The sequence below is a fragment of the Helicoverpa armigera genome, chromosome 24 (assembly GCF_030705265.1).
Source record: "Helicoverpa armigera isolate CAAS_96S chromosome 24, ASM3070526v1, whole genome shotgun sequence".
Classification (NCBI taxonomy): Eukaryota; Metazoa; Arthropoda; class Insecta; order Lepidoptera; family Noctuidae; genus Helicoverpa; species Helicoverpa armigera.
The window spans coordinates 4966751-5038839 of record NC_087143.1 but is presented as its reverse complement, the minus strand read 5'-3'; the positions used below and the strand labels follow the sequence as shown (position 1 = coordinate 5038839).

The 72089-nt window shown below is 34.7% G+C and overlaps 1 protein-coding gene across 2 annotated transcripts; it reads right to left on the bottom strand.

The window, feature by feature from the left end:
• Positions 1 to 24004: 24004 nt before the first annotated feature.
• Positions 24005 to 52713, bottom strand: LOC110382933 (glucose dehydrogenase [FAD, quinone]). 2 transcript variants are annotated; one of them, XM_049850296.2, is made up of 4 exons: positions 51846 to 52713; positions 35941 to 36098; positions 26078 to 26192; positions 24005 to 25831 (listed from the first exon to the last, which is right to left on the bottom strand). In XM_049850296.2, exons 1-4 carry the CDS (start codon positions 52599 to 52601, stop codon positions 24512 to 24514), a joined length of 2349 nt encoding a protein of 782 aa, XP_049706253.2. In that variant the 5' UTR covers positions 52602 to 52713; the 3' UTR covers positions 24005 to 24511. The 2 variants fall into 2 exon arrangements, with proteins under 2 accessions (XP_049706253.2, XP_049706252.2); XM_049850295.2 differs by lacking the exons at positions 24005 to 25831; positions 26078 to 26192 and adding exons at positions 27654 to 29469; positions 29726 to 29840.
• Positions 52714 to 72089: the final 19376 nt, after the last annotated feature.

The following is a 72089-nucleotide window of genomic DNA, read 5'->3' as shown; positions in this document are numbered from 1 at the left end:
AAGGAGTTGCAAGAATACCGGTTTCCAGAATTGAATTGATATCGAATTCTATCAAGACTTTTATCCGGCAGTTTAATGAAAAGATTTAAGCTGGCTTATTCTAGGAAACTGCTGATGCGATCGTTTGCATTTTCTGTTCCTGACCCAATCAAACTAAATCATAAATCAATCAATCTTTATGAAAGCATGATAATGGAAGGGTGCGATATTGGTAGTTAAAGTAACAATAATATCCTTCAGACGGTTATTATAGTGATTATTCTCGAAGGAGATAATATGTCACATTCTATGCCTCATATTTATGAATTTTATTATCAGAACTGCAGAAACAATGAAAGGCAATCTGGCACGACCAAAGAGAGAAAGAGGCGTAAGACGTTTTTCGAGACACGGGTTTTTTTATGATAAATAGCTAAATTGTTACCACCTATTCACAATAGGTAGGCTCCAAAATGTAGCCTAATAATTTCATTCCATTTACCATTTTTTAGGTTATTCCGTGAGGCCCTAATTATTTTCTTTTCACGTCGAAAATGTTAGCCCAAATTTTAAACCCCAATTGGACGTACCCTAGAAGTCTAAATAGAACACATTAAAATTAATGAAAGCTGCCTCAAAAAGGTTTCAACAAAATAGACTATTTGTCACGCTGAAATTTCGACGAAACAGTTTTTCAGGTTTGTATTGGTGTTAAATAAATTACTGGGGTTTTTATTAAGGTTTCAGATTACTTAAAAATGTTTTTTGTACTTATCATTTGGTAAACTTTACTCAAGCTTTTTTATATCATTGTGTATTTATTAATATTCGTAACTTAAAATTCGGTTTGAGATAGTGATGGGCGTAATCCAGAGGTTTTGGTCCTAAGAGCCGAATACTGCAAACATTTAAGATTTGATGCAACTAAAAAACTTTTATACTGAAAACTCGCCATATTTTTATATCCGAATATATTTGGTATACAGGAAAGTCGAGTAAACTTGAAGATCCCAGTTTCCCAACTTCACTTTGAAGGCCTTTTTACTGAGCTGTATAAATATCAAATGTCCTCCGCCTGTGCTCAAAGTCCAGTAAAATAAAGTCGACTACCAAAGTTTTTGTACTTTAAAAAGCATCCGAGAACACCTTTCAATGTGCTACAAGATATCGGACGAAGTTTAAGACAACTTTAACTTGTCTCAAGCAAGTTTTCTAGTGGTGTTAGAGTTGATGTCGAATTTTTCTGCAGTTGCACCTTATTCTTGCTTGTTAGCTGGTTCGGTTGGTTTGAACAGGGTCGACGTTTGTTAGGTGTTGGTGTAGCTTCTATAGTTCTATTACAATAGCGGATATTATTGCGTATATACGCTCGGTTTTGCTACGCGAGACACATTACGAGCGGAATACAATCTTTCGCGCGTTTCCAGGTTGTGGGTGGTTGACTATTGTTTACTGACAACGCCGTAACAATCCGAGTATTTGCGCGCAAACCGAGTATAAAAACTGTTGATAAATTATGTAGTTTTTTATTTATTTAATGTATTGCTGATGTTAAACTAACTTTTAGTTTTATCACCCCTTTATTACAGACATATTTTAAGCTAAATTACTAAAAAAAACCTGTATTTTGTAATAGATATAATTCAATTATACAAAAATAAAACATTAACAACGTAGTAGTTGCTTTCCAAAATATTCAATCAAAATACAGATATAGATTCGTACACTGATTTTAAAAACATCGACAATTTGTTTATCCATTAATTACCTTGACATCGATAACCCTTTCCGATACATTTTTATCGCAGCCCACACATCACTGGCCGTACGAATAGAAAAAGATAACACAGAATAGTGGCACAGACATTTTAATGGAATTCCTCTCTTGTTCTCTTCACAAACATCTCGAATAGAACAATTTATCTTAGCACTCCTTATTTTAAATTCTTCAGATGTGTCAGTGAAAAGAGTTATCATAATACTCCGTGTAGAATTTACACGGATAAGTTATTATGAACGTAAAAGTTTGGATGTATGTAAGTTATTTCCAACACAAAATCTATAGAACAGATTTTGATTGAAACAACAGTGGGTACTTATAGTTTATACATCGAGATACATACAGGCACAGTATGTAGGGTCTTTTTATCCTGATGCGGGAAGGAAGAGTTCCCTCGAGACGAAACGTTGAAACTGCGGTGAACAAGTACAAACTTATGTTGCACTTTATACATTAAAATTACGTATTTTTATGTCAGCAGGTTAGGTAACGGTTTTACTCAAATAAAATAAAAAAGAGGTGTATATGTTTAAAATTCAGATTGTCACTACCTATTTACTCCTGAAGCCAAAATTTGTTATCACATCAAACTATAATTAAACAACATGATTGATGTATGAACATCAGCTGTCTCTTACATAGGCGTGAAACAGCTGTTACGTTCGACTATTTAATTATTTATTCTGAAATCAATTTACATAGAGTCCAAAGTCCTTTGTCTGTTGTCTTTTATTATTTTCGAGGCAGAAGTTTTGCAATAAGGACTTCATGGCTAACTATATACCTTAAGGGCTTGTAGTGTAGTATTAAGTAGTACTTAAGTGTACCTATGTAAGATGTAAGCGAGGGCACTTAGGATTCTGTATTCGGACAATAAACACGTATCATGTAACGCGATTTGTTTCATTCTAAAAATCCCTACATGGCGACCCTGCCAGTAGTGGATCAGTGCGCGAGTGGACACTTTTGTTATGAATTCCATGGACTTATAAGGCATGGCGATCAAACTAAGACAATGTCTCCAACGAAAAAAATATAGCCGTGCAGAGTGCTACGATACGGACGTTTTTATCGAAAAATATATAACCAAGTGTAATTATTCGGATAAAAATGGGATCAGGCGCTTCCAAACAAGAGGAAATTGTGATCGCTCAGACAGCGTCAGGGGGCACTAATCAAGCGATGCCGAAGATAAGTGATATCAGTCGAAATATATCGACCACTGACATCATATTGAGTATCTTCCTGATTATGACCTTCATGGTGTTTATTTATGGAGTCTACAAGTTGTACATACGGTGCCATACGAATTTGATACGACGAGAGCTCAACTATCGCGCAACTCTGCGGCGTTCTTTTGGCCTTGGCAGGAGAGGTATAGATTTGGACCAACCCCGAGTAGATCCAGGACGGGAGGTGTAAAGGCGATCTTCGTGGTGGTTTTTGCGTGTGCAGTGGATAAAAGTGCATAATCGTGTAAACAAATCGGTATTGTGCGACACGGTGTACCATGTGATCAGGTATTGTGCGACTTTTTTTTTCCTAACGTGCGGTTATTTTCTAAACGCCTTGTTTTAGTAATATGTAGTTTATAATAATGTACTCGTAGCTATTATGATTTTATATTCTCATTTATTTCTTGTATTCTAGTATATTAGGAAAGTTTAAGATATATGCTATGTAATGATTGAAGAGTTTGAGCAACTTTTTGATAAAATAAAGAACTTGAAGGATAATCTTACTAAACTAGGTAAGAGTAAAAGAACACCTAGCGTTTTAAAGGAAAAGCTCAATAGTGCACATTCTATCTATAAAAGTTACCTGTCTTATTCTGAGTTATTTGATGAAAAGATTTTGAGAGGTGAGATAAAAGGACAGGATATATTAGCTGTAAAGGAAATTTCTATAAGAATAGAGTCTTTATTTAATAAGATAGAAGATTTTTGTAAAAGCAACAGTACTGTTGAAAAGCTAAACACCAAGATGGAAAAATTTAACTTAAAAACGGCAGTATCCCTCTTACCAGTAATGACTGGAGAGGAAGAAGTGACAAAAAATCTTATTGATTCAATTGAACTTTATAACAGCATGATTGATGGTGATAGCAAACCGTTACTAATTCAGTTTATCTTAAAGACACGTTTGTCAGAAAGCGCAAAATTGCGTCTAGCACCGTCATATAATTCTTGCGATAGTCTTCTTAAGGATATGAAGGATACTTTACTGACTAAAAAATCAAGCACGGCCGTACACAGTGAGTTAATAAATGCGCGACAATATTCAAAATCTATTGATGAATACGGGAAGTCTTTGGAAAAATTATTTGTAGATCTGACGATCTCGGAGGCCGACGGAGATCAGGAGGCCTATAAGATTTTAAAACCTATCAATGAGAAGCTGGCGGTCAAACGATTTGCCGAAGGGCTTAGGGATCGAAACTTAAGTCTTATTATTTCAGCTAGGAACTACCCCAACCTCAAGGAAGCCATACAGGGTGCCAAAGACGAGGAGATGTCGTCATCACGTGCGGTGGCGGAGCCATCAGTATTTATGAACCAGCGAGGCAGAGCAGGTAGGTATCCTAGATATAATTCTCAAGGTCAAGGGGTGTCACGTCAGTTTCGAGGCAATAGAAGTGGAAGAGGAGGCCGCTATCAAGGTAATCAAACTTTTGCACAGAATAACGGAAGGTATGTACAATTTAATTATCGAGGTAATAACCGAGGTTATCGAAGAGGATATTTTAGAGGCAGAAATAATAACAATATAAACCAGAACAGACGCTCTATTAATGTTTTAGAGGGTGATAACCAAGTCTCGGAAAACAATAACAATCAAAACAACGAGACATTAGAATTTTTTCGACCCTAATTTTATTTTAGCTTGTGAGCGTAATAGTACAATAGAATGTTTAGTAGAAGGTACCAAATATGGATTGTTGATAGATTCCGGAGCGTCACTCTCGGCACTAAAATACGAAACCATTCGCAATATGAATCTTCCAATACAACATGAATACCTTACTATAAATGGTATTGGGGGCGAAGTGCAGGCCGATGGTTATGTTTATGTTTCATTAAACATAAATGGAAAGGTATTCAGACATAAATTCTATGTAATCAAATTCTTGCCTTGTAACCAAGCAGGAATAATTGGACGAGATTTTTTATATGAATACAAAGCTATTCTAAATTTTGAAAATAATACATTGGCTTTAGGTAATTGTGATAATCAGGTGTGTATAAAAATGAATTCGGGATCTTTAGGAAATAACACATTTTTGAGCATTCCACCGAGATGCGAAATGACCTTTTATATTGATAGCGTAATTAAAGAGGATTGCGTAGTCCTACCAAAAGAGTTATGCGAAGGTGTTTTTATGGCAGGAAGTATATGTAAGCCTAATCAAGGAAAAATTAGAATTTTAATTTTGAATACGAGGGAGAGTCAAGTAAATCTAAATTATTTCAGACCAGAAGTAGAGAGTTTCTCGGACTATTCAATTTTACACTTTGAGAAACACAATAACATTGACGCGGATAGAGTGAAAAAACTCTTTTCTTTATTACAATTAGAGCATTTAAATAAGGAAGAGCGTACATCTATACGAAACATTTGTGCTAAGTTTTCTGACATTTTTCAACTTCCAGGAGATAAACTCACTACTACCAAAATTTATGACCATAGTATACAATTAAAACCACATGTTGATCCGGTGTACGTAAAACAGTATCGGTTACCATTCTCTCAGAGAGATGAGGTCGAAAAACAAGTGAAAAACATGCTTTCAGATGGTATTATTGAACCGGCAAAGAGTGAGTGGTCTAGTCCCGTTTTATTGGTACCCAAAAAGTCTGATGATTTGTCGAAAAAGTGGCGGTTAGTGATAGATTTTCGAAAATTGAATGATAGAATTTTAAACGATAAATTCCCATTGCCAAATATCACTGATATACTGGATTCACTTTCCGGAGCCATTTACTTTACCCAATTAGATTTATCACAAGCATACTTTCAGGCCAATTTGGAGGCAAACAGTAGAAAATACACAGCGTTTACGACACCATCCGGACAGTATCAAATGACACGTATGCCGATGGGTCTTAAAACTAGTCCCAGTTCTTTCTCTCGGTTAATGACAGTTGCAATGTCAGGTCTTAACTATGACAAATGTTTTGTATATTTGGACAACATAATTTGTTTTGGCAGAAACTTGAGTTCCCACAACAAAAACCTAATGGATATTTTAACTAGACTTCGCAAAGTTAATCTAAAATTGAACCCATTAAAATGTGACTTTTTACGTAAAGAAATATTATTTTTAGGTCACATCGTATCCGCAGATGGTATTAAACCAGATCCAAAAAAGATTGAATCCGTGAAAAATTACCCAACACCAACAAATACCGATGAGGTAAAAAGATTTGTCGCATTCGCAAACTATTATCGGAAATTCATTCCCAATTTCGCTGAAAAGCTCTAGAATTAAATAAACTTTGTCGTAAATATGCTAGATTTGAATGGAATGAAAAGTGTGAAAAAGCTTTTTCTTCATTAAAATGGGCGTTGACAACACCACCAATACTACAATATCCAAATTTCGATCCGTCTAATACATTTATACTACAAACAGATGCCTCAAGTTATGCAATCGGTTCCGTATTATGCAATGGTGATAATAAACCAGTAGCTTATGCCAGTCGTAATCTTAATCAGGCGGAAATCCGATACCCTACGATCGAAAAGAATTACTAGCGATCGTATGGTCAGTTAAATATTTTCGGCCCTACCTTTATGGTAGACAATTTGTAATTAGAACAGATCACCGACCACTAATATATTTATTTAACATGACAAACCCATCAAGTAGGCTAACTAAATTCAGATTGGCATTAGAAGAGTATATGTTTGAGATTGAATATGTGAAAGGTCGCGATAATGCAGCTGCAGATGCGTTATCACGAATTCGTATGTCAAGTGATGATTTGAAAGCTATGAATGAGAAAATTGTATCAGTTTTAACGCGGGCACAAAAGAAAAAAATGACTGAAAGTGACTCTAAAAATTTTGATAATACTTTGGTGGTAGACGCACAGACTGACGATCGGACTGATCACCCGAGAGTTGTCGAAGTACTAAAACCACCAAAGAATTATACAGAATTAATATTTGTTGATGAAAATGAATGGAGACGAATTAAGAAAGATATGGCTGAGGAAACGGAGTTATTCGCGTATTCTTCAAATAAAAATATTGTTTATATAAAGTCAGTTTCTCAATCGTATTGTACACGAGATGTCTTTATGAGAGAACTGACATATTTTTGTAATAAAGTAAAAGTCGACTGTTTGTATGTATTAAAAAATGAAAATAATGTTGAATTGATAAAAGAGCTAGCTCAAAGTATAAACAATCAAACGAAATGGACCGGTCCACGATTATGTGTTCTAAGAAATGTCATTAAGGTAGATAATAAAGACACTCAGCGAGTCATATTAAACGATTACCACATGTTACCCACTAGCGGTCATGTAGGTATCCGAAGGATGTTAAATAATATCCGCCAACGTTATTTTTGGCCAGGATTAGAAAATGACGTCACAGACTTTGTTAAAAGATGTGACCAATGTCAACGACTCAAACATTTTAAGCACACTAAAGAGCCAATGATTATAACAAATCACGGCAACTGTGCATTCGATAGGATATATTTAGATTTAGTGGGCCCATTACCTAAGGATAGTTTTAATAATATTTACATTTTAAGTTTACAGTGCGACCTAACAAAATATGTAGAAGCATATCCACTTACATCTAAGCATACTGAGGTGGTTGCTGCATCTTTAGTTAATAATTTTATATTAAGGTACGGTATACCAAGAGAAATTATAACAGACAGAGGAACTGAATTCGTGTCGAGTACAATGCAACAAGTTTGTAAACTATTGAAAATTACACATCTTACGTCAACCGCTTATCATCATCAAACAATAGGTTCTCTAGAAAATACCCATAAAAATTTAATTACATATTTAAGAATTCAAACCGAAAATCAGTCTGACTGGAGTACATGGCTCCAATATTGGTGTTTTGCTTTCAACACTACAGTACATACTGAAACAAGATATTCACCTTATGAATTAGTGTTTGGCAAATATTGTAATATACCAAGTAATCTTTGTAATTCCCTAGAACCATTGTACAATTTTTCTGATTATGCTAAAGAACTAAAATACAGATTACAGAAATCTCAGTATGATGCTAAACTAAATTTGTCTAAAAGTAAAATTAATAGGAAAACCCGTTATGATTCTTATCTCAACTCTGTAAGTTATAAAGCAGGTGACCGTATATTAATAAGAAATGATGCACGAAAGAATAAATTAGAACCAGTGTACAACGGTCCTTATGATGTTATTAGAGACGACGGTTCGAATGTAATAATATCGCATAATGGCAAAGATAAGGTCGTACATAAAAATAGGACTAAGCTATATCATAATTTGTAATAATTGTAAGACATGTTTATTGTTTAATTTTAAGTTTAATTTTTCTGTTTTTTATATATAAAAAAAAAAATTACATACTGTATTTTTTTTTAATTTTTGCCGATGGGGCGTGTAGTGTAGTATTAAGTAGTACTTAAGTGTACCTATGTAAGATGTAAGCGAGGGCACTTAGGATTCTGTATTCGGACAATAAACACGTATCATGTAACGCGATTTGTTTCATTCTAAAAATCCCTACAGGCTGATCAATTTCAAAGTTAAGAAAAGCTTGATGCGGTAGGTCCGTGAATGGGTGACCATAATGTCATAACGTGTTTCTCTGTGTTTCAAAAGGAAGGAACGAAAAAATTATTGGTCAGGCTGATATTTGAACATCTTTGGCAGTAGTTACGGGTAGTCAGAAACCAGAAAGTGTGACAACTAGACTTACATGAATATCAAGGGGTATCGGGTCGCCCAGGTAGCTGGGATGAGGAGCTCAGATAGGCAGTCGCTTCGTATAAAACTGTGGTACTTAGCTGATCTGGTTAGACTGGATATCAAAACCCAATCATCTCATCTGGCTAGCCTCTTCCCGACTATATTAAGGTCTGCTTCTATTCAGTCTAATTGGGCTGTTAGTGTAGAAAAGAGTGGTCCTTATGTTAAAGTTTGGAATTATTAGTACATAAGTAGCTTGTAATAATACTGTACAAATATGGGAACATAGCAATTCAAAAGTACAAATACTCATTAGCGGTGTATATTTGTTGATTCACAGAATTTTATTGGCCTTGGAATGCTTAAGTAGGATAAGTAAAGGAACTCCAACAAAAATCTATGAATATTTATTAAGACCGGAAAGATATGGGTCTAATTACCAAATTAATGCATTAACCAAAGAAATAAGGGGACAAATTAACAAGTGACCGAAATTTGCAATTCTTCGTTCTGAGCCTTCCCTTGGCTACTAACTGAAAAGTAGTCTGATGGAAAAACGCTTCTAAATTATATCTGTCAGCACTATTCAAACAGAATTAAAATGTAATTTCCTTTATTTTTTTATACACGAATAACTCGTTTAATGTTTAGGGAACTTTCTGCAGAAAAGTAAGCCTACATTAAAATTTTATCAGTAAAAAAATCTCTTTGTATAAAATCAGAACTGGGTCAGACACGACCAAGAAACTTTGTCGTACTAAGACACCAACTGATGCGAGCTTGTAATCATTTGGATTCAATGTGAATTTCCTTGAACAACAATGCAGTAATCTTAGGTTCAAAATTATTTCTTAGTATTCACAGCTGTGCGCTTCTCATCATTTCTTTCATCTGCTACTATATTATGTTGAAGCGATCTATCTTCTTAGATACAAGATTGATTATATTATTCTGTACCTGGTCTAGTTCTGTTTTTCTTAATTCCAAAGGAAGATTCTATTGGAGTGTGGCACTGTGATCCATCCATGTGTCTTCTGGTCTACTGGCCCGACCGAACAGTAACGAATCGTGTGCGGAATTTTCAGAAAGTCCCGCTAAAACTGCAACCTTGGCAATGCTAGCTATGGACTCAATCTACCAAAAATTTCATGTCAATTTAATTTGCTTTCCTTTCAAAAATATTCATAGCATTCCATCACAAAGTCTTCCATTATATGCTTAGAAATCACTGTCTGTAATATTGTAGTATTGTGCAGTCCCTATTTTGCTTTCTTGGTTCCACTCGCCAATTTGAGTCTAGTACGACTTGAACCATTGTCCTATGGTCGTTGCATAGAAGTGTTCAGTGATGTCCCTGTGTCGACAGCATGTACGATAAAATATGATCTGTATTTGAAGCTCTAATAAAATTAAACAACGTTGTATGTTGTTAAGTAAAACCATCTTCATGTAGTTTTGTGAAAATAAACCACAAATCCATAACTTAATTCACTGGTTTATTATAGTAAGGTTCCTTTATTATTAACATAAACACCTACGTAGTTTGTTAAAACGCCCCCAGTAACAAGAAAAAATCTTCTCAAAAGTTTGTACTCTACTTCTTCTTAATCCTCACTTCATGACTGCATTTAATTTAATTCTTTCATCGTTGTAAATAAAAACTTTTATGTCTTCTCGTTTGCAGGAAATTTTATCGTCACTCAGTCCCGTCACTAGTTAAGCTACATCTCGCGTGCCATAGGCGACACTTAATGGTCTGGCACTTCGCTTATTTTCTACACCACGTTATTTCACCATCGTGTCAAGAGTTGTGAAATGTTGCTTAGAAATTATCTTTTGATTGTTTGTTTTAATTCGTAATAGGTTAATTTTTGGCGTAAGTCTTTGGCGTGAAGAGGAATATAGGTGATTCAAATGACACTGAGTTTCAGAATATTTCACTCAACAGCCAATGGTTTGCTGGCTTTATATTCAGAAAAACAGATCTCAGAACAGAAATAAATATAGGTCACTTGCCTGATAGGCCTACCTTACCTTAAAGAAGCATATAATACGAGTATATTGTAAGAAATATAATGACTGAAAGAAAAATCACCTAAAATCGCACATGTAACCCAACAACAAAACAACCGCTATATCGAAACAACTACAATCCAAATAAAAATAACTACAACACTTCAATTTGCGAATATGACCTAAGCACAAACATTGTAGTGGAGTACTTTGGGCAAGTTGGTTCCATAGCAACAAGAACAAATTGCAACTCGCACGTTATACAGAAGTTTACTCGTATGGTGCAGCTTCGGTTCGCTATTGTTTAGAGAAATTACTTCGTAATAACTGTTCGTAAGTTATCGTTTATTTGAATTTTGTGCATGCGTTCAGTTTGGAAATGGAGTAGATAAATCGAGTATATTTTCGGTTCTGTAGTTTTCTTTACTAGCAAGGTGGATGGTGGTGTTGAGTTTAGTTGGAATTAAGCGAATTCATCAGTAAAAGCAATGCATAAAAAGTTCAACAGGGTTAAGTATTTACCTCTTCTGAGTCCTCTGTAATTAAGAAAAAAATGGTTCAAAATAATCTTTTACCAAGAGAGATTAGAGTCATTTTGTCTTTTAATCTTGAAATGAAAGCCATAAACGTAATCCTAACGTAACCTTCCAAATGAAGGCATAATTTGTTTGGGTGGAAACGTGAAAAATAATTTAAAGGTACATAATGTGGACACGGTTGAAAAGAGCGTAGAATATAAATTTGTGGATGCTTGAATACTAAAGAATGAGTAGACTTCTATAACAACAGCGTTAACCTGGGAGCAAACCTTCAACCGTAAAGCTTAAACATTCAAATAGAATCCGACCATTTTAAAAATACATAATTCAGACAAGAATTAATTCCAACTAGGCGGAGAATTTGAATGAAGTTACAGGTGGATGTTGCAAGGGAATTAGAGTACCTACCTGAACGAGTCTCATTTAAATTTCATATTGAAGTTGCATCCGCCTTTATTCCAAGCTAAAGTTTGCCTGAGTTTGCGTTAGGGCGAAGTGACTTTCTTTTTACGAATTCCTTTGCATAATAATTGGCTTAGTAATACTTTAAGACGTGGATTAATTCGCAGCGGTAAATGCGTCTACTGTGTTCGGTATAATGCTTTTAATTCGCTTTAATTACTTTATAGGAGTGTCTGAGATTTTTACTTGCAGATTTCTTTTGTTTTGATTTTAAAATATTTTCACTTTATTTTCAATTTTTATTTTAATGTCACTTGAATATTTACATTATTTGATATTTAAATTAGAAAAAAGCTTTTAACTGCACCATGCTTACAGACAAAACATCTTAATTTTGACATCAAAATATTATTACTTACCATTTTAAAAGTTACATTTTTAATTATCAATAGCTTCAACGTCATCAATATTATCCACGCCCTTCACATCCACAACCCGACCTCCAAACCCCATTCTCACCAACAACCACACAAACTTGACTCACAATTCTGACAAAAAGAAATCGTTCTCATAAAACAACATGCAGCACAAAGCTAGCATTCGTCAAGTAAAACAAGACGTGTAATCCATTAAGCTTTGTATGTATGTTTTGGAGAACTTGAGCAAGAACGAACTTCCGAGCAATTTGGCCGTGGCGTCGTGTGAGCGCGGTAACGTGTGGTGGAAACGAAGAGATTGCGTGGTTATGTGGCCTAAAAACTGATTACTGTTTGCTTGTTTTCTTTGGGGTGATGTTAATCTGGTGCTGTTTTTTGACTTTTATATGTATCAACAGTGCTAAGTTATGGAGAATGGGTGCAGTAAATTGCAAATGTGAGCCGAAGGTTTGCACGTGTCTGTTTACTTTTTTGAATTTCAATTGGCAATAAAACAACCTTATCAAAATCAAGTGGGATCATGTCATATAACTTGCAAGGATTTTAAATTAATCCTAAGCTTGTTGCTTACAGGGGTGCCACATACCGTCCTAACCATAACCAACAACTACCTAACATTTTCAAAAACTCACAAATGAAAACGCCATGTGAGAAATCGCACACGGGACCTTGTTAACGACAGTCGCATGCAGTCGCATCTTGTGACCAGTAAACCATTCGACGAGAATATTGGTTTACTTTTTGATCAACTTTCAACATACAGCTTTAGCATAAATTAATTAAGTCATCATTCCACTACAACTGTCCGCGGACTCCTCTTCCCTACCCCACACGTAAAGCAACTAGTAGATAAGTTAATATTTGACCCAACTCCGTGTAAGGGTCTGTTTACAAATGTCATAGGCAGGAATTTCAGCTGATGCGGTTCTGTAATATCGTTTCCTATTAATTAATAGCTATTAGTACTTGCCTAGACGTTATGGTTTGGTTTTTGTGTATGTGTGTGTTAAGGAACGATTACGTCATTTACTGGTATACTTGTGTTAGGGATTGTTCACACCAAACGTATTGTCCGCCGCTGACTGTGAGTATACTCACTGTCTGCCCCAGTGTGAACGTCGACTCAATCTGCAGTAAGCTACTTTTTTTTTTTTTTTTTTATTATTTATTATTCAAAATATCAGATTTACAATTTGGTTACATAACAGTAAATATACCGACACAAACCATCGCGGGTTTAACAGTGGTATGTCAGCCACGGCAACTCGGTGACACATTTATACATAGGTATACATTATATATACATAAGGAGTTACTTTCTAGATCTCACTGCAGTCTAGAAAGTACTTCTTTAGTATCTTTTGACAGTTTTTAGGATTTATTTTACTGCAGAGTTCAATGGGCAGGTCATTTAAATATGATGGTAGCATACATTCCCACGTCCTTGCTCCATAGATATTATTAGATTTAGGTATGATAAATGTAGGTAAATATGTTAAACAACGCAACGACTTTAGCCTTTCGTATTTACGGATATTGAGAATATTGTGACAATTTTCACTTATAACGCGTAAACGTACCTTATCAAATACATTAACAATTTGACAGTGCTTAAATAAACCCGAGTCATCATCTTGGAATTGCTGTTTTATTTTTTTGGGTACTATCGTTTTAAAATGCGTAACTGTAACTTGTAAATGTCTTCAATATAAGTCTTGTATGTTCGTCCGTAGCTACTTAGGCCGTAATCAATTACGGAATCAGCCAATGCCAAGTACAATGTTCTAAGTATTTTATATGGTAGTTTATACTTAAGTATCGATAGTTTTGCTATTATAGACCTGAGCTTATTGCATACATGATCGATGTGCGGCCTCCAGTGGAAGTTACTATCTATTATCAGACCAAGGTACATATGCTGAGTCACTAGCTCCAATGAGGAGCAACTACACGCTTTGACCGGTCGGTGAAGACACAGGTGCTCATGAGCAACGACAGAAGGCACACAAGACGCTGTCAGGTAAGGTGAGTGTATGTAAATTAACTTAGTTTTTTTTGTATTAATTACAAGACCAACGTCATGGGCCCACTTGCATAAGAGGTCGAAGTTACACTGCATCACTCTCTGCGCCTCACGTATGTCTTTATGTGCAGCAACCAAACATGTGTCGTCAGCAAATTGGTACACGGAGCCTTCTGTGAAAATGTTACACATGTCGTTCACGTACAGTAAGTATTCAGTTGGCCCGATAATTGAACCTTGTGCTGTGCCTTTATCAGTTGAGACCATGCTACTTAACGAACCCGCGACACACACCGACGTGTAGCGGTTCTTGTGGTAGTTTTTGAACCAATCTAATAATGGACCCCGTATACCATTTTGCTCTAATTTATTAAATAGTGTATTATATTCCAAACAATCGAAAGCTTTACTAAAGTCAATGAGGACAACAAGTACATGTTCGCGATTGTTCAGGCACTTGTTGACCCCATTACTAAAATTAGATAATAATTGTGAGGTATTTTTATTTTTTTGAAATCCGTATTGTTTATCATTAATAACATTATTTTTTGTCAAGTAATTGTTAATTTCTAGTCCGAGATACCTCTCAATTATCTTATCGATACATGATAAAATAGTAATAGGCCTGTAGTTGTTTACATCTTTGTACGAACCATTCTTATGGATAGGTCTTACTATACCAATCTTTAATTGATCAGGGTACGAGGACGTGGCAATGCATCTGTTAATTAGGTGCGTTATAACGGGGGTAATTTTTTCATGAATATATTTTAAATCTTTGACGCGGATGCCATCGAAACCTGGACATTTCCTCTCATTGAGGTGTTTTATAATAAAAGATACAACCTCCTCTTTGGCCTTCTGTAGTCTCATTGATAAGTGACATTTATTAATATAGCAATTATCGTCTAAAATAGGTGTGTTACACTGAAATTTGCATGTATTTTGACATTATTTCTGAATTCAGAGGCGAATTTATTGGATACAACATTTGGCAATAATTTAAAGTGTTTTATAATTATTTCATCTATAGATTTATTTATTTTTCCACAAAGGGTATTAATAGTTGCCCAAATTTTTTTAGAATTATGAAAATTTGATTTTACCTCTTTCATAAAGTAATTATTTCTTACATTATTAATATGTTTATTTGTTTTATTTCTGTACTTATTATATAATAGTCTGTTTGCCAGATTACTTTTATCTTTAAGCCAGATATCTAATAATTGATCTCTTTTTTCACACATTTTTTCTATTCTGGTACTTTTCCATATACAAGTTTGTCTTTTACTAGTTTTAATTTTTATATTATACTTGCATTTCTCGTACACATCAGAAAATTTATCCAAGATAAAACATAAAATATCTTTAGGGTTGTCGTAATCCAAGGCCACACTCCAATTAATATTAATCAATTCATTTTGTAGCTTACAATTATCTAATTTACTAATGGTTTTGTATTGAGTGGCTTTGTTTACATACGTATGCCGACACCAAGCCGACAATAGGCTATAGCGTACGATGCGCTACATGTGTGAACAAAAGAATAAATAGGCTCTTGTAGGTTCACACTAGATGCGTACGCTGAGCGGCTGACTATTCTACACATAAAAGGGCTCAGTATTTGAAGATGCTCGTAGTATTTTATAAACGATAAAACTAGCGTAATTTATTTTTTTCAAATCAGACGTTTTACTGATATTTCAATTAAATGATGCGCATTCAGATAGTTGCCATTTGCGAAGCTCTAGAGGAAGACGAAAATAATAAAAAGAAGAGATTGTGGGTACATCCCTTTTTGAAGAGATGTTTTCTTGGTCAATTTCATACTTTATATTTCGAATATAGACTTTATCCAAATAAGTTCAAGAAATATTTTCGTATGACAGTAAAACATTCGATGAGTTACTATCTTTAATACGTTTAAGTTTATATAAAAGGGACACTAATTATCGACGTGCTGTACCGAGGCGCGGCGGTGCGTACGCGGCGGAGCGGCGCTATTCGGCAACTGCGTCCGCGTAGCCAATCCGCGTCCGCCGTGCATAGTCGCGTAGTAAAATAATCGGCCACTGAGAGTCAGCTACAACAGACGACGTAACAGCGTATAGTCGGTTCGGTGAACGACAATTTCAATATATATGGAAAAGCAATAAACTGCGTAACGCGCGCTCACAGTCAGCGGCCGACAATACGTTTGGTCTGAACGATGCCTTAGTGTGTGTAAGCGTAGGTGTGGCGTAGGTGTATTGGTTTCTTCATTACTACTAAAAGGTTTAGCTCCTAAAATAATTTTGACTAACGTCGTCGGAGTACTGACGATCGATTGAGCTAACGGGTTCTGGAGTGGGGTCTCTTCAGTACCTATATGAAATGAAGATCTGTAAAAGATTGCAAGCAGAACTTTTATGCGTCAAGGCGTGCAATATGGTACATGTTAGGGTAGACATAAAGACATTGTAGTCAATAGTAACCTACGATCAGCTTTGACTCTGATGATGAAGTTGATGATTACACTGAATCTGTCTACTGAAACTTGTTTTTTCAGAATACTCTTCGTTTGAACCTAATTAACTAGTCGTTACCTACTATTCATCCACGTTTCATAGTATTAATTTAGGTAAGATTTGCCTATTCCTAAATGCCCTTCATGTGGCGAAAGCCTGTCTTGTGTACCTACATGTAAATAAATAACGTGGTGAATGTAGAACAGTAATTATTCCTTTGCCATCTTCCATTCCCATTTCTGTCAAAATTCCCATGATCACAGTCTAGACATCTTACAATTCCAAATAAACTTAAGTCGAATCCTCAGTAAAGGACAATGGGCACAAATGTATGGGACCTGGTATACCCCACCAATAGCGATGTCATACATATCATTAGATAGGTCTTTTTATGTAGAACAACATTTACTATGACAGCTTTGCTGAAATGTTTGTCCGTTCTGAGATATAGATCAAAAACTGTGCAAAAATTAAACTAAAGTTAACTTAATAATCTATTGATATCTCAAGTTTTTAGAGGAAAAACTAAGTTCCACTAAGTGTAAGTCTCTTGAGTCCTACCTGGTGTGCCCGTTAGGGTCCATAATTGTTACTATTGTTTAGCATTTCAACCTTATACTGTACCAACTGGAACTGGACTGGGAACTGGACATAATGATAAACCCCACCAATAACAAAGTCATACATATCGATGGATAGGTCTTTTTAACTGGAACAACATTTACTATGACAGATTTGTTCTATTATTTGTCCGTTCTGAGAAATAGATAAAATACAAACTTAAAATTAATGCAGATTAAATAGTGATAATTAGTGTTTAAAGGAAAATCTATGTATGTCTTCGATGTACTAAGTAGCTGCTGTGAGTCTGCATTTGTTACTATATTTAGCAGCAATATCCAGTTGGTACCTGGGCCATATTCAAAAAAATTGTATATTAAAACGTCCAACAGAGATATTCTTTTTTAAAGAATAGCTACTAGCTAATTACTCTTAAAACAGAATAAACATTTATTTCAGCATTATGAAAAACAAAAATAACGCCCCATAATCCTCAATGAATGATTAATTTTAAAAGAAAACTACAACGTAGAACATTTGTTTTCATATAAGCAATGCGTGTCCACATTCTTGGCGCGACATTTAGAAAACATTTTATTATTCAATATTAGTATTTTAACTGACAAATAATTGATTTCTTAGCAAAGCATTGTGGAACCTGAAGGAATTTGCTAAAATTATCATGAAATATAACACGCAGAATTCAGGAATAATTAATTAAAGCAAGTCTTGATTTCACTTCATTTCTGTTATTCCTGTCTGTTACATTAGTAATTTTAATATTTTTTTAGTAGTTATCAAAATTATTTTACCTAAAACATTAGCAACTGAACTGTCAAAAGAATCGACGAATCAAAAATGTTCGGTAATTTTGTTAAGCGCAACAAGCACGAAATATTGTGGTGCAGTGATTATTCGACAATTAAAAGTTACTTATTACTGTGAGACTTTTAAAGTATCGGTAAGTACTTTTACTGTTTTATAACTCAGCTTAGAATAAATGTATATTGACACTATCACTGTACTATACAAGTTTCGTATAAAGTAAGAATTATAATTGAAAAAGAGATTTTTTTAGATTAGACACAAGCAATTTATTCATATCGGTTATCATATCGATTACTTTTTTCTGTGACGTAACAGATATGAACGGTTAAGGTTTGTTCACAGTGTACGTACCGAGATAAAAACGTATTTAATCAAACCTACCACTTTTCTTTTTATTTTATAATTTTATAAAGGTATCTTCACGAAAAGTCGACATGGACAGAGTAAATAAAAATCAATCCACTAATAAAATATAAAACTCGAAAATGTTTTCTATCGATATACATTTTTACAATCGATATTTGCAGGTAACATCATGTATTATAATGGGATAAGTTTGGGATAGTTACCTACCTACGAATGGCTTTAGTTCGGGTATAAGAATTGCTGTGGGGTTTGTTTTAGAATATTTAATATTTATGTATTAAGGTTTTCTTTTCTTCACAGGCAATATGCCACTAACACCAGGTGGACGACAGCGAAATTATAGAGCACAATTCGAATACTACTATCTACTTATTTTCTTTTAAAAGTGCGTCGTTATATACTGAACCTAATAATTCGTCTCTGTTACTTTTCCGTTATAACAATATAGCTTTCCTATCTGTTTCATATCTGTTTTTTACAATTTTTTTGAAAACGACCCACCTACAGTATAATATTGAAATGCTTAATAATAGTAGGTAACAATTATGGACCCTAACGGGCACACCAGGTAAGACTCAAGAGACTTACACTTAGTGGAACTTAGTTTTTCCTCTAAAAACTTGAGATATCAATAGATTATTAAGTTAACTTTAGTTTAATTTTTGCACAGTTTTTGATCTATATCTCAGAACGGACAAACATTTCAGCAAAGCTGTCATAGTAAATGTTGTTCTACATAAAAAGGCCTATCCAATGATATGTATGACATCGCTATTGGTGGGGTATACCAATCTGCCCAATGTCCTTTGTACGGACTAAACGTTTCCAACTCAAATACAATTAATGGAACAACTAGATAAAATAAAGCTAGACCAAGACGGTTAGCACTTAGTTCTGTTAATTAAGAGTCAATTGTATAGTTAGGGACACAAATCTGTCCGTTGTCTTGTCTTTAGTCGTTGCTGCTATTTGTATTGTTAAGTCGCAGAGTTGGAGGAATTTCAATTATTTTTAAACGATTTTCATTTAGGTCAGATACGTAAATGTTGTGCTTATTTAGTGCTGCATACAAACGGACTGCTTTAAATGCATTTAAATAAGACGGGTGGCCTATGTTCAGCAGTGGACGTCCTATGGCTGAGATGATGATGATGATGATTTAATTAAAAAGTCCACCCACATCATCGTCCTCCTTTCCTTATACAATTTTTTTTTGTAGTCGGCGAAACATACATCCCATACTTCTTTTTCTGTCGTCATATTACATGTAACATTCTCTCTTACATTATACAGTATCACACGACTTCTTAAGTCATCTGAAATTGCTTCAATTAATGCCGAATAATACCTATGTCTCAAAATATTTACGTCTAACCTTATCAAAAACATCAAACGTGATAAAAAATAAAACTCAACTGTAAAATTAAAGAAACTATTTATTTTAGCGAAGCAAATTATTAAATAAACCATTGCTCAGACAGTCACAAGATTAACGATCATCAGTAGGTATTTCAAGTCGTTACGGTACGTGACAATGGTATATAAATCAGAGACGAGCGCACTGGACTACAGTCTCCTAGAAATACTGGAACTGACAACTGATAAGATATTGTATTGTTGGAGGTACTAGTACAATATTAAACACTTCGGAATGCATCGTCATCATCCTCATATTTTTGTTTATTACTCTCTGTCTTCCTGTTAACAGCAATTTAAACAAAAAAACCTCGATTTCAGCAAACTTTTCAAATCACTTTATGACCGTCCTATACCGTGACTTCAACGGCCTTTTCGTCTATTGCAGACGATGTATTTGATGGTGTCTGTGATACAACGCCTTTCGCGACTGAACAGGCCGATACGAGAGCGACAATTCTTACCACAGGCTAGACAAGAGAAGTAACTGGACATAAGTGTCGAACCATGTTCATGTCTTTTCTATCTCTTGTCAGCAAGCACTCCGAACCAGGCTTCATCGCAAAATTTTATTATCTTCTGAATTATCCTCTTCATTGCGTTCATTTATTTCAATTTCAATAATACTTGCACCAAAGGTTGTAAAACATAACCAAGATTTTTAACACTAAAAGTTTTTTAAAAATCTTTTTCACCTTTTGCTGTCTCTTCCAGAAGTAGTAGGTGTAAAGTGAACTTTAACAAGAGCACACAATTAGGTGGCGCACGGGCGGCGCCGCGTGCTGCACTTGTGTTGTTTTATCTCGTTATGTTGTCAACACGTACAGATTTACTGCTTTGTTATTAGTGAAATTGTGCTGGGAAAGTGAATTGGCAGTTTTGTTTGTTTCCAGAATTTTTCGGGAAAGATTTTCCTGTGGCTGGACTGGCTTTGGGATGATTGATATTTTTAGTTACATAAAATTAGAAAATTATGTTAGCTATCTGTTTGTGGCTGAAAGATTTCTACAATAGTCAATGGAAATCAAGGAATAATAATTTTCATCTATTGAAGGTGGAGCAGTTAATCGGAGATAAAACAGCTAGAATGTAGTGTTTATAGTAAGTTAAAAAAAACAACAAGTAAACAAATCGACATGTAAAACACACACACATAATTTTTAACTCCTGCGCAGACACTTAAATCGCTGGCAATCCCAGACATCAACAACATATATTATTATCTAAAGTACGCAAGAAAACGACACAGATTTCAAAAGCAGTATTGAAGGAATAAATCACAAAAACTTTGACGTACAATAAGTAGTCGTAGAAGTAAGTTGAGAATGCTTTGTTCAAAATTGAGTATAGACATAGACTCTGTACCTATATGAATGTGTCTCATGGGAGTCGTTACTGGAAAACTTGTTCTGTTTTCAGAAATATCTTTTCATTGCTAAGTTGAAGTACAAGGCTGTCTTCATTAGAAAGGGGTGGCTTGTTATAAGTTGTGTGTTTTCTATACATTGGTATATTTTGTCTCCGTCATATCTTTACTGGATTTATCGACGCGTACAACTGCTGTTAAAAAATTGTTTTTTTTTTTTAATTAGTTTGTGCAACTTGTAGAGATTGCAAAAGAAAGCATTTTAATGTCCAAATAAACAGATTGTAAAAGTGCCATAGAAAACGAAAAAACTAATAAGATGTTGTTTGAAATTTATGAAAACTGCATATCATACCTGAAAACCCAAGACCACGGATGGCAGAATTGCAATTATTTGTAGTGGCATTGGTGAGATAATTATAATGCATCCACTATTTCAATCTGAACGTTTTTCAAATTTAATTCCACATTCTCAATTCATTGCTATCGAACTAAAGATTAATAACCATTAAATCCCCACGTACAAGTATTAAAACGAAGCTTTTAAACGTTCCAAACCACGGAAGACGCACTCCTTTTTATTTATAGCTCTTTGATGAAGTTTTAAGTCTATGGCGTTGTAAAATTTATAGCATAACCAGTATAGATAGAACTATCGTTTCTTCTGTAGATGTACTTCAGCGCTCCAGATTTCGATTGTTGAAGGGGGGATGGGAGGTCAAAGTAGTATGGTCGTGATTTTAGAGTGAGGACAGACTCTACAGATTGTTTGCTTCTCAGCGGTTTATGGAAGTAGATAATGGGAGCGTAGAAACGGCAGATGGGTCTTGGTCGAGGCTATGAAAAGTGCGGTAGGAATTCCTGAGATATTTTCTTACTGAACTGCAGTAGATTAAACTTATGGATCTTCTACATAAAACGTGTAATCTTTAAAGAACTCTTGACTGTTCATGTTAAATCTGATTCAATATAGGGTAATTATTATTAAGTGTGATTGAACTTGTCGATATTTAAGTTTCATTTGATTTGGTAATTAACAACAATATTTGTAGCTAAACCGCCAATAAATACTTACCCTACTAAATAATTTCATTTGTAATGTACCTACCTACAAGAATATCTAAATAAGTAACTGCCAGAAAACATACAAGACACGATGATTTAGAACCTACTATTAAAGTCATGAAATGGTGTGTCAGTGCAGTTTCTAAAATTAGGAGTTTTCTTTATTTTAACCAATATCCCGAGGGAGCTACTTCTTCAATGTAAAAACTCAGATCTTTGTTCGTAAAACATATAGCGAAGTAGTTGAAAAAAACATGTTAAGGCTTTAAAAGACTGGCACTCGAATGTTGGACCACAAGTCCCAATATATGACAAAACCAAAATGGAGTAATGCTAGAGAATAACCTTTCGTTTTTACTGGCCCAAACCTTGTCTTGGTAGGCAATTCGACCGCACTATGTTGGTCTTTGTTTCCAACTTTCTTGTTTCTCTTGCCTACTAGAGTTTGTATTCCTAAGATATATGAACGTTAAAATCTTTGCAAAAAGGATAATTCTTCTATAAAGTCGGTTCTCAGGTTACAATCTGAAATTGCCATCAAATGTGTCTTGAGTACTGAGTGATTGCTCGCCTTGAAATTCAATTTTATGTGTGAAAATTTGCAAGGATACAAAGGAATTGTCTTAAATAAAATATTATAAAAAGGACATACATATTTACAATTAAAATCTTATCTCTCATAATTATCACTATTTAATATTTTTGTTTTTGGTTAAGGTCCATTTTTATGACTCGAGTTTAAAGATGGTCACACTTTGTTACCTTAATTTAGTACAACAGTTAAGTAACAAATTGCATTAACACCTCGACCTAAGACTTATAATTCAAGACCGCATCAACATTGGTTCACAAGATTTGTTGTTAGCTGACCTTGGAAGAATAAAAAGCAGTTTTACAATATGCTAAGAAACTGGGGGAGTAAAATGCAATGAGTTAGCAGTATTTAAAGTTATACTTATCAAAAATATGTAAATATTTATTGTTTAATTGTATTTAGGATTAAGTTTAAGTAACTTATAATAATAAGCAAACATCGCACTCCGAGCCACAAGACACAAGCAGAGCTTAGTTTGTGGCTCGACGTCAACAACCAGAATGTAATGTTACTTTCTTGTCAATAAACATTATTTTAAGTTCATTTAATGGATATACACTCATGTGTAAAAGAAACTGCGCTTTTTGATAAAAGTTTTTTCAGTATGTCTATCAGACTTTATAATAAATTACCTGTAAAAATATTTCATTGAAAAGGCTTATTATTCAATTTCGGAATATTTAGATGATATTTTTAGTTAAATATATTGTTATGTTTTATTATAAGTTTAGTAGAAGTATTAAGTTTAGTTAGATTTATTATAGTTTTAGTAAGATTTCTAGTGTTAACTCAACATATTATAAAGATAATGTTAATAACTATATAGATTTTACCTAGTATTAGATACCTACTAATTATATCTGTACGCTCTACGAGCAGGGCATAGTGAAACATTATTATTATACTAATACCTTGTAACCTACCTATGTTCACAGAATAAAGAACTTTAACTTTAAACATTTCTAGAATAAAAATATTTTAGGTAACACCTGATTTTCTCTAGCCCTCGAAATGAAATCGGCACAGCAATTTTCAGTTATCAACTATAAAAGCTTAACTGACGGAAATATTTCTTCAATCTTTGCTTTTTTGATATATTTCATATTATGTAAACAAGTGTAATTCGATCTGAAAAGATGACAAAAAAAAAAAAAAAACAATAAAAGGTATTAATTAAAATATAAAATGTAATTTTTCAAAAAGCTCTTTACGACTACTTACAAAACTAAAATAAAAACACTTTTTGGTTTCGATATAAAATAAAACGCTTATATACAATTATTTACATTAAACCTACTTAACGTAATTATTGTAATAAGTTTCGTTTAATTGCAATGTTTTGCGATACAGATCTTTTTGATGGCTTAAAACTTTGAATGCTGGAAAATAATGCAAATTATAACATTTTGGGGGTCACTGGTATCTGAAGTGGCCTTGAAAGTCAATAGAGTTCATTTTTGCATTATTTTTTTATAACTTTTGAGTGATGCTATGAAGTATTGTTTTGCAGTGATATTGAAAACCCCGTGGTTGCCTTTGTCTCTCCCAATAGTTTTAACCTTAATTGGCAAAAAACACTTTTTCAGTTGGAGGAAAGCTCTGTCCTTATACATACTTATTTCAAATTGGTTCACATTGACTTCTTTTTGCATGGAACTGAAAGTAAACTAATAATATCCTATTAAATAGTTAGGTCCTAATACAATTATAACCATTCCTCTTTTATCATGTCTGAAGCCTTTTCAGCAATCATTATTGTTGGAGCATTTGTATTACCTCTAACAATCAATGGCATAATGGAAGCATCCACTACTCTAAGTTTCTCAATACCATAGACTCTTAATCTTGGGTCTACTACGGCTTCTTTGTCCCACTTAGGACCCATCTTGCAAGTTCCCACAGGATGAAAGATAGTGGCAGTGTACTGAATAAGAATACACGTATAGTACTCATCTGTTCCCCAAATATAATCTGAACAAGCCTGAACTGGTACTCTAACGTATCTAGCCCCACTCGCTCTAAATGCTTCAGTTTCTTCTAAACTCACAACGAATTTCAAGCCATCAATCAATGCTTCCATATCTTCCCTTTCAGTGAAAAATCTTGAGTAAATCAATGGTGGTCCAAATACTGGATCTGTGGTATTCAGCAAAATGAATCCTCTGCTTTTAGGAGTCAATAGTAAAGGTCTAGCCGATAACCCATCATAGAACGCTAAAGGAAATATATTTGTGGCCAAGTATGTAGTTGGGTCAGCATAAAAGTCTTTGACGTTTCTTCCATCGAAATGAAATTGCATATTTGGAACATCATCATGATAATATGTGCTCATGAAAGCAGTGCCAGTCAGTGTTCCAGTGGAAGCTAAAGGTCCATTTTTAGGCAAAGATTGGTCATGGAACTTGTGAATTTCATTCATTAGTTGTTCTCCACTCACAGCTGTTGATGTTTTATTTGAAAGCGCCAAAGTTAAAGCATCGGTCGTAATGTGATCCTGCAGATTACTGCCCACACTTAATTCAGATAGCACGGGAATATTAAGGCTCTTTAAGTGATATTTTGGTCCAATGCCAGATAACATCAGCAGTTTTGGTGAATTAATTGTGCCACCGCTTAGAATGACTTCTTTATCTGCATGAGCTGCGAATATTTCTCCATTCTTTACGTATTCAACTCCATATGTTTCCTTTGTGATGGGGTCAATGAGGACTTTAGTTGCGAAAGCATTGGTTATTATGTGAATGTTTGGTCTTTTATGTCTTATTGGGGATATGTAAGCTTTGTTGGCGGAATTTCTTTGACCTTGTTTTGTTGTTGTTTGGGCTATGTCTGTTCCTAATTGATTCTCGCCGTTGAAATCAGTGATTGGTAAGCCTTTTTCTTTGAAGGCTTCTACTAACATCAAAGAGTTGATATCTAAGTATTTGAAACGCTCTACGTTTATAGGGCCTCCAGTTGCGTGGTAGTGAGTATCATGGGCTTCGACGTCTCTATTGTTTTCTGCTTTCTTGAAGTACGGCAGCACCTGTAACGTATAAGCAAATACTATTTTAACTGTTTACTTGCAACAAAACATCCCGAGACAACATTTGATTAACTAAATTGTAAGCAAAGTATTTACTATGGAATATTGATCACATATTTTCCTACTAAATGAAAAAGGGAGTCATAGCTTCGAACACTCATAGTTTCAATGATGATACAAAGATATCCCACCCTACCCCACATGGAGACGAACATAAAGTGACCTTATTACTAGTAAAACACGTACCTCTCTATAACTCCACCCATGGTTGCCCAGCTCCTCCCAGCTGTCGTAATCTCTCCTGTTACCTCTCATGTATATCATATAGTTTATGGCACTCGATCCTCCCATAGTCTTCCCTCTGAAACACCATGAGATCAAAGGTTAATGACCTAAAATACCAGTCTGCTTGATACACCAAATTATGAAATCGCTGCTTTTACATACGTGTAATTGGATTCGATATTTATTTTGGTACCATTAGTAAAATTATGGACATGAAAATGTATGAGTATTTAAAATAAAAGTTAATTTTCATCACAGGAAACTAAAAATATTTTATTTCAGATAATTATGACTTTATTTAGTGTTTGATGACGAAAGGTATCAGATATACCAATTGTTTTATGGGTGAAAATATAAAAGAACATGATTTTCGACAGACATTATTCGATTTCATAATTTAGTTGACAAGCGTGTTATGTTTTTGTAGCTAAAACGAAAACAGTACTTTTTAGTAACACTATATTATACACGTGCAAAAAAAAAATACACACAACAACAAAAAATATAAAACAAATAAATAAAACCAAATGCTACACAAGTCATATTTTCTAAATACACAAAAACAAAAATATTCTACAAAATAGTGCGTCAACAAATAAGTGCCCAAATATTGCTATTCTATGATACTCATGTTAACTCACTTAAAATAACATAAAACATAAAAACACAACTACAGGTAACGACTACTGAAAAAACATGAATCGAAAAACGTTTGATAAGTTATAAAGAAAAATATTACAACACAAACGAATAAATATTCATTCAATTTTCAACAAAGACGAAAATAACGTGAAAAAATATATAAAAAAGTATCTTTGATAAAGCTAATAAAACTTGTATTTTATTTACTTGGTTATTCTTAAACAAATACTCGTGTTATTGATACTTGAAATAAATACGAAGGTAAATAAAAATAGAAAGAAATATAAAAGGTAGGACTCAAAAAATGTGATGATGTCACGTCGTGCATCGAAGTGGCTTTTTTCCAATTTAAAAACTGTCAGAGCCAGAAGAATTTTGATGCGAAAACTTTTCTGCAGTACAGGTAAGATGCAATAGGTCAGTTAAAATAAAAATACGAATTCTAGGGAAAGAGTAGCTGCATTGAAAAGTTTTGATGAACAAGACACTAACTGCAAAAACTTGTAGCTTTGAACTTTATTTCCATTTACTGATTCCATTTTTTTTTGTTACCTCGATTTTTTATTTTAATTTAAAAAAAAGTTTAAGTTATCTGTCAAAGTTATATAAATGTGACTTATACTGTCATATCAATTTATAAAATTCCAGCCAATTCACAATCACAAGTTTTGTTCATTATAAAAGAGACACACAACCCAGACTAATTTATCAAAAAACAGTAGATACTCTAATCAACTCTAGAGTATTAAAATTAATAAATGTACGTCTATGTTAGTAACATTTAAAATACTACTAAATAAAATCTACGACGAATAACGTTAAGTCCAACATCTATTTTACGTAAAAAATGTAATACTTTCACTTACCCAGCCGATGATATAATTGCTGTTTATGAAATTAAAATAAATGGTTGGAGAAAATAAAAGAAAATTAATTCTTTGGCAAAAAAATATATTTAAACTTAAGCTACTAAGGTATAAAAAACATATACATAATAAATGAATGACTATGTAAAATGCAAGGCATCTTAATGTCGAAGTGATTAAATTTAAAGGAGCTGAAAATGATCATCAAACATTTTATTTTGTACTCTCTTCTATGCACTAGTTATTAAAACTATTCAAATAAATAATCTACGTGATTGTTTTACACTTTTAAAGCTTTTATTGGGATTATTGGTGTTTTTTTGGTAGCAGCTCAAAGCTTGAATTTGTAGCCGGTTCATGGCAATAGGCTGGCCGTATCTTGACATTGACGGATTGTTGACAAAAATATAGGCCAACTCTTCACAGCATTTCCAATACTTTATCGTACCTATCCACATTTCGTCTATCAGTATTGCTCATTAAATATTAACGCGGCGATCCCCAATAAACGGTATCCCAATCTTCTTTGATCATATCAGCGACTTTCTCTCCAATCATTATACAGGGGGCGTTAGTGTTCCCTCTAACAATATGAGGCATTATGGAAGCATCCGCAACCCTCAAATTTTGAACACCATAAACTTTTAATCTTGCATCCACTACAGCATTCTCATCATATCTTGGACCCATCTTGCAAGTTCCAGCGGGATGGTATATAGTGCCTGTATAACTTTTAATAATACAAGCAAAGTATCTGGAAGTACCCCAAGCATGTGCTGTACACGGTGCCACACGCTTTCTTATAAACTTAACTTTATTTTCTCTAAAAGCTTTAGTCTTTTCCAGTTTACCTGCGAACTTTAACGCCGCTACCAAAGTATCTAAATCATTTTTCGCTGTGAAAAATCTTGGGTAAATCAGAGGTTGGCCAAAGACAGGATGAGTTCTGTTTAAAGTTAAATATCCTCGGCTTTCAGGGTGCAAAAGAATCGGTCTGACGTTAATACTATCGTAAAATGCAAACGGAAATATGTTTGTGGCTAAATATGTGGTAGGATCCTTAAAGAAATCTTTTTGATTTCTGCCGTCGAAATGAAATTGAATATCTGGGATAGTTTCGTCATCGAGAGCATACTTTGTTCGATGAAAAGCTGTCATATGTAAAGGTCCTGTAGCCGAAATCTCATTAAATCTAGTTCCATATTTTTTGAAGTTTTGTATTGTCTGCAACATTAATTTATCAGCTAATAGTGTTGATGTTTCATTGCTGAGAGCCATTAATACTGCTTCTGTAGTAGCATGATCTTGCAGATTATATCCAACCTTTAAATCTATCACCACAGGAATGTTCAATTTATCTAATTCTTCTTTTGGTCCGATTCCAGATAGCATTAAAATTTTTGGACTGTTCAAAGCACCTGCGCTGATTATTATTTCTTTTGTAGCATAAGCTTCATGATAGACACCATTTTTAAAGTACTGTACTCCATAAGCGGTACTGTACTCCTTATGATCTTTGGCTATAAGTATTTTAGTAACTTGAGCGTTTGTTTTGATTATGAGATTACGTCGTTCTTTGCGTATAGGTTTTATGAAAGCATCATTAGCTGAGACTCTTTTGCCGTCTTTTGTAGTTGTTTGAGTAGTCATGGTCCCGAGCTGTCGTCTTCCATTAAAATCAATTAATGGGAACCCCTTCTCATGAAACGCTTTAATGAGCATTACAACATTCGGATCGGTGTACTCAAATCTTTCTACATTGAGGGGCCCGCCAACTGAATGGTAATCAATATCGTTAGCTTCAACGTTCATGTTGTTTTCAGATTTCTTGAAGTAATGTAACACCTGAAAATAGAACACGTAAGTCTCTTCAAATACTGATTGATCAAAAAAACAATAGATACCTACTTTTCTGTCTCAAGTAATTTCTAGTAAATTCGATCAGAAATAGGATTGTAACAATAGCAAATAGATTTATTTTAAGTAGCAAAGCTATTGCAAGAATCAATTTAATCTTGGAAATTTTCCTAGTATTTGCTTGAAAGCTTTTAAAAACTGAAGTTGAAAATGAGCTTCGGCTATAAAACGTGGTGCTACTTACTTCTGCGAAACTCCAGCCTTCATTGCCGAGAGCTGCCCACTCGTCGTAATCTTTTTTATTACCTCTCATGTAAACCACATAATTAATAGAGCTTGAACCCCCCATAACTCGACCACTGGAATGTCAGAATTAGTGAGTAAATGTGGTTTTGATATGATTAATAATAAAACTATTTTATTGATAAGGTTTTAGTAGTAAAGCTAATGAGAAATTAATGTTATTGTTATATTGGTTATACATATAAATGTTATTTTTATGAATTTTGGTTGCATATTTTTTTGCGTTTTTCTGGAAATCAAAACTCAGACAGAAATATGTTAAAGTTTCAATTATTACTACTTGTCGGCCTACTGGCCTATTAACCAATTTGAATTTGGAGTACTTAAAAAGAATAATATAAAAGTGGTTGTCTGTGTTGTGTCATATCATTGTGCTTTCATGAAAATGTATTTATAATTTTCTCCTAAATAAATATTATTGTGAATTCCATTGTGCGTTATTCTCTGGGGTGGGAAGAAGCTCCCACTAACAGGTCATGGCCCAGACGACGTTTACATCGAAAATTGAGAATTTGAATGGCACAAATTATGAAACCTGGAAGGTTCAAGTGCAGGCGTTGCTCACGAGAAATCAGGTATGGAAATACGTAAATGGAACTATACCTAAGCCGGACTCAGTAGTGGAGTCGTGCGCATGGTCTGATAAAGACGATATGGCAAAGGCTGATTTGATAATGGCAATGTGTCCAAGTGAGCTTAAACACGTAAGAGGGTGTGAAACGTCGCACGAGATATGAAGAAAATTGGAGAAAACGTATGCATCTAAAGGTCCCGTAAGAAAGGCAAGTCTGTTAAAGAAGTTAACGTTGAGCCGCATGAAGGAAGGAGATGACGTACAGAGTCACCTGAATAATTTCTTCGAAGCTGCGAATATGTTAAGTGATATGGGTGTAGAAATACACGAAGACTTGATGTCTATCTTATTACTGTATAGCTTGCCAGAGAGTTACGAAAATTTTAGATGTTCTATGGAGAGCAGAGACGAACTACCAAACATAGAGGTACTAAAGATTAAGATCTTGGAGAAGGCAAATAGCTCGACTTCTACTGAAATGAAAAGTATTGAAGGAGCCATGTATGCCAAGAATAAAGGATTTAAAAAGAACTCGAACCGTAAAGAACAAAATACAAAGAGTAAATTTATATTTAAATGTTATAAGTGTCATGGAGTTGGACATAAATATTCAGAATGTAAAATGAATCAAAAGAATGATGACGCGAGATGTGCAACAGAATACAACAAGGAGGACAGTATTTTTGATATTCTTTTTAGTTGTACGAATTTTTCTAATAATTTACAAATTAAAAAGAATGACTGGATCCTTGATAGTGGCTGTACATCGCATTTATGTAACGATTTATATAAATTTACAGATAATTTTTGTATTTTACAGGATAAACTGAACTTAGCATCAAATCTGTCGACGGATGTAAAGGGCAAAGGTGACGTAAGGTTGTCAGCATCAGGCAGGAGGCTTATTTTGAAGAATACTCTGTATGTACCAGATCTTCGTAGTAATTTATTATCTGTAGCGAGGATTGCAGACAATGGGTATGAAGTTCAATTTCATAAAGATAGGGCCTATATTAATTCGTCAAACGGAAATACTGTAATGACAGCCGAACGTGTAGGAAATCTTTACGTTTTTAAGAGATTGGATGAACAAGCATATTTTATTGCTGATCCAATCGACATAGTAGAGTGGCATAGTCGCATAGGTCACTTAAATGGTAAAGATCTCTTAGAGTTGTTGAACCATTGCGGATATAATACTAAGGAGGCAGATTTAAGTAAAATATCGAATTGTGATGTTTGTGCTAAGGGAAAAATGAGTTCGTTACCTTTTTTGAGATCGGGTGGTCCATGTAATGAATTATTACGTATTGTTCATTCCGATATAGTAGGTCCTTTAAAAACACAGTCAATTGGCGGAGCGAAATATTTTGTAACTTTTATTGACGACAGTACCCGTTGGTGTGAAGTATATTTACTTGGAAAGAAAAGTGCATTGTTTAGCGCATTTAAGCTATACAAAAGTCATGCTGAAAGACTCACAGGAAAGAAAATTAAATTCCTTCAATCTGACAACGGCGGTGAATACTGTAGTCGAGAATTTGATGAATTTTTAAATCAAGAAGGCATTCAAAGAAGGCTGAGTATTTCACGATCACCTCAAATGAACGGAGTCAGTGAACGAATGAACAGAACTTTACTTGAAATGGCTAGATGCATGTTATTATCTTCTGGTTTGTCCGTAGGATTTTGGGCGGATGCTGTTGTGACTGCGTGCTACATACGCAATCGTTGTCCAACGAGTAGTCTAAATGGTGGTATTCCATTTGAAAAATGGACTGGAACTAAAGTCGACTTATCCAACATAAGAAGTTTTGGAGCAAAAGCCTATATTTTAGACAAGGATCCAACGAAAGACAAATTCGATGCTCGTGCTAAGGAGGGAGTTTTTGTCGGGTATCCGAGATGTACGAAAGGATACCGAATTTGGATACCAGGTGAACATAAAGTCGTTGAAGCTCGTGATGTTAAATTTGTTCCCAAAGAGGAACCAAAACAGTTTCATCAGAAGGTTGAACTGGAAGTTGAAGATTCACATTCAAATGCGAAAATTCCAGTTACTACTGAATTCTATACTTATTTACCTGCCACGCATGAGACATTGACAGGCGCTGGTGATCAATCCAATGAAAGAATTCATACGGATGTTGTACGTTGTGCCCCTGAGATTGATTGTCACGGCAATGGAGATGGTTGTCCTGGTGATGTACATTCAGAGGTCGAGCCAGCTAATGAGGGAAATAATACGCAACAAGTTATCCTGAAAAGAGCCGCTGGAAGACCGAAACTTGTAAAGGGAGAACGTGGTCGCCCAAGAAAAGTATATAATATGGTAGAAGTTCAAGAACAAGAAACTGAACTGCATGAAAAAATGCACCCGGACTCAATGGAACCTGTAGAAGGTATACAGGGTGATATTAATCAAAATGTAGATGAGGAAGAGTTTTTCTCAGCGATGGCTGAAATATCACTTGAACAGGCTTTATCAAGCGATGAGAGTGAAAAATGGCAAGAAGCAATTTTATCTGAGATCAAAAGTTTAGTGAAGAACGAAACCTGGGATATTGTTAAGAAACCAAAAGATCGAGAGATTGTGGGCTGTCGCTATATCTTGACAACTAAACTGAATGTCGATATGACATCAAAGAAGAAAGCTCATCTAGTAGCAAAGGGTTATAGTCAACGTTATGGTGTAGATTATCACCAAACTTATGCCCCAGTAGCGAGACTTGAAACTATCAGACTTTTAATGGCACTAGCGGTAGAATTGAATTTAGAAGTCCATCAACTAGATATCAATACTGCTTATTTAAACGGCAAAATCGACGAAAAGGTATATATGCGGATACCAAAGATGTTAGAAGAAAACCTTCATACGCTGATCCAGAGAGAGGGAGAGGGCTCAGAAATTGGAAAGCGTGCTAATAAAATGTTAGTGGATCTTCAAGCTGGAGGAGATGCCTGTCTCTTAAAGCGTTCATTGTATGGTTTAAAGCAAGCGGGACGACAGTGGTATATTAGATTAGATGAAACACTTCGTCGAATGAATCTGAAACCAAGCAAAAATGAACCGTGTCTATATTATCAGCGGAGGAAGGATGGAACAGTTTTGATAGTTGTTATATATGTTGATGACATTTTAGTTGCTTGTAATGATCTTATTTTGATACAAGAATTTAAGAAGAAATTAGCTGATGATTTTGTGTTAAAGGATTTTGGACCAGCCAAATATTGTTTGGGTATAGAGATAGTGAAGGAAGACGGTGTAATAAGTCTATCACAGCGTAAATATATCCAAGACACATTAAAGAAGTTTGCAATGACGGACTGCAAAACCGTATCGACGCCTTTTGAGGTGGGACTAAATTTTGCAGCTCCAAAGCGTCACGAAGAATACAAGGAAAAGGAACCGTGGCCATATCGCGAACTTCTAGGAACATTGATGTATTTGAGTGTTGCCACAAGGCCTGACATTGCTAATACAGTTTCAAAGTTAGCTCAATTTGCAACTTGTCCAAATCATACTCATTGGATTTCCGCTAAACGAGTTCTTCGATATCTAAAGAAGACTATTGACTACCGATTAACATTTAGAAAAACAGGAAAGTCGTTAACGGGTTACTCAGACGCTGATTGGGGTAACTCATTAATTGATCGGAAATCATACTCCGGTTACGCTTTTATATTAGGAGGAGCTACAATTTCATGGCGATCGCAAAAGCAAAGATCAGTGGCTACATCCTCAACCGAGGCTGAGTATATAAGTCTTAGCGAAGGTATGAAAGAGGCTCTTTACCTCAGTAGTTTGTTGAAAGAAATAGGTCTGTTAAACTTATCAAAAACTACGATGTATGCTGACAACCAGGGGGCGATATATATTGCAAACGATACCGGCTACCATGCCCGTAGCAAACATATAGATATAAGGTATCATTTTATTAGGGATGTATTGAAGGGTGATGTTGTAGAGTTGAAGCATCTGCCGACAGATTTGATGTTAGCCGATGTATTAACTAAAGCTTTACCCGCGATTAAACACTATAAGTGTACTTCAGGCTTGGGGCTAGTATAGTAAAATTGAGGGGGCGTGTTAAAGTTTCAATTATTACTACTTGTCGGCCTACTGGCCTATTAACCAATTTGAATTTGGAGTACTTAAAAAGAATAATATAAAAGTGGTTGTCTGTGTTGTGTCATATCATTGTGCTTTCATGAAAATGTATTTATAATTTTCTCCTAAATAAATATTATTGTGAATTCCATTGTGCGTTATTCTCTGGGGTGGGAAGAAGCTCCCACTAACAAAATAAATAATTGTAAAGTCATATACCTATTTGTGCATGTAGAAAGAAGATCTAAAAACAATAATGCCAGAATGTTTTTGTAATACAATTGCATTATAATTTCAAATTTTAAAGATCATTCTCGATACGAAATCACGGGAAAAAAGACTAAGTCTAAATATAATTGACCTTTAATAGAATTTCTTATTACTTTAATCTAAAAAGTAGCCAATAAAACCAAAGCCACTCTCTAAAACGATTTGCAAACAAAATTAACATTTTCGATTCCCAAATGTTTTCTCTTCAACATAATCTCAATTAAGATTATGAATAAAATTATTTGTTTTATTCAACCACTTATGGGTGCTAAATCATTTCGTTGAAACGCTTTTATTTTTAAAGAAGTAATTTTTCTTCGAGCATGGAAAATAGTGCAAAAGTTCTTAAATGTTATGGAACTCCGATTGCAATCTTAGACAACCCTTTATTGAAATTTTAGTTTTGATTGTTGAGTTAAATCTAAAAATAGTTGAATGTACAAATTAATTAATATTATGATGGGTAAAACAACCAAAAGATCGGGAAACCAAAATTATTTTCAAAATATTGACTTATTTACTTCTGTGAAATTCTCCAGTGCGTTCTGGTTTAATATAATTTAAATACATATCAAACAACAATAAATGAATTCAGTACAGATTGTACGGACGATTAATTTTCACCACAGGACCGTCACTTTATTCCTAGTGCTGATTACTGTAGCAGCTAGATTATAAGAAAGCTAAAAATTGTGAACAAATGACAGATTAACACGATGTTGATCAGGCGAAGAAACCAGACTCTTTGGGTTAAGAGTCTATCAGGTGCAGAAAACATCTAGACGTCTCCAAAATTACGTAATTATCTATTCCTCCTCCTAAAACGGATCTTGCAGTGTTTTGGGAAATATTCTCAATTTCATAATTCTCTCCGATTCGTCGAATGCTAAAGATAACATTCTTAGGGAAAGTTGCACCATTTAACTATATGTATAATTGAACTATATATACCTTTTTTTTTCCGACGTCAAAAATCATCAAATGACCCCTCCCGCTGTGGGTTAGCAGCGGTGAGGGAGTGTCAGACTCTTACTGACTAAAAACCGTCGTGTTCCGTCATAGGCCTTTTATGTACCAGGGCCTATAACTATATATACCTTACTGTAGTCAAATTGCCGATCTGACCAATTGATAGCAATTTCACGACTGGATAATAATATGGTGCAACTCAACCTTAGTTATCCTAAAAATCGATACATACCTCAACCACGCGCAAGTTTGACCCCTCTGCGCTCTGCAGGTCATCTCCTCAGGCTGTGTTCTATAGTTCCAGTCGATGCTAGACCTGCCTAACGCAGGGGCGAAGGCCGGGACGCTGGTAACCTCGGGTTCTTCGGGGCCGGCTTCTATTAGCAGGACCTGAGAAGGGAATAGACATGAAAATAAAAGCTACTATAACGTATAAATTTATATTTGGGGTTCGGACATCTCAGGAAAGATAATCCTTGTCTAAATCATTTTGCTGCCAATTTAAACTTTAAAAAAAAAAAAAAAACAATGATGACTGCTTTGTATGGCTTCTATAAGGGTATACTAGTTGAAAGACCCTTTATTTGCCATTCTGACAGTTACTAACTGTATAATACACCAAGTGGCGCAAACATTTAAGAAAAATAAATAAATGGCGTAATAGGACTAAATAATACCAGTCCAACCTTCCTGGAACACAACGTGGATTCATTGGTCCAAAACAAAAATAAAAATGTAATATTATTTTCTAATATTACCTACACAAAATGTCCAGTTCGAAGCCAAAAAAGATTACGTAAACGGTAGACGATCGTAGTAAATTTTCTTAGAGTCAGCATGAACGCAAAAATCCTCGATTTTCCTTACGAAAATATTGCCGTATGATTATTACCATATCATATTGATATGTATAAAGAATCGGTGAAATATTTTATGCTTCGTGTGATTTATTTTAGGTTGGAATTTAGTGCGCAGGAAATGGCTTCTTGGGTTGATTTCGGAAATAATTTATTTTCTCTTTCCGTACCTACAAGAAGGCTGTAGGTTATTAGCACACCAGCAATGATTAAGTCACTATATTGATAAAGAGTATTTGATGATGAAACTCCTTATAGGTATTAGACTGGGAAACGTAGAATAAGTTAATATGCTTTTATAATATATCAAATAAAATAAAAGCAACCCATATTCAATATTCCCCTTTAATTAGACTTGGACTTGTAGTCATCCTCAAACATCGATATATATGTACTACGTACTAGATAGAACGTTCCGAACAAAAAGCTTACCACACTGAACTGCACTGCAGACTATGCAGTGCCCAAAATGGCAAATCAGAGCGATTTTGACACCTGCGTCAGATGGATGTCTATGAAACGACAATTATAAAATAGAAAATACATATCAAGGTATAAACTTACACATATAAACTATTCGAGAGTCAAGTTAGTAAAATTACACGCTGTTCATGCTATTACAACGCTTGTATATCATACTTTTCATTTATAATTCAATTTTACAAATATGTATTAATTTGTTCCCGCCCGCCATCTTGAATTATGGATTAAGAAAATCGTGCAGAAACAGATGTGCCATAAAACTAGCAGTAGGTAAAATATCAATGAAAACAGACTTCACTTTGTCATGGAATGTTCTTACTTTCAAGAAAAAATAATTAAATTCGCGAAAATTTGTGATAGCCCTCTTAAGAAAAAAAACATCGTAATTAATATTAAAAACCCTAAAAATAAGTTCCTAGTTTTAATATATTACATGATTTTGAATTCACTTAGATATAAACTTTTTGAGTAATGAAAAATGTAGGCAAAATACGAGCGACACTTCTGCAATTAACTACGAGGATGACTACGTGTCACAATACGTCAACGAGATGTCAACAGACGACATAGCGGGTAAATTATTTGTATGGATGTTCTTGTCTATCGCTAGAATATATGTCAATGTCCTCAAAAATGTAGACCAAAGATAGGCAAAACAAACAAAGCAGAAACGCATTCGATTAACAAAACAAAATTCTAACAGAACAAAATCCGGAATAACATCTCCAATAACGGCATTGCAGTTGCAAATTAAAAATTAATCCGATACAGTGAAATAATGGCATAAAACAAGCACAACTCGATTACACAGTAAACGTGAAAATAAAAATATAAATAAACGGCCAACGCCAGATCAAATTACCCTTGAATAAAAACCTGCCCATCTCCCGTTGAAAACTTTGATTGGGTCTAAACTATCAGAATTATATTAATTGGTTGCCAGGCCAGCCGTGGCTCCTACAAAATGGAACTTGTATTTATTTTCATTTTCAAGAACCCCTACTATGGTTGTTAAAGTCACATAAATGAAATGTACTTTGTTAGAAGTTTTATCTATACATATAATAAATCTGTAGAGGAGTAATTTTTGTACAATGCAGAAATTGAGAAAAAAAATAGCCAGCATGTTAAAGGATAACTAACAGAACCCATTTCCATCATTTTTGTCATTTTTGTCTGTTTGTCTGTTTGTCTGTTTATCTGTTTATCTGTTTATCTGTTTGTTCGTTCGGGATTCACGCAAAATCTACGAATTCAATGCAGACAATGCTTATATACAAAAATTCTACGTAACTTGAGGTATTACTTAGTTTTTGTTTCATCGAAATCGATTCACTCTATCAAAAGATATGATTAATTTAGTGAATTCAAGAAGTAAAATATTACGACACGCAATCTGTTTGTCAAAACTGTACATTTGAATGTTGTACTTATATTAGTTGATCGGCCTATTATTAACCTTTACACAGAAAATCACACCTTCATAAGTAACTTCGGAAGAAAAAAAAAAATATGAAAATTTTGTTTAGCCAAGGTTAAAGTAGCTCCATCTGTGGTAATCTGTGGTAAATAAAATACATCAAGTTTGTCAAAGGAGCGAGGTGGTAAATGACAATAAATTACCATACATTCTTTATAGAGGATTATTATTTCAACAGATGGAGTTGTGTATTTTCCGTAATTCACCATATTTTAACACGTCGTGTAATTTTTCGATAGACATTTCAATAGTGTTAGTCAGTTTGCCGTGCCACATCAAAATCCAACTATAATTATTACCTTGATGAAAGGAAAATTAATAGTTCTCAGCCAAATTTAAAACGGTGCCATCTAAATTATTTTTTGAATATTATGTCAAAAATGATGACTTTAGTGGAACAATTAATTATCATTTAAAGTTACAGATGGAGTTCATATCAGGATTTTTTCATAAACATAGTTTAGCTTTCACACTGCCCCGCATCACGCTGCATCTTGCGTGTCGACGCACCTACGCGCGTTCCTGCGGGAGTGCAGATCTGCATCATCGTGCGGGTTTTTTACGCAGTCACGCGCGTAGGTGCGTTTTGTAGATTCACGCATGGCGGCTCTCATCGAGTTCCATTTTCAAACACACACATCACGCCCATTCAAAATCACGCGCGGTTCTGCGGGATTCAGTGTGCCATACCTTGCGTCTCGCCCCGCACCTACGCGCGGGGGTGCGTGTTTCTCCGCATGTATGTGCGTGATCCGCATGAACGCGCGTGGATGCATTTTCAGTGTGTTGGACTATGCGTGTTTTCCATACAAACGGAGATATTTCCATACAACGGAAAAAAACGCATCCACGCACTACGCTGCATCATGCGGGGCAGTGTGATAATCGCCTTATCTTCCACTAATGTGGTGGCCTTAAAACAAATTACTTTGAGTGAGTAGAATTAAGTAGACCTTAATTATTTTTTCTGATGCAAAATATGTAAACTTAATCCTAGAAGAAAGGAGGATCTGTCTCTCGCAAGCGCTGCTAAGCGTGAGGTAGGTAGGTAATGTAGGATTCTGTAGCTTTAAAAACAAGCAAAGATACAAAGTGCAGATAAGAAATGGGAGCTTTCTCGATTTAATACCATACACACGTAAATGCTTTATGCGTCTGAAACGTACAAATTGCGCGTCGCATACCAGAGACATGCTTACTTTCAACTTCTGATCGCAAATACATACACTGGTCACGATTACGAATAGTCTCAGTAGACCCGAGCCAAGTCTAAAAAAACACCTTTTGTATAAAACTACGTTTGATGTCATTCAATCACAAAGACAGAATTGTTCTCTGTTGCAAATCCTATCCACCTATATCCTATCCTAATCTAGAATGCATTGCAGGTGTGCATTGCACAAAAACCAATGGTTTTCTATTCGAGAAGTCAAAAAAGTTGACCTGCCAACGTCAGCTTCTGCGCTAAGCAAGTGTTCTTAATAGTACCATCAGAATTACATTCATCGTTGAATGAGGGGAATAAATTTTCAGAAACCACAATAACAGTAGGAGCCAAAGCATATGATCGCTTCATAGAGCTCTGATTGGCCCGGGTGACCAAGTCAGGTCTGATTTGTTCGTTCATCAGATCTTTGAAAGTGTTTCGGTGGATACTTACTGTCATCCTGTGTGACACAAAATATGGTATATAAACGTCCTCCGCAAGAGCGAAATTTTCGCACAAAAAGTGACGCACAGTATACAACACTTATGTTTCTTTCGATTTGCTGGCTCCACCAAGAAATGACAAATTGTAAGCGTACATTTTGAAAATCTTGGCAAAACTGCAGGTTTCAAGTACGAACACATGAAGTGGACTCTCACAGTATGTATGTAATGTACATTTTGCCTATTCGTGAACTAACGCCAAACATTTCGGTGGAGTCCCGGCTTAGGCCTCCCCTACATTAGGCGTGCGCGATCCTCGGGCGTGTGAGTAGCGCGGGCGCCGCGCGTGCGTCACGAGCGTGCTGCGTGAGCGTCGCGTTTTGCTGCCCTGCGGCATTTGCAGCGCGCTCGCGGCGCGCACGCGCCGCTCTCCTTGACGTTTAACTGCTAAGGCGTTTAGCGGGCGGCGGGGATAGCGGGCGAAGGGGTAAGAACGCAACTCGAGCGCCGCGTGCTCGCCGCGAGCGCGTCGCTTGCACTCTTCACACATGCCGCAGTGCAGCAAAACGCGACGTTCATGCAGCGTGCTCGCAACGCCCGCGCTACTCACACGCCCGAGGATCGTGCACGCCTAATGTGGGGTCAGCCTTACCATAGTGAGTAAGTGCACAGAAAATCCCCGTCATTCAAGTGTTTCTCCCCAGTAGTGAAACTATCCTACCCTATGCGCCTGCTGTTGACGATGACTCATTTTATCATCCATCCAGCTATTCCCCAACTATGTTAGTGTTGGCTTCCAGTCACCGAAACTGTTTGAGTACCAATATTTTGCTTGGAGCGACTACCTATCTACCTATCTTCAATCCAGTCAACTACACAAGCCGATACCCATGGTAAGACTGGCAGACTTTCTGGCTTCTGATTAGTCGCAGCAGCTGCAGAAAATGTACAAATGACAGCTTTGTCAGACTCAAAGCATATAGACATAGATTATAACTGTTTCCTGTGAAAATTATTTACGCACCATACGCAATAATTTTCCAAATTGGCTGACTAGATCCAGAGATATTCACAACGTCACAAACTTTACTTCTTTTGTTTAGATAAATGGTCACATCCACAACACAACCTTGATCAATGAATCTATGCGACTGCTAAGTGCTAATCCTAATTATACTGTCACATGAAAGAATGCACCTACGGGATAAGTAGTATTTTGACTATTCTATATTGCCCACGCAGACGAAGTTGCGGGCAACAGCTAGTTCGGTAATAAAAATTGAGGACTTAAAGGATGGTGTTAATCTATTCATGATACTAATTGATAGCGTAATGCTCTCCCAATTTTATAATATGATATAAAAAATAAAACCTTTTTTCGTATCTGAAAATGCTCCATGAAATGAAAATGGTTCTAAATTTTTCAGTTCGTCAATGTTTTTGGCTACCAAACTATTTCCTAGTTCGTGTTATTTGGTCCGTATTTCGATTTTATTGCTAAATAGTAGGGGTTTTTAGTTTCAAATTACCGCGCTTGTTTTCAAAGCGAATTTATTCTAATTACGTTTCCAATGTTTTCTTTATTAGAAATCTGTATATGTAGTAAATAATTGCTACAGTTTATTATATATTCATAGAAATACAAAATTATTTCTAGTTTTCTGCAGCACAGTAATTGGAATCGAACTTTTGATTTTATTATTTTGCAATACTAAAATCAAAAATGTATGACTGTCAGAATCATTTGTTTGAGTTTTCGAACACAATCAGGTTTAACCACAGATTTAGGGGATCTAGATGGTGCAAGTATTAAGGACTATTGAGTAAAGTCTTGTTGATTTCACACCATATCTCGTATATGACAGACATAGACTTAGATTTACATTAGGTCTTAAATTATAAGCTTATGAAAGTTGACACGTGTATATTCTTTAAGTCAAACCCCACACAAAAAGTCCTCTGTTCTAACAGCTGCAGTAGGCGAATATTAATTATAAAAAGCACAAAGAACTTCTAAATATGTTTTCTTTCCTAAATCAATCTTCAATCGTCAAATAAATTAAATCTGAAATACAATACAAAACAATTGCCTGTTCTTGATTACGACCTCATTTTGAAATAGCATTGTAATTAATCAGGAAATTACTAGACTGATCGAATAATGAATGCTATGTGACTAGTAAGTGACACAATACGCCCCCTGGAGTCTAAAATCATGTTTTCTGAGACCAAATTACTAACAAAATGTATTGTTTTTTTATCATTTCATGGGACTACAAGGTTCTGAAACTTAAAACCTTGAAAGGCGTAAATGGGCCCAGGCAGTAACTATTTACAAGCTTTTAATTGTAAAAGTAATAAATTTTTAATTTTGTTTTTAAGTTACTTTGAAAGTGAGGAAGCCACGGTCTACCGAATGATAAGTCTATGAGCACTGAACACACCTATAATGCTAAGGGGTATAAAATAAACTTTCTTAATTTCCCTTTTTAATTTTACAAGATATACCCAAAGTGTACGCTCTAGAAGGGTCATCTGATAATTTCCCACGACACAAAAAAGTGTCTATACGCTGACAGTAGTGTCTTAGCGTTTCCCATACAATCTTAACTTTACCGCTGCACCAACAAAAAATCGGAAACAATACTGACTACATTGTCACATCCAGTGAAACTTATTCCCAGATACAAAAACGTGAAACAATGGGACAAAGTCACTAAGAAAAACTTTTACAATCGCACTAGTTAGTTCGCTTTGGCCAATAGTGTTTTGTTCTTAAAGAACCTAGTTTGTTTCTTTGATAAATTGAAAACTTTATCTCGGTACACATTTAGTAGGATTTTGTTAAAAGAATGAAGTCTTCATTTGGTAATGGTGGGTTGAACTATTTTACTATAGCGATAACCGAACCATTTTCAGTAGTCAAATCGCCAATTTGACCAACGGGCAGCAAGGACGCGGCTCGTTATGGTTTGGTTATCATTATAGTTAAATGGTACAACTCATCCTAAGAGTGTGATTGAAAATATTTTTTCCTCGACTATTTTAAAGTCACTTTCAAGATGTGATTATTAATATTTTATCTTCGACTATGTTAGGATCGGTTTCCAATTTAATTACATGAAGCTGAGTAGTGCTTTACATGGAGTGAGTGCCCATGTGACCTCCTTAACTCAGTTATCCAAGAAACACGATAACTCTTGTTAAGACAAGTTGTCAGACTTCGGTCTACCCGTAACGACTGCCAAAGATGTAAATATAAACGACTGCTATAAATGGACACAGCTCATACTTTCAGTTACTGTAATGAAGCTATTTTTGACATCTCTTGATTGCGAGCACCAACAGTCTTATATAACAGCCAGTCGGTCGGTTTATTCGGTAACCAGGTAACTGAAATAATTTAGGTAATCATTTCACATGAAATTTATTGGTATTTATAAAGTTTCATTATTGATTGTTACCAGCTTGTAAATGTAAGAATTTTATACAGTTCGTTTTTTTTAATAAATAAAAAAATTTAAGCGAAAGATTACTTTTGTTATTTAAAAAAATCTTTAAGTCGCTATTAAAGTATTTAGAGAGTGCCTTGATCAAGCCACATTATCTAAGTTATTGCAAATACAAAGGTACAACTATCAGATTAGACCTCTTACTAAATAAACATGACAATAAATTGCAAACTGTACTTAGCGGCATAGATTAATGTTTGCCAATCGCACCGCAAATAGGAATGTAACGAGACTATGAAATCGACTGATATCGCCCTTTATCTTAGTCAATAGGTTAGGTGCACCTATTGACTATTTCTAAATAGCTGTAAGTAGCTTTAACAATGCAGGCAATAGTGGTTTAAGGGAACGTTCACATCTGACGGAATTATCGGTCGCATAATGCCGAAACAGACAAGTATATGCTGTCTCAATCCATCCAAAGGTTGTCTGTAAGAGATCGCTTTTAGCGATAAGACCGCCCATTGTGTCACCGACTTCAACATTTGTGTTTGTTCTTGTTGATTTTTAATTGGTGTACATAATATCTATATTTGTATACATTCAATCATTCGATGCGTTAGTGCGTCTATCATACATAATTACATAACGGTCGACGCTTTTTCCATCAGATATGAATCATCCCTTAGTTAGATCAAATCTTGCTTCAGTGACGACCTATTTGCTGCAATGGTCACCATGCCAGACTGGCAAAATGATGGTCTCGAGTTAGATTCCTGGTACGCTCAACATTTGTGTAATGAGCATGCTTGTTGGCTGTGTTGTTTTCAAATCAAAGTCTTAAGTTGGTCGGCTCAATACCTGATCTTTTTTATGCGTTCATCTTCATACTGATTCATGAGCCCCAACTATTTGCCGATTAATAGTTTACAGTGAATGGATACTCGTAGTAAATATTACACTTATTTACGTCTAAACAGGCAATATAAAATTATTTTATTATTTCTGGTGACAGGCAAATATGGCATCGCAAATTGTTCGAGCGCTTCAGATAATAATCGCTTTATAATGATCGATTAGAAACGAAAATCGATTACAAATAGACAATCACTTCAAATTAAACAATCAAAATATTAACTCTATTATCCATGATTTTGTAGTTAATATCAAGGTATATTGGTACACATGAAATTACGCAAGGCGAGTACATAAACTATGTATTACAAAAATCTAATATTTTGTAACTACATATTACTTACATATTTTATTATAAACTTTTGGTACCTATATAAATTATGAGCGGTACTCAGAATTGTCTCGAACAGTTTAGATCAAGTTGCGAAATTGTTCACAGTTTTTGTCATTTGTATTTTTCTATCTAAGCTGTTTCTACATTGGAATAAAAAAAACTGAAAAACAAAGGTCATTTTAGCTGGCTGCGGAATTGTTCGAAAGAGTTACCGTACATGGTACATAAAAGGCCTACGATGGAACACGACGGTTTTTAGTCAGTAAAAGTCTGACACTCCCTCACCGCTGCTAACCCACGGCGGGAGGGGTCATTTGATTTTTAATGTCGTTAAAAAGAGGCCATAAGAGCTATTTAATCTCCTATAAAAATGTATCCTTTGGTCACACCATCACACGTGAACGGCTTGATCGATTGAACTGAAAATTAAAGGAGAGCTTAGACCCGGGAGAAGCACATAAGATAGTTTTTGTCACCGCACGGCTCCTGGAAACTTGGGTGAAACCGCGGGTGGAAGCTAGTGGTATCTATATAAAAAAAACAACAATGATTTATTCTCTATCGACATCATTAGCTAACATTTAATAAGACATAACGCTATTGAAAATATTTCCCGCGCGACATTGAACTAATGAGCGAAAAGTACAAGCAATTACCGTGTCTTTACTTGTGTTCGATGACAATGTTTCACTTCTATTGTTAGCACGTGCTTTCCAAAGAAAATTTACTGATAGTTTTACTTTTATTTTTAGCGATAAATACAAGCGCAGATTGGCAGGTAAAAGATTATTGGATTAATTATTTTGAGAGCTGCTTTTTGATGAAAAAATTTAAAAAAAATGCTGTGAAAACTAGCTTCTGCCAGCGGTTTCACCCACATCCCGTGGAAAACCGATATACGAACCTATACGAACCCGGATAAAAAGTACAACCTATAGCCCTGATAAATGGGATATCTACCACTGAATATTTTTTCAAATCGGACCAGTACTTCCTGAGATTAGCGCGAAACAAACTCTTTAGCTTTATATATGATTAAGTATTAGATATGTTACTTGCGTAGTAATTAAGAAAACCTACAGTATTGTTTCGATGAACTTACCTACTTTTTACCATAGAACAAAACATTAAGGTACACCACCAAGACAGTCTGATTATAAAATATAAACTAAATTAACTTTTTTCAGTATTTCAGCTTCGAATTTTATATCGAGTCTTTTGTTCCGCAATCGTTCCTAATTGTTTCGCGCTAAATTCAAATTAACAATAATCACGCAATATTTTTTGTTATTAATTGAATAAAATAAATCCATCAATATCAGCACGGTAATTGAATGAAAATAAACGTCAATATCGTAACTAACTTTTGAACTTAATACATTTTTTTTTCACGACTCTAATTGCTTAATTAGCTACCTACCTACTCTTTTTTATATGCAGAAAAGTCGCTGACAGTACTGTAATCGCCCGTTTGAATATATATACGTATTGCATACGTCATAGTTGGTCAGAATTATTTTCGGAAGAGTTACCGTAACTCGTGAAACAGATAGGTTTAAGTTAGTCACAGACTGACACTGTCAATTCAATGTCTGGTAATTCGATCTTTAAAAGAGATCTCTAAAAGAGATGGCCAGTGACCCGTTACCTTCATAATACGCATTTTTTGTTTTTGATAAGAAGACCTCCGTGGTTGCAGCGTTAAGGAGTGTCAGACTCTTGCTGACTAAAACCCACCATTTTCCTTCTTAAGACCTTTATGTACCAGGGCCGCGTTAATTCTTTCGAACAATCCCGCAACTCTTGATAATACGCCCTAACCAAAGACGGCAATTGTTCATCCGAAAAGATTCCATTTCATTTCTGCTACATATACTTCTGAAAGTCCACAGATATAGGGTAACTATTTCTTGAAACTTGTTCCTAATATCACAGATTAAATTATGTAAATGAACCTCTAGTCTAAGGTGACTGTCTCCTTGTCTCCCACAGCATGGCTCGTTGCCACAGTTTCGAAACTGTTCGGTTTGTATCGTGGGTAAGCAACTTGCTGGTTCCGATATCAATTTAATTAAAGTCACTGGCTGTATCATGGTCTTGTTGTGTGTTTAATGAAGTCTTGAATGTTGATCGGGAATAATTTATGCTCGAATAAAGTTAAGTAATTTATACAACTTTTTGTGTGATTATCATTATATGCTTTGCTTTTACCAACTACGTTCAGCTGTTATAATAGACAAGAATATTTGAGTGGCAGTATAGAAAGACTATCGTATCACTTCCATCATATTATCCCATGTCGTTCGATTTTATAGTGTAATTTTTTTTTTTAATCAATATGCTTTTAAGAATGTTTTGAGAGATATATTACCGGTATGTACCTGAGTATATACATATTTTTAGTCCAGTCAATTTCATTAACATTTGTAATGGTGCAATACCTAAGTGCAAATTGAATGTTATACATTACCGAGCAATTGATTTTTCTGGATCAATTATGAAATTATCAAAAATATTGCTAAAAGTAACAAATCATTATTTTATCATGTCTTTCAATCCAGTTTGTCGGTCGAACGCCGACAATTATCTCCTTACAATGCACTCCGGCGCAGCCTTTGCAACATTTGTGCAAGATTTACTCAACAGCCGTACATACGTGTTTTAATTGGCCATTTTTACGACAATGTTCGTTATTGTTATTTTTTTATTAGCGATAAATCCATTGTTTTATTTCGCTAAGGTTTTTAAGTTAATTGTTTTAGGAAGTAGACACTTCAGTGCAATGAGTGACTTTGTTAAAATGTCTGCACAAAGTTATGATTCATATTAAATTTTATATTTTATGTGCAATTTCAGAATTAACAAATTTTTATGTCACTTTTCACACTTTTCTAACCTTCCTAAACATCTGTAAAGTTTCATAAAATATTTATCTAGGTACTAAAATATTTCTAAATTCAGATTCATCCTCAACACTAAATTCACACTACTTACTATACTTTTTTTTGTATCACCATTACGATACCTTTCAACTGTCAATGTCGTACACTTGAGTGCCAAAAAAATTGGAACACCAAAAAAAGCCTTTGATATTACATTTATCAATATCTTGGTTATCAATACGTGATCTTTGTAGAAAAGAGGTATTTCACACAGAACTATTGTAACATCGAGAAAACTCACTAGATCAAGGTCACAGAGGTTAAACGAGAAATCGTTCTAGCCTAATTACTGGCAATGTACTAACTTTGTTCGCAAAAGGGCTGTGTTAGTCATTAGTGAGAAACTTGTACACTATATATTATTAGTTCATGCAGGAGTGGGTACATTGTGTGTTGAATAATTAAGGTGAATTTCGTGTGTTTGTATTTATTTTAATTAATTATTATTACAGTTCAAAAATAACAGAACCTTTGAATCTCTACTTGATATCGTTTTAGTTACAGACCTCTTTTCTACAGTTGAAATGACTTTTTAATTCAGAAAATGGGTTCAGCAACTTTACCGAAAAATCGTAGGTTGACTTAATACGATCTCATATCTCTATTTAGCATACCTACTTATTAGGATTTTTCACAGATTGCTCTAGAAATGAACATCTTCAAACAGAAACAATACACTGAATTTTCAAGGAAAATACCTAAAATCTTTAGGTATCAGGTATAGGTATTGGTATAACGATTTATTTACCCATGTTTTTTTTGCAATTTTGTTTACATTTCCTACAAACACCCAATCCGATCAAAAGCCTTGACATTGAGATAGATTGTAACAATCAGAGCCACATCGGATATAAATAAATATATTTTAATCGATTTCACACATTCCCCGGAAGAATTACTATTTCAATTTGGATTTAAATGACTACGTCATCTTATTATGTACAACAAAAAATACAATTATAAATGTAATATACTCTGACTAAAAAAATTATTTAAATTGTTATTAGGTACTTATTATTTTTTTCCAGTTACTAAGTACTATGTTTTGGATATGCATAGTTAACATTGACTAAAATAACAATATTTTTATTATTTTCTTTAAGTAAAACTAAGTACCATGTTTTGGATATAGATAACATAAACTTAAATAAAAATATTTTTAAAACGTTTATACTTTCGATAATGAACACCTTTTATTCAATAAAATAAGAATAAAAAAATTCAAATAAAGCAGTATCTCATTTGTTCCATATTTCTAACAGCATATCCAAAAGTAGCTTCAAATAAGTAATCGCATGCATAAAACAAATCTTATTACTGAAGTTAATTACAAAAAATGTTCTCGTTAATAGACTGAGTTTTTTTTGTTACCGGTACGTAACAGTCGTGAACTCTTAATTTAGGTAGCACCTCGTATCGCTTATTCAACAAAGCGTAACTGTCAGACTGACACAAATTAACAATGTATTTTTTTCTCTCAATTCATAATTTAATTACGTCTGACTCATGTACTAACTTTTTCTGCATTCATGCCAACTTAAACTGAGATGATCAAAATCTGCCAGGGCTGCGGGATTGTTCGAATGAGTTACAGCGGCCCTGGTATATGAAGGGCCTAAGACGGAACACGACGGTTTTTAGTCAGTAAGAGTAGGGAGAGGTCATTTGATGGTTTTTGACGTCGTTAAAAAAAGATGACCAAAATCAGGATAATACGTCTTTAATAATACGTAACATTGTTTTCAATGATTATTATTTAGTATACGTGCCTACATAACTAAATTAAATATTTTTTTTTTTCAGCTGTCATTATGACAAAAACCCTTATATTTTCACTAAAGGCTTTCCAGCGGTTTCGCCCTTGTCCAGTAGGCACCACTCCTCGCACTTTGTTAAAAACATTTATCCTGAACTTAGAGAATGTAACTACATATATTGAATTCTGGTGTTTGTTTTGTCAATCAATTTATGGACTCTATGTTGCGCAGATTTGGAAATTAGGATATGAATAGAGACTTTTGGGATAGAGAGTGCGTAGTTGTGAAAATTCGGAAAACTTATACAGCAAATAAAGTCTATAGGGAAACGAAATGAATTATTGTTTCACATAGCTATGAAAACCAATGTTCACTTCAACACTATTATTTTGATAAACGCATTTCTACATAAGCTGTCAATTGTTCTACTACGTTGTGTCATGTTTCTTTGGAATGTTCTATTAAGGTAAATATTATCTTTTTAATGTTAAAATGTTAAATAAAAAGGGCCTAAGTATGGTTCCTTTGTGTTTATTAAACTATACACACACTATACACATATGCTGCCTAGTATATGTTTTAAAAATAGAATGTATAATAGATGTGGTCGTAGGTATACATATAGCTAAGTGTAATTACTGTTACTGTTACTGCTGGGCACAGGCCTCCTCTCACACGGAGAAGGATTGAGCATTAATCATCACGCTTGCTTAATGCGGGTTGGTGATTTCAGACTATACATATAGTCCAGGTTTCCTCAAGATGTTTTCCTTCACCTTTTTATCAGCCATTGGTGTCCAAGATATACTTAGAAATTACATACATATATAAGTGTAATTATTGAATTAATATTTCAGAACCAGCCTGTAACTACAAAATAATGTACATGATTTATTATTTGTCTAGTTTTCACTGATTAACAATATTTTACAAGGAACGATTACCTATCTGACCTCGTCATCCTTCGCTATTGGTGTATATAATGTTATAATCTTTTCGTTCATAGACTAGACTGGTCTAGGAATTTATGTAATTGAATGTTATTTTTAGGAGTAGCGCTTCCAAGTACCTACTATAATACATATACACAGATACACTAACGTCAAATTATTTATGTATTGTTAAGTTAAATCGCTTACAAGGTAAACTTGAATTTTAACACCAGTAGCAATTATCTCCGGTCAAGTTCAAACTTCTGACCCAAGTGAAATCGCCGCTGAACAATCACCTTCTCTTTGTAAAACACCAATTAAAATTATAATAGATTTCATTATTGTTTCAGCACAATCAAATCGTCAAATACTGTCAATGAAGTATTGATAATTATTTTTGGTTAGGTGGTAAGGTGCAGACAATAAGAAATTGCTTTTGTTTTGACTAGAAACCGAAATGTGGTAAGTAGTCATTGTTGTTTGTCTACTACAGAATAGTATCCTAATTTTGTGAAAGATACATAATTACTCTCATAGAAATTACATAATAGAATCGAATTTTTATTACGCTACAATAAAACACATAACAGAATGATGTTACAAATGTACACTTTAACTTAAAACTATTGGAGACATTTTGATGAAACAGTGATTAGCTTATATAACTGCAAGGATTCATGAAATGCGATCAGAATTACAATATTGTTATAGGCTATAATTGCATATCTGATTTCCACATCTCCTTTAGCTGCTACAAAAGTCATGTTACCCCCTGATACGACCGATTGTCAACTGGTAAATGTCATACATTGACTTATGTCTTCTGACTGCACATTACAACCACCAATCATTAAAACACAATATTGTCAAATAACAGCCAGGACCAATATTTATGCTTATGGGGTCCAGAGCATTTAATGTAGGTAAGTTTATTAACAAATTGTTTCTCTTTAATCAAATGATAAAATCAGAACCGATTTAAACTGTGTATTTACGTTATACCACTATGTTAATGTTCTGATATGAATCTGCGTTTATTAAAATAATAACGACACATAGTTTACCAGAGAAATTCATAACTCTACTTATTTCATTTAATTTTTTAACGGAATAAATCCAAAGTTGCTTTTTTCAAATAGTTAGGTTTAAGTTAACATATCTACTATCCAATCATATAATTATGTAAGATAGCATAATTGACGATACGATAGAAAATTACGAAGCAAAATATTTTGTCCATAATTATGTTTATCTTTAATCAAGACCCATTTGTTACTATCCGAAAAATTATAAGGAAATCTTCAAGCATGTATAAAAATAAATAAAATAACTCACCTTCCATTGCTTAACTTCTGACAGGCGATTAGCAACCACGCACCCAGCGGAGCCAGCACCGACCACGATGAAATCATACGTCTCAACCTGCTGACGCTTCTTACGACTTCTAGCACCCATCTTCTTCTCAGCTTTCACAGAAACTTTTGCAGAATCCGCAGGCTCCGTATCCGAAAATAACTTCTTCTCAAAATCACTATCATCGTGGTGATCAGAACGACGATATGAGTAAGGATTCGAGTAAGCAGACCCCGAAAAGGGTTCTCGCTTCTTCTGCCTATCGAAACCAAATTGGTCGGCACCATAATCCTTGTCGAACTTCACATAAAATTTCTCGAAATCAAACGTTGGGAAATACGTTGATACTTGGGAGACACCTCGACTTCGACCGGGTCCATGACTAACCACCTTAGTACTGGTTTTCTCAGGCGCACTAATCTTATCAGGGAAAAAGTATTGGTGTACCAAATGTTCACTGGGTTCTTTCGGATGAATACTCGTGTCTATAGATTTCTGCGGAAGCGGTCCTAGAGGAATTTCTTGGTTGTCATAGTACGGTGCTAATTTGATTGGATCACTGCCGATTGGAGCATCCCAGTAGCTTAAAAAATCTTTGTGTTGGTTGTCTTTGGAGCCGCCGTAGAGCTGAGACAACAGAGCAAGGAACAGATATCCCGTGGAGGTACATTGCGTGAGTTGTGCTTGCTGTTCTGGGCAGATCGCGGCTATGTTAGGCGGGACCCAATTAGTAGACATGTTTTTCACTTCACTGCACTCGCGGTTTCATCCGTGTGTTCGGAGCAAGCACTGCGGTTACAATGGCTATGCGAGGAGTGCAGCTAAGTAAGTGGGAAACTGCGGCTGTCCTTAACAGCTGAACGCCAGTTAGTAATATGCGCGATTCTGTTTGACTTTAGAGAGTAAGGTTGCGTTTGGTGACATTGGGAGTGTTGACGAATTTCTCGGCGGCTTTTTGTATAACTAAATTTTTTTCCGAAAGTATTTTTAATTTATTTCATGTTTTCTGAAAAGAAAATATAGCTTAGCCAATTGATATAAAAGGATAAATGGCTATTAGTTAAAAACTGTGCAAAAATTATGATAAACCTCAATTTTTATAACACCGGTTTCTGATAATGGGTGCTAACACGTGTTTGTGATAGTGAACTTCATTCAGAAACGTACGTTACTTGGATTTAAATATTTACATAACTAGGATACAGGTGAAACGGTGATAAGTTTTAATATTATGTTAGTAAAGTGAATCATGACAATGGAAATAGAGGCCAGTTTATTGTAAAAGTAGTAATTCAATACAATCATATTACTGCATTCTTTCTCATGAATCACAGTGTTTTCAATAGATTTTACGTAACATGGAATAGACAGTATGCTGTTTTATAAAGCCTTGTTTTTTTTCATTGAACGTATCAAGTTTTGATTTAACTAATTGGTTTCAATGTATCAATCAATGTACACGTTTATATTTCCTACTGTTCTTTCATTGTTTTCTAGTGTTATCGTTAAAACGCCTACTAACATAAAATATACGGATTCTATTGGGTTTCAGGTTGTTAAACAAGACTAGGAGAGTGGATATAAGTTATAATTTTCACAAAATGGTGTAACATAATAATTAAACAGTTTCCAACCTGCCTCATTTAATTGATGTCATAAAAATACATAAATATAATTCTGCAACTTTGTAAACTTTGGCATACAATTACGCATTTTTGAAATAAAAAAAGTTCGATGTAACTCATTGGTATACAAAGTGCGGTAATTATCAGAATAACGTGTAAACGGAAACGCGATAGGAATTGTATCATAATTTGGCTGATTATCATTAATTATTATTCATTATATGCCATGCCTGCTTCACACGCAGGGTTAAGCAGAGCTTCAGCTATAGGTAATTATATTGGTCGCGGTTTCATCCTCAAAAACATCATTTACACGTCTTTTAAGATTTACCTTTTTATAGATATTTTAACTCAAACACGCATCGCGCTGGGCATGTGAGTGACGAAGCGTGGGATTTTTTTTCGCTTCTCAGATACCGCGGCCCATCTCCGATCAGAGCATTGAATATCCCACTATTGAAAAGTGGTTATACCGCCAGAAGTTGGTCGCCAGAGTTTTCTCCGTTTTTCACCAGGGTGCACCAAGGGCATATAAGGTTGGCAATTGACGCAAGACGATGTTCATTTGTTCCCTTACAACCCAAATTTGTATGACTGGGTAACTAGGCCACTACTGATCACTCCTGAAATTGGCGCATAGAAAAAAACACTTTCACGTTTATAATATAGAGCATTTTATTTAGATTTTATCCGGAGTTATAAAATAAGGAACTTATATCCGTACTTGCCATGTTATAGAGGAAATAATAAAGTTATTATATTCAGTCAAAACAGTTAAAAATATTCATTAATCAAGTGCGGAACCTAGGTTATAGTTAGGAATAACAAACCTAGGTATAATAACGTTTACATAATTTCACACAAGAGAAAGTTTGAAACAATTAGTTTAATCAACGTTTACCATACTTGTAGTTTATTTAACGGCTTGTTATATTAACTGTAATTAAAACCAAGTAGATGGTAGTGTAATTAGTGTAAAGATTATTATCAGAGTTTTAACGCCTTTTTGTGTTACGTTGATTATGCAATTTTCTTATATACAAGAGAAGTAAAAGGTTGACAAAGTGAATGACTTCCTAATGGTCATACGACAATTAGTGTAAAATTGTGTATTTTGAAATCATAAGCTTCCTTAAAGGAAGATTCGATGTCTGTCGATGTACAGTTGTATAGCAGCCAACTGACTAGCCCATTCCCTGAATTTACAATATATATTTGTATGAGCCAACTAGCTTATGCCCGCGAATTCATTCGCTTGGAATAGCGACTTTCGGCCTCTCTCTCCTTTGCGCGCCTCGGCAAACGTAGTGTAGGACGTCCTCAGGCACGGTGGAGTGATGACTTGCGCAAGACGGCTGGCAGGAGCTGGATGCGAGAAGCCGAAAATCGATCTCAGTGGCGTGCACTTGGAGAGGCCTATGTCCAGCAGTGGACTGCGATAGGCTGATGATGAATAGCGACTTTCGATCGGTTCAGTAGTTTAGGCGTGAAGAAAAGACAGACAGACAGAGTTACTTTCGCATGTATAATATTAGTTTGGATTTGGATATAAAATGGAAGCTAGGTATATCGCCCATTTGTAAACTGGACGCGGGAATTAGTTGACTTAGGCAAGACGTAGTTTCCAATGCAAATAAGAAAAGTAATTTATCCCAATTCTCGAATTTTAGAACTGCTTTCAACAACAATTCTGCAATTTTTTGATCTAAAATTGTTACTAAAAGTAGGTCTTTGATATTTTCTAGTAGGTACCTAAGCCAAGCATCCTACAGTTGTAAACACGTAGGTACTCAATCCATCAGGCCGTCGCTAAGGGTCAGAGTCCGTAATTGCGTATTATGCGGATAATTAGTGAAGGTCTTTCGGTACATTAAGTTTATTCCACTTCACTTACTTCGGATTTTATCAGCCTATTGGGCTTTGCTGTTTGTTGCTTAGCGTGATATTTATGTGCTAGGATTATCTTTTAAGGATCTCTGAACCTTTACTTATGGGAATAGAATATATTGCGTGAAATACTTTTCATGGCGTATCTGCCCTTATTGTAAGAGCCAAAACTTTGTTTATTTACACTAATATTATAAAGTAGTGGGATCTATTGAGCTATATTTTTACAAATACCTATATAGTCACTTTTTTACAGATTATTTTCTTTTTGGTATGAAAGAATTCCCATAGGGTAAGGGAGACACCATGACAATCAGCAAGTAATTTTTAGAAATAAGGTTCGAAAATCGGTAAGCGTGCCCTTTTACTATAGACAGTCTAAGGGAACGTTGCACTATTTAACTACATTATGATAACCAAACCATAATCAACTCTTTCGAGTCACATAGTGTAACACATCTTCGTCAGACAAAGGTTTTTCTTTTGCAAGTGACATAACTATTTCAAAAGCCAATTCATAAAAGCAAAAAATTGCCATTCTCAATTCCTTCGACAGACAATTTTTTCGCGAGTTAAAAATGTGGGAAGTTTCATTTATTGGACTGTTTATTACGCAACACAGTCGACTCGCATCAGAATCAATTTTGATGATTCATTTTTTTTATTTTTAAAAGGTTTTTTAGTCCCGACGTGTCGTAATTCTGAACAGTGAATGGTTGACAGCATTTTAAATGAATGAATTGATGAAGATTTTAATTAATTTCATGTTACTGATGTAAGTTTCCCTTAATTGAATTTTGAAGAATTAAATAATCTCGTCGGTCATTGCCACTATCAGATAAAAATCTCGGTCTCAACGTTTAAATGAAATCATTTGCGTAAGAATTATTTTTATTCGTCATTTTAAATGAACTCGGCCGTAGCTTAAAAGATAAGTAAAATACATATGTACCTACTTCTGAAAAATAAAGATGTGAATGTACTTAGCCTTTACTTATATGTTAGTTTGTAGGTACTCTAAAGGCGCAGAAAATAGGTACTGGATGGTAGTCGATATATTTAAAAGGCAATTATCGTTATAAAATCAAGGTATGCCTAAACGGACCCATTTCTTAGTAAAAATTATAACGTTTACCCCTTTTACAATCCATGGTAATTCCACCTTTTATAGGAATAAGGAAGTTCCTTATACATTAGGTACATACAAATTCCCCGAAAGGTAACAGAAAGGTGAAACCCAAAACCACATAATATTTACTTACTTATTATAAAATCACACTCGTTAACATGGTATCAATAAATACCAGTACGGCGGTATATTTTTTCCCGTTTAAAATAATCATTAAAAGCGGGTAAGTCATACTATGCCGCGAGTTACCGCGGCTCTGGTACATAAAAGGCAAAGACTATAAAACCACTTGACTGCGCATACAGTGCCCCGACGCTCGCCAAAAGTTAGCGATTTTGCGCGTACTATAAGGCTACGATCAGTACGATCCTTTAGTAGCGACCAAGTCTATGACCTGCGAACACGCTAAATTATTGAGGATTTTATTTAGTAAAAATCAAAAAAAATGCCTACATGCGCGATGAAATGGTGCGGGAAACAATCCAGGACATCTAGTTACAAAAAGGATGGCATCGGCAAGTATCAATACCAAAATTTGGCTTCGATTTAATTGTATTACGAAATACCACAGGGGTCTATTTAAATTGGTGGTTGGTGAACCGCGCTCACGCTCGTTGATGTCTTTTGGAAAAGTCCCTTTCTTTCATTAAGAAATTCTAATACGTCCATCTCTTTCTTGCCCTTTGTATTCTTATCGATGAAATTTGGGCTGTTACCTTTGAGGATGAAGTGGATATCGATAATAGTAAAATTTACATTGATTAAAAATGTTTTATTTTGGCTAATGAGTTAATTAACTGACCATAGACATTTTAGATTTTTTAAGATTCCAGAAATATGGAAATTTGGTCCCCAACAATAACAAAGTGCTGTTTGCTCGAGGCACTTCACTCTCAATTGTTTTGAATATTTAAAACAATGCCGACGTTTATTTAGTTCAGCGATTCCAACAATGTTTTTGCCTATCTTGGTTTTTATAAACCTCATAATTTTGGAATACATTTTGGATATATTTTAAATAGGTACATCGTGTACCTATTCAAAATATATCAAGAAATATGTAGACGTTCGATTATCGTTTTTTACCAAAAACAATCAGGACCCTAAAACGTTAATTCGAAAAAGTTATACTAAATTTATTAATTTAGTATTACATTTTAAGAATCAATAATTTTCTTGTACGGAGGTCTTTTTTGTAATACTGATTTTTATTAATTATTCTTATACGATTTTTATTGAGTATTTATTACTACGATGAAATACATTTTATCGATATTTTTTAATTGAAAGAGAGCAATCCCTTGCTGAGCGTACTCATGCAACTCGACCTTGAACTGACCAATAGTAGCCGCGGATTATGTCGCGTCCCCCGCCCCGCAGCGGTGAGTCGTGTTCTTAGAAGAAATTGGCGAGTGCGCTCTCTAGTGGGTAATGCTCCTGAGCCTACGCATACATAATGATACCTGAACATTTAAAAACACTCACCGAGAAAACAACCAAAGGACATCTAAATGCAAATATAAACCATATTTTCTACATCAAATATTTATCGGTGACAATTCATCGCTGTTAACGATCACTGAATAAGCGAAAACAAAGTTCGCTATCTTCTGTAGTCGTAAAAATAAACTAGGATAATAACTAATATGGTCATCTTGGAGTAGTTAAGGGTTAATGTTCGGCTAGTAGCACAGGGTTATGGTCTGTTTTACTTACGCAGTCATATATGCAGCGTTTAAGGGTTGACTTACGGATGTGATAACTTTTAAAGCAGCTGAGATGATTTTAAGACATTGACTGATTATTTAATTAAAGGTTGAAAAAGCTGACCATTCACTTGATGTTTCCTAAATGGCCATGCCATAATATGGCATCATCAACAAATAAAATCAATATGTAAGTCAAAGGATTTTTTCCATGTGGTGGGATATGTACCTAAGTACTCCTGGGACACTGCGCCATTGCTCTTTAAACAGAAATACAGTTACTCTAGCCGAGAGAAATACCTACCACGATTTTGGTCTTGTATACCAAAGAGTCCAACCAGTTATATGGAGAACATAGCAGTTATTGCAAAAACCAATAAAATAAGGCAGATCTTCTGTTAAATCACAAAAACCCAATTTCAGAAGGCCTAGGTTGACAATGCACGTATCTTAACGACCATGAAGACAGTTGCGTTATAGCTACAAAAGTACGAGTTAAGAGGCACTTTCCAAATTATTTCTCAAACATTCATACAATCACGTGTATTTCTGAAATCTAGATATTTTCTAAAGACCTATTGTTAGAAAAATATGTAATTTTTCGCCTCAGTAGGTATCAAAGCCTATTTTTAAAGAAATTGATTACAAAGATGGACTAACTGTAACAATATGCATCTAAAGAAGACGTGTAGCAATAGTATGCGATAAATGATGAGATGTTAAATTGATTTAAAATGTACTCAAAGTTATTCTTAGCAATTTTTAGGGTTCGGTAGCCAACAGTTCCGTCATGTCTGTCTTCTAGTACGTCCGTTTGCAGATGATCTCGATGACCACTAGAGCACTATATTAATCATTTAACTAAGAAAGTTGTAATACAAAATGTGGAAAAAAAGTTATATTAAGGTACACCCTTCACTTAAAATGGGAAAAAAGAATCGGGAAACTACGGATCCCGAACTACACTGAGCGTGACAAGACACGATCTTGGCCGGTTATTTTCACAAACCAAAAAGGTGTAAACACTTCGAACAGACTAGGTTTCAAGTCAAAAAGTTAAGAGATAATGTCTCTGACGCAACGCTAATTGCAAAAAGTCATGACAATCACATGTTATGAAATAAAATGCACTTTTAGTAGACAATGCAGTAAGTGAAAACTATTTCAATAAAACCTGCAGACCGTGACTTATTCTAAATGTTTTTGAAAACATAATTGGCTTGATTATGAAATATTATGCACTGAGAAAGTCTTACACTTCCTGAAAATATCATTTTATACAGATTTAATGTCTTCAGCAAGCCATGTATGATGCTAATGAGATATTAACTTGCAGATTAAAGTACTGGCATTTGTGAAAATAATGCTTATTGTACGTAATAATTACTCAATAGTGGTGCATAAAGTGAAGTCGTGGAAAGTGATTCCAGATGAGGCATTTACCAATGCAACTTTTCTTAACTTATATGTACTTTCAAATTATGTCTTGAACTACAATGATGGATTAAAAGGTAACATCTATACTAATATTATAAAGCTGAAGAGTTTGTTTGTTTGTTTCAACGCGCTAATCTCAGGAACTACTGGTCCGAAGTGAAAATTTATTTCAGTGTTAGATAGCCCATTTATCGAGGAAGGCTATTGGCTACTTTTTTTGCCGGTACGGGAAGTAGTTCCCACGGGATGCGGGTGAAACCGCTGGCAGAAGCTAGTTAGTTATAAAGTCTGAAATCACCAACCCGCATTGAGCAAGCGTGGTGATTAATGCTCAATCAGTCACTGTATGAGATGAGGCCTGTGCCCAGAAGTCGGACAATAAAAAGGCTGATGATGATAATATGAATAAAGTCATGTGGAGTTAATATACCTACATCAGGATATATTGCAGCTACTCTGTATATATACTCTGTAATATATAATATACTATAATATACTCTGTATTCTAGCTACAAATAGCTTTATACGAAATTCCGCGTAATGATCCAAAAAATAATGTTTAAACAATAATTATGATTGAATTTTCAATGGAAAACACGGGAAAGTTATTTACAAAAAAAAAAAGATAGCCTGCCATTATTATGATCAACGTAATTGACGCACACTAATAAAATAATAAAAGCGAAATAATTTTAACAAAAACATATAACATTTCAAAATCGGAAACAAAAGAATGACATGAATACGAAATTCAAAATGGCAGATTGTCAGTTACACGTTTATGCTATTTCCTAAGCTTTGTTTATTTGTCAATATAAAGACTTTTTTTCTACAAAAAATATGTTTAATGGGCATCAAATATTCATTGACCCGAAGTGAATTGTAAATTGACAAGTCAATATCGAGACAACAATAATTGGGCTACAGTACACTCAAGGGAAAATATGCGGGTCAGTTACAAACAGGCGATCGAAATAAATACAGGAGCCAACAATTGAATAATGACTTTATCAGAGTACTGGATGCAACACCTTAAAATGTTTGATATAAGTAAGTAGGTACTGATATTCTGGAATTTAGTGCAATTATTATTATTGTTAAACAAAATTCTTCATGACTATTTCATATATTTTGGTAATGACAGTGGGGATATAAAAATCTAAACCATAAACAAACATTTAAACCACCATTAAAAACCCTAATGACAGGAACACAGGAAATTAGTTTTGAGGTAAGAATAACGCAATTCAAATAATATTACGTACAAGTTTAACCGCAGTTGATCAGTTTTTATAACTGACCCAAATTCTCGGCACTCGAGTGTATAAAGTGACATTGCACACTGATTTGGCAATTGCTTCTGCACCTATAAGAATTAAATAGCTTGACACAGTTAGGCAATAAATTGACCTTGAAAATGTTGACGATAACAGTGCTAACAATTAAATAAAAAGAAAAGTTGTTTCAGTTTGATAATAATTAAAATCCTATTACTTATTGGAAAGCTGATATGTACCTTATTTATTGTACCTCTATATTTTATGAAGAATTGCATCGGTAGTTAAGCAAGTGGAATTGTCAGGAATGAAAGACCATAGATTTGATATTTGAAAAAAGAATTTCGAAAATCTCATAGTTTTCATTTCAAAACATTATTTTATGTATGGCTGTAGAAACTATGTATGTGTGAACTCTTGTTGACTGATAAAGTCAATCCGTCTTTCTTAAATGACCATGACATTTCAGGGCACTAATACAGAACACTACCTAAGATGTCGATTTGACCAATTACAGTAGAAATAAATTCCTAAAATCCGCTGCAAAAACCCCAGCTTTAATACCACTAGGTATTCTCCAACACCATTAACAAAGTAAAATTTAAATCAGAAACACATTTTCAAGTCATAATGGACTTCCAACGCAGCGCAGAATAATCTTCTAAAGGAAAAGATAAAGTATGTTACAACTGTTTCCTCGAACGGTGTACGGTTAGCAAGCGACAAGTAAAAATGTTGTGCGGTCGAGTTTTATTGTGCTGATTGCCGTTGCTGACGGTGCATTTGATGCTATTTGTTGAATTGTGGTATTATTTGTTTTATAGATTATTTGATCTGCTTTTATAAAAGCTATATCTCTTTAGGTACCTATTTGGTTTTTGTATACACGATTTTTGTTATATTTAGAGAAAGCGTAACATAATTATGGGATAAACTAAAATGTTATATTAACAATTTATGTCGGTATTTACATTAGAATTGTCCAATACTGGTTAGTAATAATATACATAGGTAAACATAGGTAAACACCACAATTATCAAATAAAACTAAGATTAGCATTATTACGACCATGAGTGTATAAATTCATTCACAAAAAAAGATAAGTGCACATTGAGAAAACCTATCACATTTCTTCCCATATTTTATTTCCAACCGTCCAGTTACATGGAAATATTTCAGATGACATTTTTATTTAATGTCACAATTTGCATTTAAATCTTTTATCGTAATGCGTGTTTGCCATTCTTAATTAAACCTTATTTCCATGTAAATCTGTAGTTATGCAAAGCATGAATGGAATTAATTTCTGCAGTTACCTACATATTGCAAAGGAAAAATGGTATGTAAATGTTTGTACGAATGGGGTGATTAAAATGGGACTTTGGATCCGAAATTAAGGAGTGTAGGTTCTTGATTATTATTAGAAATTTTATGTTGTTTATGATTTTGTATATTAATTAGTTTTTAATTCCGAATAATTGCAGAGATAGCACGCGCGTATTTCTGTACCAGCGACCTTATAAAGGTCGCCGGAAGACGCTGGACGCAGGTCGCCTCCAACAGGTATCTGTGGAGATCTAAGGGGGAGGCCTATGTTCAGCAGTGGACGTCCTATGGCTGAGATGATGATGATGATGATTTCTGTACACAAATTTATTTTAACCAACTGCAAATTACCACGTTAAAGCATAGTAAAAATAATAATAGCGTGTTATAAAGATATTATTCTCAGTACATTTAATTAAACTTAATCTATTTACATTACCGCGAGCACCCTTGTTTACAAAAGCATACGATTTTTACAAGTTTATCTCTCCCCTGAGCCGAGTTTATGATGTGTACACCGATATATTCAATATCAGATGTTTGCGATTTATGCACGACAACTTTCTATACGACTTTGTATTTTACGACGCACTGAAGTTCTCCCGATGTTGGTATTCTTTAGGATTTTTAGAGTACCGTCTAGAAGTTGGGCTGACAGTACCTATGTATGTACCAATATTTAATGCTATCTGGCATAGACCTGAAAATTTTAATGTTGGTAGAACCAACTTTCTATCTGGGAATTCTAGAAAAATTAATCTACATTTTATCTTGGGCTAAGAAGTTTTCCCGATACAGTTTACTGTACGACAATTCCAATTTTGTTATTGTTTAACCCACTACTATTAGCAGCAAAGTAACAAATTACTCGGTCTACTCAGTTTCGTATGACCTGGACCTAGACCTGGTTGTAGGTTTCTGCGCTGCGTGTAACGGGACCATTAAAATTGTTAAGTCTTGGGCTTTTGATATTATTTTTTAATCGGAACAGTAAAATAAAGAAAGTAAAACTGAAATGATAAGAAACTTTGTAGGTATTTTTTTGTTTCAATCAAAAATTACTTGCAAGCCTACATAAAAAAAAAACTTTAATCAAAAACTCTCATTTCAACAATATCAACTGGTAAAGCAAAAAGAGCTTTTAAAATATAAATCCTGAGATATGGCATACAATGGGTGTCCGAGATCGCGTAATGAGTGCGGGACAATGGCATATGTGGGGTCGGCCTACAGTTCAACATTCAACTCTTACAAGTACATACACGTGTACACATGTTCGTCTTACGTAGGTCAATCAATGCGAAGCCAGTTGCGAAGCGATGCGAAGGGGGAGCGGTGCGACTTGGCGTCGGCAGCGACTCAAATAAAATCAAAGATCGTTTATTCAAACTTGGCTGCAAAACAGCACTTTTTGAACGTCAGAAAACAAAAGACAGTCCCCTAAAACGCCCACCATTTACCACTTCCTATGTGTTTTTGCTGGGATGAAGAAGTGGCGCTACCTACTCCCCAGTAACACATGTCTGTCTGTAGGCTCCTGTCCTGCATTTAAAATTGGCGCAAATCACCTGACAGTTTACTTTGATAGTGTCACGGAAGCTTCAGTTCACGCTTCATCCAGATTTATCAGACGAGCTTATCACATTCGCAAATTCGCAACTTATTACGTATGTCAAGTAAGACACTTCTATAGTTATCGATATCAACTATGTATTCCTTTCGCGTAGTGTTCGCATCTAGATCGCTCAGGGTGCGTCCTCCGTGTGCGAATTGCGAACGCAAACGCGAAGCGATCCGATGTGATTGACAGATGTACGCTGCTCCGTGCCGTACCGCGCAACGTTACTTTGGCTCCTTAGCTCACTTAGCACGCACCGACACATAGACGCACCGTTGAACCACGTGTAAGAAACCTACACATCAAAAAGAGGTTTGTTTCCACAAGTGTTGATTGGAATAAAGTCCTTTAGCCCGCGGCTTAGTCCTTTTGTCCTTGTTTGTGTTATTCAGCTTTATTCCATAATATTATTTTAGTATCTCCATATCTTTGGGAAAATTACTTGGAATTTTCTTTTAAGATACATTTCTGCTTTGAAAGAGAAATATTATATTTATAACTTCCAGTAAGAATTCAGCATAATTCGCCTTTCACTTAAAAAATACTGTGTGTAATATCTAGAATTATTTAGGTTCCTAGTAATGTATTTATTTTTCCAGGACACTGGAATACAAAATACCTCAGCTGCCAGATACCTAATTCAAAGCCATCGCTCTTTATTTAATCAAATATGTAAACCGTACTCAGAAGTACACAGTCTAAAATATATTCATAACAAAACATCACAACATTGCCAGTTAAAAAACAGTCAAACTTATAATCCAGTGTATTCTATTTGGTCTTCATATCTCCTCAGTGGGTATCACATAAGCCGCTGGACAATTGCATACAAAAGTGGCTAGCGGCGAGTCATTTCAACGAAAACCGTGTTAGACCCACGAGGGATATAGTTGGATCTTACCATGGTATCCAGAATATTTCTCAAACCAGTTGTGAGTGAGATTTGGTGAAGCAAAAAGGATTTGATTTTCAACTCTCTTTAGTTTTAGTTACAAAAAATATAATCACATAGACTCTTCATATTTTTTTCTTTTTATATGGAGGTAAATGGCATTAAAGTAAATTAAATAATTGATTCGAAAAGGTTCAGACCCAGTTTAGTATAGTATGTAAGTATGTTTAATGTTGTTGTTAAACAGCTTGTATAGCATAACTTTTAATATTAAGTAAAGAAAACAATATAAAATATTGGAAAAATTAAAGAGATGACACTAATGAGTCACACGAATTAATACGAATTGATACCTACCTATAATATTTAGTTTGCGGGATACAAAAAAGAAAACATTTTTTTTTATTCTCTCACGTGTCTAAAGCAAGTGGTAGGAGCATTGAGCGGACAGTATCCAAACCACTTTGTATTGTCTCCGTTTGTAAAATGCTCTTCAGAAACCTTGTTTCAATAACTACACCCGTTATGTCCACCCGTGGACTTGGCTATATCAAGCTGAACTGTATACTGCTGGTCCACTGTTGTCTTTTATGGGGTAACTTGAATGTTATAGCGTTTAGTGCATTTTGAATGTAAGTTTCAAGAGAGGTTTGTCACTTTAGAATTGTTGTTTAACATGGTTCTAAATTAAGGGGCAATACCGTGAAATAGAGGATTATGTAAATATCCAAAATTGGCATTTATTTAAGTGTCTCTTTTATTAAAATTCGAAATGAAACATGTAATAAAAAAAATGTCACTAGTCATCTATTCTTCTATAAACCTATTTATTTCACTGTTAGAAAGCTACACTACTTGCAAGTAACATAAGCTGTATTTTATCCCGGTACGGGTAGCAGTTCCCGCGTAGCAACTGTGGGAAAAAGTCATGTCATGTAGTATGTAATTATAAAACAAATAAAGTAAACTAAATAATGATTTGCAGAGGATTACAAACAGTGATTTGCATCAAAGATTTATAAATAAAAGCATCTAAGAAAGGAAAATACAAACACACAGAACCAAATAAAACGGCACACAAAAAAATAAATACACAACAAATCATACAGAATTCACGCCTAAGAATATTGCGGAACTATATATAATCCAAGGAATTACATTCTGTTGGGTAAACAATTAAATACCGTGTATGTTCCGAGCATGAATGTTTGTGCATGAGATTTGTATTTGTAATCGCGTAGGATCCCGGCGTGCGGAGCAAATATTATACGAAAACAGCTTTTATGGTAATCCAAATGTTTAGAAGTCATTGCTAAGGTCTTTTACTTAATTGTTGGGACCGTATTGCTTAGCTTTGCAGCATATTGGGTCTTATGGTGCCTCGTTTTGCTAAAAGGGGTAGGTAGAGGTTTTACTTATTTAATTAATTCGAAAGTAACACTGTGTGTCTCTCTGTCCGGCCACCACGTCAGAACTTCTTAACACTAGTCTAGACTGCAAAAGGATGTAATTGTTTACTTTTTATCCGGGTCCGTAAAGTAAATATTTACGGGTGGAGACACAAGAAACAGTTTACCGTTGCGTAAATTAGAGTTTACCTTCTCATTTCCGTTACTTACCAAATGATTCTCAAACCACTGAACTTTACTGAAACCCTGTCAAAAGTTTAACTGCTAACGATCCCTTGGCAGGTACATTAAAGAGTATAACTTCGTTCCCCCGACCCCCATAGTAATGTTTATTTAAATAATGCGTTCAACACTGACCGGATTGCATTCCCTAACCTTATTTCCCTAACGACTCGCATCCATTAACTTAGTCGTTAACGTCATCCATTGCATTTCTGCATTAAACGCCATTTTTACTTTATTTGGATTCTAATCTGAAAATAGGGGAAAATGACTCCAAGTCCATGTCATTATGCTGCTTTTCGTGAAGATTTTCTTTCATTTCTAAATTCTCTAAAATCAGCTTGTTCTTTTTTTTGGCAGAGTAATATTAGAATGAATCGTATCAAGTTTTCCTATATATAATTAATGTATTGATCAACCCAGTCACTTGATAATGATTACTAACTTCTAATATGATGTTTTGAAGATTATTGCGAAAAATCTAGTAGCTTGCAGATTAAACTTCTCAAGTAGTTAGACGATGCGATCTCGATCGCTTTTCTTCAGGCTATGATGGCTATTTCTTTTCAGCCCAACCGATAAGAGTCCAGCTAAATCAGAATCTTCTGGAAAATTCAAATTTGGTTTACGAGTTCTCTGAATCATTACCATCATCCGATGCATATTCACATTATTTCTCATCTCACGCGAGGAACTGAAATTACATGTCAACGCTGCGAGATGCACATTGTTCCTAGAACATGAATATTTTGTGGTGTTGCCAACATTTTTAGATATATTCACGCTTGGTAATACTGTACGGCTGGTTTTGTTCTCGTTGCATGACATAATGTTGCCATGTTTTATTTTAATATTTAACCGTTTCGGAGTGTAGTTACTAAAATAAAATATATATGAATGTTTCGTAATATTTTCGAGTTTAAACGAATTTATTGACGCTTGCTCTGTGTCGTCCGTAAAATTTTGCAGAGTTATTTTGCTAAATTACATAAATTTTGGTACCCAAAATGAATGTTTTGTATGTTGTTAATATGACTAAAAAGTCATTTTGTTATGAGTTATCCTACACAATACGCATAAATAGACATAAATCAGCTATTTCGTTCAATATAGGTACCTACGAATCAACCATGACTTTACAACCTATGCTTGCCCATACTCAGCTAAGAAATCCACTTTTTTTCAAAAACACTTATATGCTTATATAGTTTATTTAATTATTTTTATTTAATTATTTAGTTTATTTAATTATTCACGTGAGTATCATGAAAACATGGATGAACCAACATTTCTACAAATAACAGTGTTGAAATACATAAGCTTTTGATGTTACAAATACGAACTTCATATTTATACAAAACTACAATCTCAAATAATAATTCTGAAACGCCAAGATCTGTGGAAGCACCTCGTATTTTCTACTAACGTTCGCACCAAAGTACAGTCGCAGCCATTATCTCAAGTGGTGAATGTCACATGTGAAGTTTGCGTGTTTTTCGGTACATTTGTGACAGTAACAATATTGGAAGGTTGCTCGGATTGCTTTGTTTTATTGTGCTCGATTGTACCTGTGTTCAAGTGTTATGTTTTTCGGGGTAGTTTTTGGGAATATGAGGTTTTGGCGGGATTGAAACTGAGCTTAGATTATTTCTGTATTAGTGACTAGCGTTTCTCGCGGTTACAACCGCGTAGATTCTTCCCGTACCTGAATAAGATACAGGTTATGCCACTAGGGGATAGTAGGCTTCCCAACAGTAAAATAATTATGCAAGAGTTTTGGAGCATTCAGAGTACAAACAACACACACCAAAAAAACCTCTAAATATGTGGTTAAGCCAATGTATTTTCGTTACTTGGTCTCTATCTTCTGATTCTTGAGTTGACGTGACATTTTATTTTCATTCTTCCATGGAAAATATAAAGGTAAGCTTTACACCGAATGCGCTTTGCAGGCTTTTGAAGCCGCTTGGAGTCTAAACAGTGTTGCAAGTGCATGGTTTATGCGGTAGTAAATATAACTCCATGTCAAAGACCGCCAGACAGATTTGAAAATACTCTAACAGTAGGTTAGTAAAACTACGTATTCCTCAATATTTGGCGTGGGCTATTAAAAGTCGTCGCATACTTTTAAACATGCATCGTACATTGACCGACCCGTGCAGTTTCTTAATCAAGAGAATCTTAACACCATAAAGTTCTATAAAGCATTCACAGTAGCTACCAGTTTGGGTCATTTTCGAAATATTTTGGACATGTTTGTTGTAACAAAACGGAGTGAAAGGATCATTTAGTGGATATCTGATATACGTTGTAAAAGAGTGTTGGTCACCTTCAAAATCAAGTTTATCAGGTCAATGAGTAAAAAGAAATTGTAGAATGTTTTTAATTATTTTTTATGCGTGTTGAAAGTGTTTAATTATTTATTGTATTTTGTACTGTAAACAGGTTTTGACAGTTCCTCTGATGGAGTAGTTTTTAAATGGATCTGTTGTAATTGTTTTGTTTGTATTTATTTATCAAGAGGTTTTTGAGCGTTCTAGATAGCGGATTTATGTATTGTTGGTTATGTTTATAATAACATACACTTTATTTATTACTTAATGAAAATTTGACAAATGTTTAAGCACTAAAATTTTGTTTAAAATTTCCAATGACTAATTAAAAACTATGTAAAGCATCACTTGACCATATCATAAACAATCCTGCCAGCTTTTAATAAATTAATTGCTTAATCAAACAATGCAATCAATTATAATTTTCACGTTTAATAATTTATAATTAAACAAACCACACAACAATACTATAATAATTAATTGAACCGGCATTGGTATCGGTTTTCGATAGTTGAGCTTGCTAATTAAAACCAGACTTTGGATTGTAGGAGCATGCCGTGATCTGATTATGATCAATTATTTACTAATTAGTACTACTCAATAACTATTGCTATTCCGCAATATGAAGCTATCTCAAGTCCTTTTCAGTACCAAAGCTCATACTAAACCAAACATCTCTGTGAGTTTTAAAATCATTACCGTCCTTCTTACCTTATCCGTATCCGTAGAATCTGCGCAATAGGTCTTTAACTTTCATACTTCTTTGTCTGACGTCATCGCACATTCTTTTCAGCCAGTTAAACCGGCAATCCTAATTCACCAGACCGATTAGCTTCCATATTCAAAATATAAAATTCAAACAAAGAATATCCATTGTCTAGCACACGTTCCATTGCGTCTCATTCACTGATCTCCCCACTCCATTGCGTGCTCACGCAGCAATGTAACAATACGGCACATCTTCGATCAACACCCGTTACAATGTACTCACGACGATCGCTTACAGTAATACGCAATTGAATATTCATGACAAATCATAGGGGATGCTGTATTCAATGGCATGAGCTCTCTGATGGACTAGAATAGACTGTGTGTCCGTTCACGATAATTGACGATAATGTATGGGAATATCGATAATGGGGTTCGTGATGTTACTGAAGTCTGAAGTTTTGAAGGCTTCGTTGATTTGGGGTGTTCATTGAATTAATTGACTTTTGGTAGATGAGAAATTGGTCGATATGCTATGTGTTGCAACTTCGATTATCAGGCTTGACCACTGAAATCGTACCAGATCTGTCTAGATATTTGTACAAGTACATGTCTATTGAAATTGCACACACGACATGAGAGTCAAAATTGTGTATGTCAAAACAAAAGCTCGTTAATGAACCAAAAAAACTCCGATACAATTTTTCTTCAACAAAAACGCAAAAAGGTCAATTAGAACCTTACTAACCTAAAGCCATAAATAAAGGTAAAACAGAAAAAAGGTCCTTCGAACCACATACCGAGGGAAATATTATGAACTAAACCGGTAAGGGGGTGAAGGGTGGGGGGATCGTAAAAATGATAAATGTTCGGGCATTACGAAGCGTACTGCACATGTGGCCGGCAATGTTTTTGTTAATATCTACTGCGAATTTGAACATAGAGTGTTCAATCCTCACAAACAAATAAGTGCTAAGGATTGAGTTCATCATCAGCTTTTTATTTACCAACTACTTATGATTACAAGCCTGTTCTCACACAGAGAAGGAATGAGCGTAAATCGATTGCTCAATGCGGATTAGCTATTTGAGACTTTTAAAGTCCTAGTTTTAGTCCACAAGTTTTCCTTTACCTTTATTCTGTCACAGCTGTCCAAAATATACTAAGAAAGTATGTTTAACTTTCTCAGTATATCTTGCATTTTGTTCTTCGTCTGTCGTTCTCATTATAATTCACGTAATTCAACTGTTTCGGAGAAGGTCTTGAGAACGAATTAGACAGAAATAGGTTTTACTTTCAGCTGTTAAAGTTGTTTTGTTACATTCGAGTATGATTTTGGACATAGAGCGGATGTTAAATAATTCTATGGAACGAAGAAATGAAGGAATGGAAGCACGACCTTGTTTAATTTTGAAATCAACCGAAAATAAAACCACTATACTTTTCATGGAAAACCTACCACAATGTTATCAATCAATGTTAAAAAAAGCACTATATTGAATACTGCAAAGAATGACTTTTCCAAAATAAAAAATAGTTTACTCGAAAAGATATATGGTATTTACTCCCCGGTAAAACATGTAATTCCTACGGGGAACCTTTTTAACTTTTCTTTATATTAAGTTATTTATTGCCAAAACAAAAACACTTGGCATGGTCTAATTCATACCCTAAATTGTATTCCAATCACAAGACAATACAGGTACACAGATCTCTATTCAATCTCCTCGAGACAATAGTTCACATTGTGTTCAAAACAGAACAATAAACTAAGGGGAAATCGTTATATGTTAGGAAATAGACTTTTTATATGCCAACTGTCTTACTTAATTATATCAGCCTGAGACTTGGTAGATATTTTTGAATACGTACCTGCTTCCACCCGCGTCCCCACCCCGATATGGCGATTTCCCGTAGCCGGATGGTGACGAAAACTATCCTATGTCCTTCTCCCGGGTCCAAAAAATCTCCTCTTTAATTTTCAGCTTAAACGGTTCAGCCATTCTTAAGTTATAAAATGCGTAACTGACACGACTTCCTTTTATGACAATTTATGGACAAGCTGAAAGTCTGACAGTCGGTCTTTCCAAGGAGTATCAGGTTGCCTAGGTAAAACAGCTTGGTATAAGCTGCATCCAGTGAGACTGGAAACCCTAACATAGATGGGAAAAAGCTAGGCTCAAAATGATAAGGCAAGCTGAAAACTTGTTTTCTACTTCTTTTTAACTAGTAGGGATCTCATAACTAAGGGAGACAACTAAAAGCTTCGGCCAGCTAGAACTAGGAGCAGCCATAACATACCTATTTAATGTATAAAAATAAAGCGCCTTATTCAAAATCATTCATGCACTGCAAACAGAACAATATTGCTAATTATTATAAAAAAATGTATCATTACAAAGAAGTTAAGCTGTCGTTTAACAAGTGTTTAAACAAAAAAATCATATGTACGTAGAACATTTACACACAACTATGTAACAATACAACCAAAACGACCTTTACCTATATTAATATTTCAGGCACTTCTTGGAATTTGTACATATTTTGAATTGGAATTAATGTTGATGATATAACCTTTTGATTTAGTGAATGTCAACTATGATAGTCGAATTTAAGTGTTGACAGAATTTTCCAAAATTCTCATCTTCCTTCTTTA

Coding starts and splice junctions, on each gene's coding strand:
- LOC110382933 (XM_049850295.2), bottom strand. CDS start 52,601: ATGTCTACTAATTGGGTCCCGCCTAACATAGCCGCGATCTGCCCAGAA. Junction 36,099..51,845: donor CAGAAGTTAAGCAATGGAAG/GTGAGTTATTTT, acceptor TTCCCTTCTCAG/GTCCTGCTAATAGAAGCCGG. Junction 29,470..29,725: donor AAGGCTGGAGTTTCGCAGAA/GTAAGTAGCACC, acceptor TTCTATTTTCAG/GTGTTACATTACTTCAAGAA.